Source organism: Opisthorchis viverrini (genome assembly GCF_000715545.1).
Source record: "Opisthorchis viverrini unplaced genomic scaffold opera_v5_368, whole genome shotgun sequence".
Classification (NCBI taxonomy): Eukaryota; Metazoa; Platyhelminthes; class Trematoda; order Opisthorchiida; family Opisthorchiidae; genus Opisthorchis; species Opisthorchis viverrini.
The window spans coordinates 404,699-476,787 of NW_008752029.1; the positions used below are offsets into that span (position 1 = coordinate 404,699).

At 42.4% G+C, this 72,089-nt stretch overlaps 3 protein-coding genes across 3 annotated transcripts; 1 reads left to right on the plus strand and 2 right to left on the minus strand.

Moving 5' to 3' along the window:
- Positions 1–8,722: 8,722 nt before the first annotated feature.
- On the plus strand, positions 8,723–16,969 carry T265_10475 (hypothetical protein; the record flags this gene model as incomplete). Its single annotated transcript, XM_009176855.1, has 2 exons — positions 8,723–8,843; positions 16,689–16,969. 2 exons carry the CDS (start codon positions 8,723–8,725, stop codon positions 16,967–16,969), a joined length of 402 nt encoding a protein of 133 aa, XP_009175119.1.
- Positions 16,970–41,617: 24,648 nt separating this feature from the next.
- T265_10476 (hypothetical protein) lies at positions 41,618–42,865 on the minus strand (the record flags this gene model as incomplete). The annotated part of the gene is made up of 2 exons (XM_009176856.1): positions 41,618–41,877; positions 42,724–42,865. The coding sequence occupies 2 exons, from the start codon at positions 42,863–42,865 to the stop codon at positions 41,618–41,620; spliced, it is 402 nt and encodes a 133-aa protein (XP_009175120.1).
- Positions 42,866–42,948: 83 nt separating this feature from the next.
- T265_15160 (hypothetical protein) lies at positions 42,949–53,745 on the minus strand (the record flags this gene model as incomplete). The annotated part of the gene is given in 8 exon segments (XM_009176857.1): positions 42,949–43,254; positions 43,260–43,396; positions 44,291–44,387; positions 46,442–46,570; positions 48,421–48,629; positions 50,672–50,793; positions 51,262–51,492; positions 53,507–53,745. Coding segments are annotated over 8 exon segments (1,470 nt in total).
- Positions 53,746–72,089: the final 18,344 nt, after the last annotated feature.

The following is a 72,089-nucleotide window of genomic DNA, read 5'->3' on the forward strand; positions in this document are numbered from 1 at the left end:
ATTAGTGTTTGTTCATATTAACATCATTGCCGTTAGAACGATTCTCCTGCTGTGCCGGCGCAACTATTCTGGTGAGTCCACGCCAAAAAGGAACCACTGAACTCGAGTTTTACTCTTTTCTCGCCAGCGATTCACACCGCTGACCGTGCCATGGTTGGAACTCTGGAAATGTGACATGTGACACCAGCATGGTGCCACTATTCCAAATGCGCACGTTGGACACACCTGACTTATCACATCTGAAAGATGTGATCGGTCTGCCCGAAGGCTCGAAATACAAACCACTAACTGCTCTGGCTTTCAATCGATTGATCCAAATATCAGACCTTATCAGTCTGTTAGAGAATAGCGAACAAGATCTTACGCCCTTTTCGTGAACGCTTCTTAAATAACATACTTTCTGTGATTCCAAAAAGTTGTTGCGAAATGATGTGGAAAATATTCACAGATTTCGACATTTAGTGAGCAGACGTCAGAATAATAGATGCGTCTGTGTCATTGTGGTTATCTCACCGCTGAAGACACTAAGACGACTGGGATTACTGATCAAACAAAAGAGTGGATACAAACAAAACGTCGCGTGAAAGGAGGGATAGAACAAACGTTTACCACACTTGAGTCCAGGGGGAAAAGCCGGGGTTTGTAGTTTTGTAACCGAGTCTCCAGGATGATTGTTGGGTGAGATTCTGCAGGTTTTAGATGATATTTCCTCATGTCACTGAAGGTAATCTATGCCGAAAGGCCGAGGAGCACTGTACAGCACTTTCAACCTTGTTGGGGATCATCAGCTGTGGGCATCTCACGAAACTCAGCGAATATCGAACCGCGACATTCCGGCCAGTGGTTGGACAATTGAACAGCAGCGCCGCTCATTCTTCACTGACAGAGACCACACCACGTGTTCATGTACTGGCTGTGATGTGGTGAGATGTGTGAAACTTCCATCTGAAAAATTGCTGTTATATGTCCATTATTTTTGAGCGCATCTATATGGAAATCACAGGCTTTGGTAAGCGCCGAAACGATCGTGCCCCAGAAAACTTGCTGGAAAAATTACACTTTATGATACGAGCTCAGAACTGGAAAATCCAGGTTCTCGAGTTAAGCCGAAAGAATTCAGCTTGTGCATGTAAGGTGCCTACGCACAACACACCTTAAATCACATCGCAAACCTTTTTCAAGTATAGGCGTGGTCGTCCTCAAAGTTGGAGGGCCGTAAGGGACGAAAAAAGATAAGGCAGGTGTTGCAGTGGTCCGTAATAAAGTTACTCCCGTTTATTCTGAACGAATATCAGGCCTTCCGTCGAACTGCAAGGATAACAAGAGAATGAGTGGAGAACTTAACCCCGACAACGTGGTTCAATATTTTTTACGACCAGCTGTCACACTGAAGTCATTCACCAAATGGTTGCCTACTTGAGTTTGCCTTGTACACGAAGTCGTTTGTATCTCGCTCACCATTTAAAACCTATGATACCTTACTATAAATAAGTAATAATTCACAATGAGGAAAATGTCTTTTGTCGACTAATCACTGTTCCTGGAAGAATCAATTATACTTTCTTTTATTGGATGGGAATCAACCGTGATCAATGTGAGTTTCAAGCATGATGAATGGGGCGGCAATGTTGGGGAAAGTTGGTAAATCTCCATGGGTGCTGCAACCCTTACCTTTTTTCGGGCCTGGGGAATGAGTAGCCGTACCAGTAGCTTTTTTTATATAGAATGTAAAAGATTTAGTAAGCCTTGAATAGGTGCTTGCTCATTTACGTGCATTACTTAACACTGAATTATCGTGACAACAGGTTCCTTCAGGTGAATGGAACGACATGCATTCACAGCTTTCTTGCAAAGCCAGGAGATCGGTGGAAAGTGATACTTGGGACCACTTGAATCCACGCTCACTGGATAATTAATCGATTGGCGTGAATCGCGTGATTACATCGGAAATACACACAAGTCATGTGTTAACCGTCCTATTTAAGAATTGTTTTATGATGGTTCATTTTAGGCCTACTATTCAGCCAAGCCCATCTCATGCTGGTCTACCCGATTATTACACGAAACTCGGTCGGTTCTACAAATCTGTTCGGGAACACTCGATTTATCTGTAGGTTTAGGTGCAAGCAAATCACCTGTTCAAGTCAGACGATTTCTATGGTCATGGCAGAGGACACCATTCCGAATTGCTTGTGCATCGTAAAATTAGGGAATCCACTATCCGTTTCCCAACAGTGCCTAGGACCAGTGAATGTCATATTTTCTATTTACTGGGAGCTTTAGCATATACCTCGACGTGCTTTAGCAGCCTGGTTTTCTCGCTCTACAGGGTGACGCCACACTAATTGACCCAGGGAATTTGGATTTGTTTGTCATCCATCGCTAGCAGCAGTTGCTTTGGACACCTGCAGTTTGTTTGGGGAAATTTATGACTCCAGTGTTCATATCTTTTTCTCTTCTCTGTTGTTCTCAATTTCACAAGCCCGTGTACTGAAATTCTCCGCTCCCACAACCAGGCGCGCCTGGTCTGGGGCACAGTAACATTGTCACTTGAAGGAAATCACATGACATGCCGTATCGACACTGACATCACTCTATTAGCACAGTCATCTACTGTCTTTTATACCTTGCACTTTTACTTCGTGCCTAGCCCACATTGGATTGTACTGTAGAGTGCCCGAGAATAAAAAAGGGTTACAACCAATTTATCGGTTCTGCTTGTCTTACAAGCTAGAGACTGCTCAGTCACGTGACTTGATCTAATCTGCGTTATTGTGGCCAATCACGGTAAGAATGTGATTGAGTAGCGTATGTGGCATACACAGAACACCTCAGTAATACAGTCAGGATTGGTAAACTGATGTTACCCACATGCATAGTGATGAGTTATATGGTGGTGCTCTCCGTTACCACACTACTGTTTCATGATAAGATTGATTAGACGCCTGAGGAGCAACAGCGTTTGCACAAATGTCTCACTGTTACTTGCATTGCATGTCCCGTGCGCATGCTTGCGGAATATTTATTTTACTGATTTGCATGCTTTCAGACTACTCGTTGGCATCATCATCCCGTCTACCGAACAATCTGTCGAAAGGGAAAATTAGTTCAGCCACTTGCTATTCAGACTGGACCCCTTGGAAGTTGGCGAATGTGATACGCAGGGATTGTACGATATCATTCGTCGAACTGAAAAGAGAATTCCCTTGTATCGCCGTTCAAACCGAGCTTCAAAGACAGATTCGTTGCAATACTCCCTTTAGTTCTGTTGGTATTGACTGTAAGTATGACAACACGTCCATTTGGAACTGCATCCAAACATTCGAAACGACTGCTTTCCTGTGCGTCCTTGACTCATCAACCTATATGGTCGAGAGTATGATCAGTCTGGATAAGGTTAACAACGATCCAGCTACTACAAGCAATACTGTACTTACGCAACTACAATCATCCGACCTAGAAAAAGTCAGTGTGGATAAATGTTACCGAATGGCATGGATATGGAAAGTTACTGTGGTTATTTGCATTTCTCTGGGTGCGATTGCACCAACAATTGGACTTCTGCTGTTTTTATGGTTTGGTTATGCCCGTGGTTTCTGTAACCAACTTTGTATAGGGTACGCCGTTAAGGACAGTTCGTCTTGGACCAGCAGCAGCGATGGAACATATCGCCAAAAGTCGGCTGAGGAAACTGATGGCATGCCGCTTCATCCACCTCTGTATCGTCGAGTTAGGGCACCTTCAGACCTTCGAAGACAGCTTAACTAAGGTGAAGTCACCTGCAGTGAGAGCAGTGAGACGATATTAACCTGTGCAGAACTGACGTAAAAAATAGCGTCTCTCTGCGGAAGAAACTTGTAATTGCATTTAGATTTATAAGCGATTCTGAGACGCCAGTCATTATCTGCCATTGAGAGTTTTGTAATTTCATGCTTCCGTTGAAATCACTATGTGAATTTTGCAGCTATAAAGATGTACGCTTCAGCACTACTCTTTTTGATATTGTTGAGTATAGCTGAGGGCGAAAAGTAGAGTTTAAAAGTAAACACAAACCGGAAAAATGCACAGCGGTCGCCCAGTCACCGGTATGTAGACACAGGTAGGTTTCAAATTCATACACTTATTTTGATCTCTAGTTGGCCGTGTAGTTTATCTGACCAGGGCACTAAAAGCCGCATCCTGTGCTCCAATAATATCGGCACTTGAGGATACCAGGGAGGTTCCGTCAAATGCTTCGATCAATAAGTCAAAATCTTCCTTCATCTTTTACCACTGAAGTGAATTTTTGTGCTTAAAAGTAGGCTATGTCGTCGGAAGTATTGATTTTTAGAGAAGCAGCACTACTTGGAATAGCGAATTCATCAAAAGAAGCATGTGAGTAAATGTAAATGGTAACTGTCCGTTGTCATGGGATTGTTTTGTTGTAAACGACGCGATTGATGGGTCAACAACAAGCCAGAACAGCCAGTTTTCCAGTGCGCTTGCGCATGAAGGTTGGTTTGCAGAGGCAAAGGCCAAATTGAATTCACCAGCACTTCAGAGTCCTCCGAACTTGGGCATTTTATCTCCTTCCGGTTATATCGAAATCAGGGTTGAATTTTGCAGCGTGTTTCTTGAACCGGGATCCTTCAGATGAGTATCCACGGGATGCACGAATTCTGTTGTTGGTGGTGAAAGAAATCGGGAAGTCACATTGCGTAAATGACAAGTGCGGAAGCGATAGGAATGATAAACATACTAGTCTATTTGGAGTTTCGTATTGGCGAGGTCAATGAGGTTTCAGTAGGGCAGATTGGTAATGTGGCTTTGAAAGGCGAAAGGCTGCCGCACCACAGCCACAGAGGGGCAACTAGGTGAAAACGTATCCGCCTTATGCATTCAATTTAGGGTTGGTTATTTTTATTTTATTCATGTGCCTACGGTGAATACAATATCACCCAACGTTCCGGTGACGAGCAGTCGACTTCGGAAGTAGCTTAAAATCATACGGTACCTTGGGAGTCGACCCAACAGACAGATTTCCGCAGCAGCTCGGTCAAACGTTAAAAACAACAAAAGAACTGGCTTAAAGGAAACATGGATTTGTACAAGCATGAATATGGATCCAAGTAAACGTAATTTGGGTGAAAATTACAATCTTTAGACAGGAATCGAACCCGCGAACTCTCAACTTACAGATGAGTGCCTAGCTGCTTCGCACCTGTACGATGTACTTGTCCGACAACAGTTCAGTCGCGGGTTACTGTCAACCTAGGGACTCTTTCGTTTCGTTTGCATTATACGTTCGCTGTTGTGCTATGATGTTCAGGTAGGTATTGCAACAAACCCCTACATGTTCGCACGTTGATCATATTCTCTCGGGTTGGCATCGGTACGTAGGACTTTTTAGCAATCCAATGACTTGAAGACCACTGACCGGTGAATGTGATTTGGATTGGAGACCAATCATCCGTATGTGCTGAGGGTCCTACTTAAGTGAAAGATTCAGGTACAAAATTCTATGCCAGTTTGCGAGTCATCTACTGCCCAAGTCATGTACTCGACAAGTGGCGCAGTTCATTCCACATCCATAGTCGTGAACCGTATACGTACGTACGGTGGTCTGCGTTGCTGAAGCCCAAGGCAGTATGTAGTCTAGGATAGGATGGGGTACACGAAAAAAAGTTTTTAAAAAAACAAAATAAAAGAGAATCATGGATTAAGGAGTGGGAACAGGAGAATGGAATCAGCATCACCGTCGATGGCTTGAAGACGGCAGTTACCTCCAGCCATTGGTATGATGGGCTTGTGACATTCCAAGGTCACATGTGATTTTCACCTGTGCAGCTGAAGCCATTCATAGTTTTTCATGCACGGCCCTCTTGATGGTGTCTTCCAGTCGAAACCTCCAGCAAACAGGGCATGGAAAGACAATTCGTCACCTGGCTTACGGAGTAAACACCCAGCCAGTGTAGTTGGTGCAGCCGCTTCAGCTCAAGTAGTTGATTTATTAACAAAAAACTTTCGTCACACTTTAGCCTTGCTAATGTCATGTTCTAATGATACTCGTGAAATAATTGGCGGCGACCGCTTTTCAAAGACAAGCAATCGTCCCTTGAGTTGAGTGCAAAGAGGTCAGTCTTCACTGCCGCGTTCCAGACCCTGTCTTTACCAGACGGGCTAGTATTCCGTCAACCTAATAGATGTTCGGATTGGAAGAAAGCAGAACGTCAGCAATGCTGCAGTTCGACCAGTGATCCGGATTGGAAGAAAGCAGAACGAACTTTAAAGATTCTGGCCTTTAGTTCGTCAGCAATGCTGCAGTTCGACCAGTGATATAACCACCCAGAGGGTAAATCTATCCACCATCTCTAATGGCTTTGATACCATAACCGACTTTGATTATGCTTTCACCCTATCTTATTATATCGCTTTGCATTTCTAAGGTGCGAAGCGCTAAACAGAGCACAAGACAACATTATATAGATTAGCTGGTGTATTTCAAAGTCGATGGAATCCGATTCAGGTGCACTGTCATCCACATACTACGGTGTCTCTAAGTTCTTCTTTGGGACTGCGCTCCACACTAGAGGTAGAAGACATGGAAAATGACTATTCCATAATTAGAAGATCAGCAGCGGCTTATTTGCCCAATTTACCGTCCCTAACCCCAATGGATACGTGAGCCCATATGGACAACATAAGGCGTTATATGGATACTGTCATTTCTGTAGCATCAGAGGCATGATGAAAGCGGATGTCTCTTTAAGACTGCTATTTTTGTTTGGTTGTTGGCTACTGCAAACTATTCCAGGTATGAAGCTTGTAATGTGTTGAATCTCGTCGTTTTAGTCCAGTGACGGCGGAGAATTGATAGCAGATGGTGATTCTCTCCCGTAAATAAAGGCTGTTTATCTTTTGGCAGCTAGAAGGCTACCTCGTTGCCCGATTAAAGGTAAGGTGCCACCCTTGGTCTAGTCATCACCAAACATTCTTATGGGTTAATTCAGCGGTAGGGTTGTTGGTGACGTCAAACGGGAGGAAAATACATAGAAGCACTCGATTTGGACTACACTTGATAATGGCAAACGGTATGATAGGATATCAGTCTTCTGGACTCGAATTCCCCATCGCACTATGTACCGTCGGCTTCAATGTAGTGAAAGGTTTGGTGTCTCAAGGTTGGCTGGATTCCCGGGTGGAGCACGAGGGTACACCTGATCAGCATACCTACATTTCTTTTTCCTGGGTTCAATTGTCTTTGTTTAGCAAGAAATGTTGGATAGGAGAACTTTAGGGAGTTTTAGAATTTGGTGACACTGATGTGATTGCCCGGATCGGCTGATGTCAATACACCAATTTTAACGCCGTTTAAGAACGCCCACTTTGAGAACTTTGACATAGGGATTACCGGATTGTGTTTACTACTGTTGGTTATGGGAGCCTCATACGAAACAACAGTTAATAGTGTTGACGAGCATTGACGCGCTCATAAATTATGGAAGAGAGAGCAAGTGTCTGCTGTGCGGTAACTTAGACTATTGTAGAGATGGATGAGGTTTTATTTGCCATTGCCAGTTACATTAATGTAGCCGACAAACAGCTGCTCCACTGGTTCCTATTTGGTGTCACCTCCACATGACTTACTCCGAAATTTCTGTGTCCGGTCGATCGTGCATGGAAACGAATGATTTATTTGGTTATTCGGGACTTCCATAGTACTTCCACCATAGTACTGTTGGCACAAGAGTGACGCATCAACTGTGACTATTACGATATTCCTGTTTAGATTGGCGAAATTAGCTCAATGAAAACCGCGTGGGATCTCATTGATAAAGGCATCCCATAGCATGAACAACAAGTGCCGGAAATATAACTCCGCAAACAGGAATAATGACTCCAGCAGCAAACAAACCAAGCCCGAAGCTCTCACAAAGCATCCACTGATTAGTTTTCATCATGAGAAATAGAACAAAGAGGCGAGAATCAAAAGGCGGCACGCTTGTATGACAGTGGAGAAGCCATAAGGACCCAAGAAGAGAAAAACAGATGACTGTACAATCACACTGGTCAAACTGAACTGTCTCAATGCGGGAGAAGGTCACCCAAGCGTTGGTCATGAAGCGGAACAGAACAAGATAACCGGTGAGGCCTAAATGGCGAAGTCATAAAGTAAGTCATTTCACAGCTAGGTATCTTTCTGGCCACCAGTCACAGCAGAACCACAATGGCACATGTTTTGATCAATTGCGAAGTGATTTTTTGTATTGAAACTGTAAATTTGGCAACTGTCACTTGATTTCGTTATGTCCCTTCAAGGTGTTTTGAAACATTCAGTAAGATAAAGGAAACAAAGGAGTAAAACACAACTCATTTCTCGAGGCTTTCGCATTCACTTACATTATTGCACCATCAGATTCGTTTGATAATTTACCAGTGTGTAAAACAGTTTAGCACATTTCCAAGTTGAATGGAGCATAAGTCTCGTATAGGGATTCGAGAAACAAACAGTGAGACAGAAGGCAACGTTCCCCCAATTTCAGTCGTGCGAACACCACCTTAAACCCTCATAGTTGAGTTGCTAAATTTTCTATAATAAAACGTGTTGCTTTTGTTCAGGCCGCTGGAACTGGGGCCTTCCGAGTTTGCCCTTTGTGGGACTCCGAACACCAACTAAGCTCGTACACAAAAGGTCAACTTCTCTTGGCGTAATCAGTGACACACAGATCTGCGTCTCTGCATCATGCAAGAGATGGGTCGCGCAGGGGCATCAACAGCAACTCCAATAAACATTGATTTGATGGTTATGCGCCGTACTACCCGGCAGGATGTTTTGGATGAACAAATCACAGCAGCTACTTTTGGTGAGTAGCTGGTGCTCTTTTTTAGGTACACTGTCTTGGTGAGCCAGTGAGGGAATTTCAAGAGTCGTAGCTTTTTTCTGTTGTTCACATAAAATAGATGAACCTATAGATGGGTGGGTGCCTCTTTATTTGGCCTATATTGCAAATTACGTTAGAATGAGTATCAGCTGAATATTTAAGGATACTTATTTGCTATAACTACCCTTTTGTAAATCGGACTATCGTACCAAGCATCTGCAAAATTGTGGCATCTAAGTGGACCATGAAACGCGATAATCCCTGGAGATTTATGGAGTAGTGTTTCTATTTAAAGAAAAAAGAAATCAGTGTGAACCGAGCGACATATACGTGTATAAATATTAACAAATATACGTATATATATATATATATATACATATAAGCGCATATATATGTATATGTATAAACCGAGTTCAGTATACATAACTGTACACTATATTCTCTAAGCAGCAATTGCCCCATACGGTAAAGTTAAAAAAACGGTGGCACGAGAAGCGACACCCTTGTGACGTACCATATCCCAAGCTGAGTATCTGAGGGTTCGTAATCATACGGGTTCGAGGTTGTCTTCCCTAACCTCATTACTGACCACCATGCTGCAATCCACTTTCATTTTATCCGAATTTTGTCAACTATGTAGTTCCATGTCTAAGAACCAGTTGTCATCAAGGAGGATGGTGCGATCATCCGGCTATTTTGTGCTTGCATAAAGAGTAACCGGAGCCACTTCCGAATGATTAAATCGAAAGCGCATCTAATCCGTTGCGCCAATGCAAACCAGAATGTCACCAGCGAACACACTCAAGCAAGGTGAATATTTTTATACATACATGCTGGCTGTCCTTGCTTTCCATACCACAGGTCCTACTTTCAACCAACATAAACGTTGTTGTGACTATGTATCAGCAAGATAACCTGCTTTATGGCTTCTATATTTGTGCTTCCCAGTGAATAAGGGTTATCCTGTTTTGTTCAGCCCACACTAACTGCCGACTTCTGATTCTTGACCAGTACACTGAGGTGATGAAGTTTGACTAATTTGATTGTGCAGCCATATATTCTTTGCTTTCCGGTATCAGTCGTGGCTGGACTGGCCCTCTGGTTGTGGGGCTCAGCGAATTGTCTTACAACCGATGCGTTTTAGAAGTCGGACAGTGAATTTGACCGGAAGCGAGCTCACATTTTCCAAACTTTTCAGGCTGTAGTTAAAATTTCCATGAAAAAAAAACATTTGTCCGAGTTCATTGCTGTCTCGGTAGGCTGAGGTTGACGAAGTTTCCAATTGAGGGAAACTCATATAAGCACTAAGTGATAATTATGTCCGTTCATCAAGCGCTGGAGACAAACGTGTCTTGGTGGTTTTCATATATCCGTGGCTCACCTAGCTTAATTGAGCCACTCTATCTTTCACTCCATATATCCAGTTCAAAGTGCTTTCCTTTTTGGCATTTGTCTGGACTACTTGAGAGCAGTCAACTGTAATTCAAGATGTCGTCACGATCCTTCTAGTTGACCTATTAATTACCGAGGCTACGAGATTCTGATGTGTAAATGACACAAAAATCCTCCGTTTAAATAATTTATGTCCATCATCTAGCCGCGAATGTATTGCATTAAACACCAACTAACATACTCCCAAAAAGATCAGCATTAGGCGGTTTGCTCTATTAAGGGCCAACCAGGTGATTTTTTTAAAGGTTGCCTTATTGATAGAATAAAAGTTCCGTCGTACGTAACCGATACTTTCTACGGGCCTAAGCGGTAGTTTTCAATGCGTCGTTCTCTGCGAATCGCTCGCACCTGTCGTGCTCGGGTTGGACAACACAAATAATCGTTTGTCTCGGACATTGGTGAACTAAAATGAGTTTTTGGTCAACTACATCTATTCTTCGTGCTTTAGAGAACATTTTATTCAACTGCGACGTGTACAGGAGTCGCTGTCGTTGAGCCGATCGTACGTTTGCACGTCGCGCACTGTGGACGGTGATGCAGAAGCGTACGTGTATCCAAAGACATAACCCAGGTGACTTATGTCCTTATCGATGCCTACGCAGAACATAAGATGGACACTGGTGCCAACGATTTCCATAGTGTTGTTAAGAAGAGTACGTCCAGACGGTTTTATCAAGGAAAAAACGGGAATTCAGACAGAAGAAGGCAGTACTACCACACAATGAAATTTTTAGCTGGTAGATTCAGATTTCGTAATAAACACGCAATGAGGGTGTTCACTTGCAAACGCCATATTCATCGCAGTTCAAAATATGATGTCGTTTTTTGTAGGGAACTTGGGAACGGCCATGGTGACATCCATCGACACTGAGTCGCGTGAAGTAGTATCGTTAATGCCACAATTTACCTTGTACCGGAATTCCGCGCAAGGAAAAATCAAATTAGGCAATAATATTGAGCATTTGACTTCCAGAATTCTTGACTTTAAAACTTTTCAGCAATTTCACTCAAAATTACTTCGAAAGCTTTGCTATACGGTATCAGCAAAGCATCCAACCCACGCTTCACTTTCTACAATGTCCACAAATTAATAGGCTGACAGCAAACAGAAAATTCTCAGCTTAAAAGTTTGTACGCAGATATTTCGTGCAGTGTGCAAGTGAAGAAGTCCAGTTATTCTCAAATATTGCTTCACTTTCAGAAAAGCAAAGCGAGTAAAATGAGTAGTGTGTCGCGTCTATACAGTGTATTGCGTTACTAGCTTTTCGTATCAAGTGAAACTTGAGACGGCTTTGCGCAGCACATTCAGTTGAAAAACATCGTAAGTGAGAGATTCATTTGGGCCTCCCGTGAAAACCAAATTGATGCGCAAATGAGCGTAATTTGCTAGTTTCGTGCAATGTGGGTTCAAGCCGTCAAAAGTCGGGGAGGCACGGGAACTGCGCCCATCTTATGAACCCCAAAAAGGGCGAGATCGTTAGTGGTCTGTCGAAAAATTTTCAGCAACCTTGTGAGTAGTGTTTTACGCCTAAAACGAGTTCACTTGTCAGTGATAATCAAATGCGGTACACCTTATCGAACTCTGAACTTTCGATCTGCAGTACTGATGGAGTGAGACAGAGGGTTGCTGAGACCAAGGGTCTCTAGAGCCCAGCATTTGTTCAAAATGGCCCACAGTATTCAGCATGAATTATACTCCACACCTCGCACACCACTATTCAAAAAGTTCGCATCGCACAGGGTGTGGACTCCTTACGTAAGCACTGTATGTACCTTCTGACATATCGTACAATATCGTCATCAAATCTTGACCAAAAGCAAGTGAGACTGCCCGACAACTTCATTTTCTGACACCAACCCATGGGGAACAACAGACTTGTATGACGGTGAAAGAACACTCGATCATACAAGCATAATTAACCTCTTCGTGGCTGCTGATGCACCCTTTCTAAAATATCTTCTGACAGGCAACCTTCTACAGTAACATTTCTACCAGATCCCACAGAAGCCATAATGGATCTGAGAAATTTGGTTTATCAGAAATTGGCGACGGGTAGGAGAAAGTAGCCGAATGAATGGACATAGAGTCCTCTAAACATCAAATATCGATTCTACGAAGCAGTTATAAACAGCTGATGCTATATGACCGCGCTGAACTATTACAACTAGAGACTACGGGAGAGATGGGCGATAGACGAATTGCAGAGGTTCGTGACCAGACACGACACTAAGTTCGGGACAAAAGAAGTACTTATGCAGACAATCAACAACTGATCGTACTGTCAGTGTTTCATTTTAGGTTTAAGCATTTCCTGTCTAAGCAGCATCCAGCATTCTACAGTTACGTAGAAAAGGATGGCCAACCAAACTGTACAAGCGCAGCATCTGTGATGTTATCAGATGCACTTCTAGTCAGAATGAAACGACGAGCTGGTAAGATTGCTCGGAGAAACGCTTTGTGTTTGAGAAAGTCAGGTATAAAAATGCAAACTGTTGATTGTAAGACCATGTAAAAAATCTTCAGAGTAAGACCATCAACAGCAGCTTCATTGTGGCGGGAATATTTGCCTAAGACATAAATAGCACTGCAGAGAACCGAAAAATCATCTTACTTCCAGGATATTTTTGAAGACTTGACCTCAAACCGAGGAGAAAGACGTGTCGGTCCGGTTTTTCATCGTAGCTGTTGATGGCGTTTTCAAGACATTCCATGAATTTGTTTTGAATAGATATAATTTTTTGAACTGGTAGGCACAAACCTTTCAAGTTTTTTTTCATATAGAAGTTCTCAGTTTCAACACGAAGAGAATATTTTCCAGCTGAGCTTCAACCCCGTCCAATCCTTTGGTAACGGAATTACCGATTGAAAAATGGATGCTGAATCACTCAGATTAGACCAAATAAATGTTTGCACAAGTAATCTGAAGGGATGCTGGCAATCGTGAGTCAGTGTGACTGCTTTTAGGTACTCGTTCAGACCAGTGCTAGAAAAAGCCTGTTCCACTAAATCATCGGGCCACTCGCTAGTACATGCGTGGTGATCCTCAAGCACCGCAATATCCAGTGATCTTTCCACCAGATTTAATAGGGATGGTTCATTCTGAGGAATCGGTCTATCCAGCGATATTACGAAACAGTAAAACATTCAAAATTTCTTACCTGGCTCATGTAATACACAAGACAAAACGTGTTTCCGAAAGAAAATGTCTAAAAAAATAACGACCATTCATTTTCACAGGAGAAACGTTTCCTGCAACCAGTACTTCCAAGGCACATCAGGACCATGTGTGAAGATGATTGCTTTAAGATGAATTGCACGCTAACTGATAAGGAGTACAACCCGTGCTACAACAGTGTCAGCTGTGAGAATTCCGGCATTCAAATCGACCTATTGAATTGTGTTAAAAGGAATAAGGAATCGAGTACTTCTATTATTTACAATGAACTTATAGTGGACCTTACCATTCACAGAAAAGTGGAACGGGAAATTTACTACTCAAACGAGATTCCAACTACCAAAACCAGATCCTTGGATTCAGTCCGTGAAGCCCCGAACGCAGTGATAACAAAGCGAGCTGATGAACTTGTATGATTTGATTGAATACGATACATTTATGATTTCTGACATGGCTGAACGGACACGAGTGTATGAATGTATTTACCGCAGGAATCACTAATCCTGAAACTCCTCTTACTCGATAATGCACAAGAGCTATTATGTTCCATGTTTGATGGAAAAATGGATTCACTTTTGAATTGGTTAGGTAAGACCTGTTGACGTTATGCTGTCCTGGAGACGGGTTCAAACAGTATAAAGTTAGATGTGTTTGTATCGTTGATAGAAAGGCTAAAAGCACAAGCACTTTTCACAACAAGACTGGTCAGCACGGGTGGCTTCTGTCGAGGTTGATCATAATCGATTCCTGCAACCTAAAGGCTGAGTAAATGACCGTGGTCCCACAATAAATTTCAGTACGTTTTGTTTGTTCTACCATTAGAGCCGAATTTTTGCCGAATCGTTTCTTCCATTTCAAAACTTACTGACTGCACGTGAGCAAACACTAGCTGTTAAATCTAACCACGTTCCTCTTCCACTGGCCCAGTGAGAAAGGAAACAGTTCTCATGTCCGAGTAAGCATCCTTCCCAAAAGGAAACCGATTCGCCCTCACTTGTTGATTAATCACAAGCGATATATTGTATATTGAAGCACTCGAAAGATTATTTAATTGCAACACATGTTCAGTAAGATGCAGGAGTTTAAGTTTGCATGAATGAGGCACGCAACGCCAAAGTATGCTGTTTGGCGTCATACATAAATGAATAAAACTACTACGAAAGTGTTTGAGAAGCACTGCGCTGTCATGCAGATTTTGTAGTGACAGATATAAGCATTCTTACATTGGTACACACTCCACAATGATTCATTACTACCAACTAAACTAACCTGCCTTTTCCGGACTGTAGCCTCTCTCTTCCTATTGTCGTGTACATTCTTTCACGTATATCACCTACCGCTTTGTGATTGTAAACTTGCTGTTGAAAAACGACACAAATGGGCGTTCCGCCAGACCTCTCGTGGTCTGTAGGCACATTTCGAGTCACTGTGGTTTGACTAATACTTGTGATATGATGGCCTTTTTCCTTAGGAGCTGCACTACTTTTGAGCCACCGAAGTACAAACGCCTGAAACTTAGGAGCGCAACCATGTGGTTTTAATTTTTCTATCCGTCTCCTGTTTGTCGCCTTGGTCCGGCACTTTCCAACATCAATGGAGCTCACGCTGCAGGCCCATGGATGCCTTCCTGTGCAAATTATATGAGCCCATGCGCTAACTACTATTAGTGCTTCTCGGACCTCCTCTTTACCGACCCGCTTATAGTGATAAAAACCGACAGTGGCAGGCCATCTCGGCACACACAAAAGCAACCTAGAATATCCAGTGACCAACCTGGAGCACACGGAACCCCCTATACTATAACAAGTAGAATGGAGCAAAAGGATTTACCGGCATTCTCAGAGGACATGATGAAAAGACTTTCAGATGACAACATAAGAGGAATCCAAGGTCAACGAGAATAGACAATGAATTCGTCCGGCAGGCTGTGTGCAGTTGGCAATCCAACGCATTCTGGAGCACTACCTGTTCGACAGATCAAAGAAAGTACATACGCGGCAGTCTTTCAGATGACAACATAAGAGGAATCCAAGATCAACGAGAATAGACAGCAGGCTGTGTACAGTTGGCAATCCAACGCCTTTTGGAGCACTACCTGCTCGACAGATCAAAGAAAGTTCATACCCAGCAGCAACAGTAGCAACTACCAGCGTAATTAGTGACAAGCATGATGCGTTTTGGAAACCGGATCGACTCAATTAGTGACAAGCATGATGCGTTTTGGAAGTTAACATGAAGAAGCCTGCAACCGGATCAACTCAGGGAAAGGTATCGAGTGTCAGATATGTGTCACCATGACGTTTAAGCTGGTGGCTAACCCTCACCAGCGGTCAGACATTCACAAAAAACTAAAGGGTATCGAAATTGGAATAGCTGAAAAGTCTAACCACTCTAAGAGCAGTGTAGACACCCCCAGTGGCTGTATGTAACACACTCCCAGGAAAGCTGTAGACGGTCTCCTTAGACATCTGTTCTGAACTGGAATTATTTTCCTATCCCGCATTTTTCGACTGTCGTCTATACATACTTATATTTACTTAAATCCTTGCTGTTTTGAGATCACTTCTAGGATGTCCAAAACTGACAACCCCAGTTTTCCACATTTCAAAGGAAACTCTCCAAGTGGCTGCCTTATGTGATTTGTTTACTGAAAGTCAACTGGTATTCAGCTGCACCGGACAAAACATACATCCAGGCTACGGACTTTGGTGCATATCAAGGCAGGTCAAACACATGACGCAGTCAGTCTTCTCCGCCCACTCTTATAGTTGGTTTCTTCACCGTGCTGCCTAAATGCACTTTTAGCCACCGTCACATGAACTCAAGAATGACAACCAATACATTTATACGGCAAAAGGGCGCTGTCGCATTCCTCCAAGCAGCCTTTTGAAGCAAACCCCGATATATGTAGCTTCTGAATGACTGTGCTGGTTAACTGAACCCATGAACCTGAACTTATCCCATCTGTATTCAACTGTTGTGTCAGGATTTTGAGTTTTTTCGCTCCAACGAATAATCGTCATTTTTTGGCAATAATCAACATCTCAGAGAAGACGGATAATAGATTATGAGAACATGAAAAGTAGTGACGTTGACACATATCTAGTCTGTACACTTAATTGTGTTGAGTTGGAGTCCAAAGCTTTTGTTGGAGAAATTTAAGTGTACTCGTGATGATGAAAGGCGAGTCCACTTTTAGGAAAGGCATCTTTTGAGGCATCTTTTTCGTCTCGGTGTGAAAATCTCCAGATGGCTCGCACTAAGCAAACTGCCCGGAAGTCCACTGGTGGCAAGGCCCCGAGGAAGCAGTTCGCAACAAAGGCCTCTCGCAAAAGCGTGCCGGCGACTGGTGGTGTGAAGAAGCCTCATCGGTACGGGCCCGGTACTGTCGCACTGCGCGAAATTCGTCGTTACCAGAAGCCCACTGAGCTCTTGATCCACCAACTCCGCAGTAAAGACCTAGCTAAGCGGGCTAGCTAAGTTAACCACACGTACAAATCATGCGACAGATGTGCAACGACCACGGTTGTCACGCCAAATAATTTTAAGAGCTAAATCCTGATTTGAATATTTTCAATTCAGTTTTGAGACACCATATACTGGGTTTCAACTGGCCTGCGCGACGAGAAGGTACCTGCTTGCCAGGATAGAGACAATCGGTGAAAACAAGTTTTGGAACTGACGTGGTGAACACACTGACTGGCGAGAAACGTCCTTCCCACCGTGTGTAGAAAAATTGGGGCCTACACTCCATGTCCATATCAGCAGCTGATGCCCCGTGTGCCTTTATTTTGACGAATGGTGTACACCGCTGTATGGTCTGCTCCAGGCTATTGTTTGATATGGTTTCGTCACTCCCACCCGTGGCCCTCAGTTGGAAATCAGATGGTGTAACTAGAAAAAAGGGAAGACTAAGTCCAAGACGTACCGACGAAAAGTCAAAAATGAGAGAAAGGTTTCACTTCGCCGGAGTTGTGGCTAAATAGATTGTTTGATATATTTGTTGGGGGAAGGATTTTTGGATCCAAGAATCAGAGTGTTTTTTTGAGTTGGTGATGCTAACCTGGTTTCCAAGCCTTGATTGACTGGTACTCCCATATGTATTTATACCATTGCTTCTAGGTCGTCTGGGGAGAGAAACTTTCATGGTGGACATTTTACAGTGAAATGTTCACAGAAGCGATCCAAATGAACCTTCAGTTTCATTCGGGTGCTCACTAGAATTGATATCCTTCGTTGCTGACAGGATCTGCATGAACTGGAGGGATCGGAAAATCAGCTTTTTGTTTGCTCACTTACTTTCATTTATCTGTTCAACTTGCATACTTCAGTCAACCGGTTGAGATACGCCATAATTAGAACCCTCATTAGTGTAGAAGTCAGGCTCCTCTGCCTACTAATTGGTCATTGATTATTTTTCGCCAAAAGGCTTACACTTTAGCCAAACTTGTTGCACTGTCAACGACAGAACATTCCTACAGTGGCAGTAATAAACTACCTGCAACACACATGAAATCTGTCAGCATGTGACCGCAATCAGCACAGTGTTTTGCTTGAGTTAGTGCTATCTAACTCTATTAGGAGTACAAAAACTAAATTCTTGGATCACAAAGTTTTCTGAAATTATGCATAATTATGGTCTGCAAACATAGTGACTTTGTCGTCCGATAGCACGCAATTACAGTTAAGGGGATTCAAACGAGATCCATCCGCGTAACCACAACTGTTTTTTTAATGAAAGGCATCCTTGAGAAACTCAGCCTCGCTGATAAGTTGGAGTAAATGCGTTCAGGCGTATGTATCTCAAAGTCAGCCTGACCGTCCTTTCACTTCGTCAAAGTTGATTTCTTCGTCAAGTGTTTTTTGATTAGTTGGTTATATTTGGAATGTAGGATAATTATCCAACGTTTTGTATATTTTCACGAGTGGTTCAGGAGTGGCTCAAGTGGTTAAAGCGCGAATTTACTGACCGGAAGGTCCGTGGTTCGAACCTGACCTCTGCCTCTCGACTTCCCCTGCCTAGGCTTGGGCGACCTGGCAGCATCCCAGCCCTCGTGCTTTCTTCGGGTAGCATAGCAGCTAGGCACCGGAAGGGTGCCACGGCTAGGGGTCAGAAATACCAATAAAACCACATTGACCTGGAACAATTGTGTTTACAACATCGAATCCGTTCTTCATCTCGTAAACTCAGGTGTTCGTGCCATGCGATCAGTAATTTTTACCGATTCGAACGGCAGTCGTCATAAGCCTGTGCCCCAATACAAGCTCAGAAAGAGACGTGAGCCACCAATGTGGACACTCCAATAAGGATAGATATTTATGTACGTATAAGCAGAAATGAGACGTCGGAGAGCTGCGAAGAGGTGACAAGGAGTTAGCGAAATACACTCATTTGCAAACTAACTTGATTTTGCGAGAGACTCACAAGCCATTCGCTTATTTTGTGTGAAACGGCGATATATCTGATGTATTGTCAAAACTCCGCAGTCTGTCTACTTTACGTGATTAGATAAAGGAGCACAATCTCCAAACGGTTCTTTCAGTTTCCAGTAGTGAAGAAGTGAAGTTTTCGAATATACACTCATTTGCAAACTAATTTGGTTTTTCGAAAGACTCACCTGGAACTCAGCTGAATGTCTCGTTTGTGATGTTCTCAAACGAGTGTACATTCGCTAATCTCGTGCAATTTGGTTTCAAGTAGAACACAAGTTTGATGGAAACTCAGGGACTACGCCCCCCTGATGAGCCCTGAGAAGGACGAAACCGGTCGTGGGCTGTCGAGGAGTTTCCAGCAACCTTATGAGTAGTGCATTTCAGGGTGACAAGGAGATTCTGCGGGTTTTCTCTGCTGTCAGCCGGGTTTTTGCGCAAGCTCTAGGTAGAAGATGTAGTTAAGTCAACGGGGGGATCGATGAAAATTACGAAGTATGGCATTCAAACCAGTGGAGGATGAAACCAAGTTAAGATGGTCAAGCTATTCAACAGTGTCCATCAGCAGAATCCGGAGCCGGAAGGGTTCGCCAGGAAGAATAAAACTGGCTAAATAGTACGTAAGTTGATGATATTCACTGGTAAAAAAGGCTAACACGGATAATTGAAATGGACTACTTTGTTGCGTTGCGGAACAAAAAATGTGTTTTTGGCAGGGAATTAACGACGTCGTCTTCGCCAACATTTGGACAGACATCTTCGACAGACAAAATCAGATAGCAACACTAAGTGATTGACAACATCCGAAACTATCCTACTGCAATGCGTATCCGAGAACTGGACACTAATGTGATTGTGGCTCGACGAATTCGGCTCACCTGGCCCATTAATGAATCCTAACTCTTATGAGTATGGTCTCCAGGCTTGGTTCGGACACCTGATGATCAAAACTCTCGATTAATTCATGAAAATCATATTGAGAAAAGGATAAAACAGAGGTTTGAATCCAATTACTCAAAAACAAGCCCAGGGATTTGTAAGTAAATATCCACTATTGCCATCTACCGCGGGGGTGTTTTTGGTACTTCCCGACCCCGAGGCACTTTTCGCCTCAGACCCGAAATTCATTGCTTTAATTCGGAGAAATACGTTGGATAATTTGCATGTACAGAATGATGCTTGTATGTCGGAAGACAACTGAGCAGCGTACACTGGTTTTTACAGCAGGTTTATGCATCCACACTTGTACTTCGGAATCAATAGTCCAACTGGAGTTTATAATCGGAAATCAAGCCTCCTGAAAGCACAGGTCGGATGACGAAAAATTTGGCCAAATACTTGGTTTTCATAGTGATACTAAAGTCGTCTCTCTTGTTGTCAGATCAATACCGTTTACGCTTTAGCTGTTTTGAAATCCTGGTGGCAAATTTAAGCTTTCAACCTCTTTTAAACCGGGATCGTGCTCTGTTATGACTGCAACCTCACTTTGAACCACGCTGTTAACGTACCACCAAATCCATCCACTTTCAAACGACTCGTGTGAAATAAGAACAAGCGGCATTGGTTTCATTTGAAGAGGCATAAATGCGTAGCTGAGTTGCAAGAATTGATAAGGAATTTGACCTTGCCTGATATGCTTGGTTTCGCCAGTGTTCTCCTGTTTTCTAGATACAGGAAAGGAACCTTCGTCCCTGGGATTATTCTCGCCTCTTCCAGTTGCTACACATTCAGAAGATAGTAGAACGCATCCACTTTAAGTGTAGAGTGAATCCTGTTTTCCAATTCGTTTATCAAACCAACAACTTGTTCCACACTTGCCTGAGCCACCCTCAGTTTTGCTATATATTTCTAATGAATCTGTCGAACAGACACGCATTAACCCTAAATACATTTTTGTACTCAAGAAAACACTATTTCAGAGTTCCAAAATGCCATCTTAACTGAAGTGCATCCGCGCAACTGCTTTTTGCACTGAGGTACCGAATGTTTTGATGGAACACTACTCACAAAGTGAATGAAAGCTCCTGGACCCCCCAAGGCTGGTTTTTCTCTCCTTGGGGCTAATCAGGCTGGTGCATTTCCCAGGTTTCCTTCAAACTGCTGCTTTACCTGAGCTCAAATTGTACGGAATTTTGAAACACACTCAACTTCACACTTACTTGATTCTAACTTGAGACTCGTCCAAATCCCAGCTGAATATCTCGTTTATGATATTCAGTAAGTCTCACGTTACAACCAAATTAGCATGCAGATGAGTCTAATGAACGTATATTTGAGTTTGGGTTCCAGGAGTGCGTGGTGGAATCTCCCTTCCTCTGAAATGAAAGCCAAGTGAATGAGACAGGCCAGCGCAACGTGCAGGACCAGTGAGATGATCACCAGTTCCAGTCACCGGAAACTTAAGGAACTCTAAAAAGTTACCAAAGTAGAAAATTAACAAAAAGGCTTGCTCTTGATTTTTACCAAAGAAAGCAGTTGCAGTTTTTGTGAAATGGATGGGCGTTGACCTATCGTACAGCAGTCTCTCACCCACTCCCTAGTCTTCCTTTTTCATAGTCTGCATTGCATCTGGAAATCTCCCAACAAACGGTGTTTTGTGCTTATCCGAGCCTGAGTTGTCAATCGGTAGGATTCATTAAGATAAACTTGGTGTGGCGGATCAGTGAATGAGGTTTGCTTATCTTATAACCAATACACCAATGATACCTTCTACTAATACCATCCTTGGGGAGTGTACTACCAACTCAGAGAAGCAGAAGCGTCGGACTATTACATCTTATTCCACCATGCTGTATTTTGACTCCAAACTTCCTGTAGCACAGAAACAAAGTTGCAAATGGTTGCTGGATCTATAGGACTTACATTCCTGCCTCTCTCGTTTAGAAAGCCTCTTGCTATCATGTTCTGACTGGTCTACGCTAAAGAGAGGAAGCACTGAACTCGAGTTTCGCTCTTATTAAAGCACACTTTCAGCGCACAACCTTGGCTAATCTACTTTATTATTTAATATTAAAAGGATAGTTGAAAATTGTTTTTCCGCTGCTTTTATGCCATTTTTAGCGAAACCCGACTCATTTACTGGTTGTTTCACATCGGTTACACGACACATCTGGAGCAAACAATCAGCACTTAAAACTGATCCAAACTACGCCCTCGGTTGGTTATCAGAAGGCAGTGATTACATACTTTGACTGGATAAATCCATTTTACTGTGTGCTTTACAGAAGTAAGCGTTGAAGCTAGCAGTGGTGAACATTATCCCCTGACCTTATTTTAATTTGGTCGAAAAAGCATTTAAGTCATAATGCTAAGTCGATAAGGGACAACTATCAAAGCCCGAAATGCAATGGAAAACTTCTAAGAATTGATGAAGCTGAGCTCTCGGGTACAGGGGTTTCATCGTACAACTTTAGAGACAAAGTGTGTGATCTACCAATACGGTGCTCTAAGGTCAGTAGTGAAAAATTATTCTGAGCCCTAAACAAAAATTCTCTTCGTATGCTTGACTCGACTACTACCGATCTGACTGCAGTGAATTTCGCGGGTTAATTGGACTTCTTCCTGACAGGGCTGATGTAACGGAAAGGGAATCTTGTTGTTTATAAGCTTTACAATGTTGCGTCTGGGAACCAGTTTTAAAACTTCATGGCATCCTGCTTTGTCACAGGAGACAAAGTGTAAACATGTTGAATACTGCTAAACTGTGCTATGGTTACGAGTAGGAATCAACGATGTCAGCATAGTTGCGGAGTGACTGTATGGAGTGAGAAGAAGCAGAATTATCGTGCTGATGAATATTCCCTCGCCATAATCTCAGCCCTACGTGCAATCGGTCGTGATGTCAAATTTTTGCTCCCCAACCGATGATCATCTCTAATCGAGGGATCTGCTTTCCTTACTCCGCCAAGGCTGTTGTTGGGCTGGGACTTCTTAAAGCCACAGTTAGTGACTTGTGTTTGCTTGCCATTGTGGGCTCTCTGCGTTCTTATGACACTTTTATGCGTGGCACATAGCGCTGAATGTACACTTTTGCCATTTAATCTCACACCAGACCCAGTCTGACGGACACTTTGTGCCTGATGTGCGAGTCTTGACTATGCCAGCGCCTACCGCGCCTTGAAGAGCATTCAACACTGTTTGTCCTTTCTTCGGTTGTCGGTCTTTAGACGCATATCCCCATATCAAAATACTTACATACGTTGGGATTCATCTCATCTGACTGGAAACGTTGGTGGTATGAATTCGAATGAGACGTTTCTTTTATTTTTTTCTCTCATATTCTCCTGTCATCATTTCGCATTCGTCAATTGCATTCACTTCTTATGTTTGTGACCATGCTCTTCAAAAATAAATGATAGTAAGGTGGTGGCTCATTCCCAACTCACATGATGAAGCTCACTAGTTGCAGTGGGTTCGGGAAACCGGCCAATCCTAGGTTTACTCTTTTTGTCCCGAAAACGTTTACGAGAACAAGCCGGGTTTGCTAACGATCTTGCCTGCGAGTGGGCTAAAGGAAACCCCGCCGGACACTTGAATAGGATAGTCAGTGTGATATCTTGGGTAAACACTATCATTCGTCAGGCATCTAATTGTTAATGATTGTATGAGGGCAAGTGCAACGTTAACCCCCATAATACACTTTAAATGCAAATTTGTTGATGATGTTTACAAGTCCAAACCACATGCTATTTCACCCCTTAAAATGCTGTTCATTCGACATTATTGTAGATAAGTGGTCCTAAATGCATTCCCTGGGATAACTGTTCATTCTGCCAATAACAGAGTCTTTCCATCAGCTGTTTCATAAACTCCAGATAAATAACACTCTTTTGTGCAGATAGAAGCGGCTCTGAGTTTTTCTACCAGGATTATTTCGCCAAAGTTCAGTATCTGAGGTGTTTGGCTGCGAATTAAAATGACTAATTATTGCCTATGAGTAGTAAATGTTTTGCATTCGATGATGCCGAATTTCGGGTTGTAGACTGGCCACTGAATTACTGCTGTCTCACGGAGTGCATCCAACATTTAGGGATGCGTTCAGCGATTCTTTTGGAGAGCCATCGGTCCGTCCCGCGATGAAGGTGCCACCACAATTTCTGCTGAACTTAGAGATGTTTACAAAAAATTGAGATGTATTGTGTTGGACGCAAGATTGTTCAAGTTGGATACCACACCAGACAACAACACTCTCACTGAAAAGTTGGTACCAGAAATCTTCAGCTCCTGCGCTTTCTTGGTTCCATCACGCGAGGCTAAGTCACTTGGGACATAAATACCCGAAGTTCGAAGTTCACCGAAAATTCAGGTCATACGCTCTTCTGTGTATCGCAAACTGGCACTGCAGTTGATGGATGTTTTACGTCCTTCCGGTACAGGTTGAACGCCCAACTGTTTGGAAGAATCTCTTGAACCGTCACACCATCGATTGAATATCAGTAAGCCAAGGTTTTCCCACTGACTTTCCTTTTTACTAACGCACGACTACGTAAAATCTTTTAGTTTATGGGTGGCTAGATGGTCCAGCAAAATACCAGCAGGCGTATCACCTTCTCTACCGAAGGGTCCTGTCTTTCTGTATACACCAAATGCTTGCTTTTAGCATGAGAACGTTACTCAAAGCCAGGGGGCCGGCTTCATCACGGGCAGTTCCTCAGGCAGTATGCTCACCGGCATATTCTTAACTATTATAGAAAGGCAATTATGTGATAAAATTGCAGGCATCAAAGTTTACAATTTTCATGTTGATGAGACCCTAATTTTCACCACTAAAGTGCAATCAGGTTTATGGTTTAATTATTTTCAGTCCTTATAATATTAAAGGAAGTCAAACGATAGCCCAGCTTACTTAAATATTCTGCTCCTCAGATATCCACAATAACCCGTGCCGACTACCGTGAAACAGCCTACAGTGTACGGTGCAACCACTTTTCAAGTTTGTATCGGTGATTTTACAGACTCGGCTTAATCAGTTCACTAGTAAATAGGGTGAGAAACATTTGCAACTTCCATGAACTGCACTGAGAATAAGAGCTCCTGAAACAACTTCCAATCAAGAATGGCTGTCTGGAACGTTCCGTTTGAATACAGCCTACGCAAAGCTAGAGCAAACTTGGTTGCTGCTGTCGGAAAGAAAGAAGTCTTCTTCAGGCCAGAGTATAAAGTGTATCCTATATTCACAACCATTAGGTAAAAACTAACAACCTCACCTGACAGCACTTTCCGCTCCATGAGACCAAAAATAAGCCAGCTCACCTTGGCCCTGCCGCAACAACCTCGAGGGGGCGGTATTTCAGTAGCCCATTTCGTCTACTAGCTCACCTGCAGTAGCGGTGACGTTGGCATTGATAGTATAGACCACGGTCGCTCTCGAAGAATCGCAAACGCACACATAAATATGATACGCTTTGTAAGAAAACATTCATTCAGTGTTCATCCTACTGCCTGGAACTCGACATAAACGACCGTAAGGCATTTGCTTGCCATAGGTCGTCTCGTTGACTCAATACAGTACTTCACTGTTTCTGATGCGCGATCAAACATCCTGGATGCTAATATTTGACGAGGCATTACTAATAAAACTCAGGAAGTGCTCAAACATTGATCTTTGAGGCCCCCACAGATTCCAAATGTTATCATATGTATTTTTCAAAACATTGTTACCTCGTAGTCAACCCAAAATTTCGTACTCTATGTGGACAGTTGGTGAGAGTAATATAACTGTTAACATCTTACTAATTAGGTCTTTTCCCGTTTTATCTGCTGCAATGGATAAAGGGGTCTCAGTACTTTAATAAAAATATGACTTTTACATGTTACTATGTCCGAGGAGGTTAAAGCAGAACACAAAACAACGTGTGTGATAAGCTTGTTAAAAAACGCCTCTTCGTTTTTTGTTTCAGAAAATCAACGGCAATCTAACAGATGAGCCGTATACATGACCCATTTTGGCAAACAGGGATTTTTGGACGATCACGTTTTCATACGCGTCAAACCTCCTCGCACACCTGGTCGATCTGCAGCATAGGTTCCACCGGCTCGAGAATCATCAGCTTTGTTCTCTTTCACACCAACGTGGAAAACCTGAGAGATTTTCGCCTTGTTACAGTATTTCTTGTACCAGCCACTTGTGTACCCCACCCACAGCAAGACTAACAGACCGACGACTGGTGAAACTACCCCGAATACAAATAGTGTGATGATAGTCCTGTCCCACATCAATGGTAACCTGTAACATTTGTCAGTACTCATTTGCGTCAAGTCGGCGGGTTTCACATGGTTGGTGATCCGATGGGTTGCAACTGAATTGGCAAAGTCCTTGTTAAGATCGAGTAAACTCTGAACTAGGTAACTGGATGAATTGAGGAAGCAGACGAAAGCAATGGACTCCATATAGTGAGTACACTTCCAAGTGGAGGAGTCTCCGTAATTGCAAACAACACCAGTAGCCTGAAGAGGTAAAGTGCAATAAATGTGTCTGGAAAGCTGAGCCCATACGGCTAAACAGGGATATTGTTCATTAAGCTCCGTATAGGCTACTGTACAGTCTCTGCGTTTCACACCACTCAAAACCCAGTTGGTCCAGTTTTCATTGCATACGGCGACTTGGCTGCCATCGCCTTCTGGCGTTTGAATCGACGAAATAATTGCATGTGAGGATAGCATGAACGTCACCAAAAAGGAAGATTTAAGTAGTCCAGTGGAACGCATGGTGGACAGTAAATGAATGAAGCAAAACTGAGGCCGCATTGGGACACCTGGAGTTTCTGTTACTAATCAATAAGAAATTTGAGTGAAGTTTGGAACAGACTAACTATGGTCACCCAATTCCAAGGACATACACCGTCCAAATGTTGATTGGTCTACCGGCCCGTCTTCTTGCACATGCACACGACTACACATGTACCAACAAATGAACAACTGATGACACACCAGACTCATAAATTGACTGACAGTTTGTTTTTTGACCTCAATGGATTCTCAGCACCCTAAAATGGCATGTTCTTCTGTACGGGTGAATGATTTTCCATCTATATTTTGTAATGTACTGCTCATAAGGTTGCTGAAAATCCATCGATAGCCCGCGACCGGTTTCGTCCTTCTTCGGGCTCATCAGGTAGGCGCAGTCCCCGCATTTCCGTCAGCCTCACGTTCTACTTGAGACCAAATTAAACGAAATTAGCGAAATACACTCATCTGCAAACTAATTTGGTTTTGCGAGAGGCTCACCTGGAACAGAGCTGAATCTCCCGTTTGTGATTATTCCAGACAACTGAATGTGCTGCCGCCTCCTGTTTCAGTCGCTACAATATTCGCGATATCGCGATACATGTATATTTTGAAATGTACTACTCATAATGTTGCTGAAAAACCAAATTAGTTTGCAAATGAGTGTATTTCGCTGATTCTCCATCTGGATTATCACAGCTACTGCACAGTTCGAGGGAGATATGATCACCATAATGCATTAAATCATCTTCAACTTACCGAAAAAGATTAGGCGAAGTATGTTCCACAAAAGTACTGTCCAATACAAGTAAATAAAAACCTCCCAAAGCAAGATGATTTTTGGTCAGTCGGCATCAGTACGGTTTGCTTACGGAGGAAGAGGTCGAATGATGAGGTCAAATAAAAGGAATTAAAATGAAAGAGAGATGTATGATCCGCCATTTATCCTCGAAAGACTTGCTTGCTTGCCGTGCGTTTTTCAAGGCGTTTTTTTAATGAATATCTAAATGCGCAGCAATTTAACCAAGGGGTCTAGTATATTTTCATAAAGAAAGCTACTCACAAGTTTGCTGAAAACTCTTCAACAGCCCACGAGCGGTTTTGCCCTTCTTGGGGCTCATCAGGCAGGCGCAGTCTCCGAGTTTCCGTCAACATTATGGTCTACTTGAACCCGAATTGTACTGTTTTCGAGCAATACGCTCATTTGCAAATCAATTTGGTTTTCGCGAGAGACTCAACTGAATCTCTCATTTATGATGTTCTAGTACTGAAAATAACGGGCCCACTATTCTGTGATCAGTAATACCAACATTTAGCAACCTGAGTGCTACTTAAACGGCTCCTAGATTGAAGATTTTATTCGCAGCAAAATATCTAATATATACAGGAGGAACTCTGAGGTCTGAACATCTTCAGATGTCTAAAGAGCAAGAATATAGTATTTTTTGGTTTTTACGAATTTCTCCAAAGCAGTTTTTGTTTTTTCGTCCGAACACTCTACACATAGGGTTGCTGAAGGCTTTTCGACAGCCATCGACCAGTTTAGCCTTTCTTCGGGTTCATAAGGTAAGCGAAAACTCCAAATTTCCATTAACCTTAATTTTAATATAACCCGAATCGGAGGCAATTTGAGGAGTACATCCATTTGCGCAATAAGTTGATTTTAATGGAAGACTCAATAGGAACTTCTATTCTTGAAATTAATGTGTTCCATAAAAGTAGCCTCATTCATTGGGCATATTTTGAGGTACTCCTTTCGTTGCATGTTTGCGTACTAGTGGGTTTGGTCTCTTTTCACACAGTTGGGAGACATCCTCGGCTTCTTCCGGGTAAATATACGCATTTTGTGGTAACTTGTACTTTATAGTTCTCTGAGAATTGCAATCAATACGATTTGAGTTCAGTAGTCTGCTGTACAAGCAGGCACCTAAGGACGAACGATCCTGCTGAAGAGGATGTCCCAATGGCGTCGAATTTCGTCTCACTGCAATCCTTTTGCCGGAGTTTGATATCGGAACCGGTTTCTCAGTTGGTTGATTTCGCATCATAAGTAAAATACGACAACAAAGCACCAATTACATTTATCGGGTTAAATAACTGATTCGGTGACTATTGCTTACTCCACCGCACCACAATAACCGGTGGAGCTTAACCCCGGAATGTATGCATAACTTGTTCTTCGGGACAGCGCACTGTTGAGTCATACCAAGTTGAGCCCGGTAACAGAAAAAACACTCAGTCTTGGTGGCCTGGATGAAAACCTTAGCTTAGTACATCTCTCTTACGCAATGGTCAGGGTTAGGGGTCTTTGGAAAAGCTATCGTTTCTTGCACTATGAAAAGTGCCCTAAAAAGACCTGTCACAACGTAGCCTGTGCGATGGAGGTCCCGTTTACTCTGCTTTCGTGGTGGGGATGATTTCACTAGAGCGAAAGAGAAAGAACACATGTGTCTGTCAGGGGACTGACAGATGGTTTGTTCATTGTTTTTCCAAGATGGCCAGCTTAACTGTAACTCCAAACCAACGATGGCCAGAACATTGATCACGGCGGACTGAACGGATGGGATCACTTGCAGGATCCAGCGCCGATAATGGCAGTTCCGTTTTGTCGATCTCGATTATCTTGTTATTATCTTGCAGTTCACACTTGGTTGACGAGAAACTAGGGGTATGTCCTCAAAAAATTCATTCGTATCTTATCCACACCTTATTTCATAAAAGTTTCCAAACTAGCACGATGCTACGGCGTTTCCGAATAACGACGTACCCTACACCAAACCACCGGCCGGGGTGACCAACAAGAGACCTGGGGCTATCTACGCAAGCTAACATGTTCACACTGGCGTTTTGAATTCTCGTAATCTGCTGAGTGACTGTAATCAGAGAGTAACCAAGTAAAATCAGTGCGGTTAGCTTCTAGATATCACATGCACACACCAAACTAGGCAGTCCACTTCAGGCAGTCTGCAGTTCCCTGTTACAAGAACAGAGGCCGTACTTCTAGCTCATCCACAGAGGTTCAGTGGACATCCAGGTACTCCTCAAGGTCATCTCTGCCTTTACTGACAATGCGGTAATACCGTTTTTCACCCCATATGACCCAGAATCACGCTTGAATCATTTAGAGGCAATCTGCTGCGTAAGCGGTTCGGACTGCCAAAGGAGGCCGTTAGATGAGATTCAAAGCACAGTGGAAGGGTAGGCAAATAGAATGCTCGCGTAAGCTGATCAGATGGCTACACTCATTGTATCCAAGGAAAATTCTATCCAGGAAAACGATATGAAGACAGTAACAGACTGGAAACTTCGTTAAGTTGAACCATCACTAATATTGGCTTCCGAAACCCTAAATAACAGTTGTCAAAGTGACAATCGAATGACAACCACACTGTACAAGAAAAGGATTAAATAAAGTATCAATCTACACTATCGGTAGAAGGTCTACTATCGTAGTAAGTAGCTAAAAAAGAACAAAGGGGGATCAAACTGTACTTTCGTGCCAGCGAGATTCATCAAACTCCACGTTACTAAGAAACAAAAATATCCACCCTCGAAATGCATCAGAGTCCTTCCACTCGGGTGTAGACAGATTTAAATCAACTTGGCTAACTGTGTAACAAAGCAAATAACAGCCAACTACTTGCGCCTTTCTGGAAAACAGTCAATCTCGATGGCTTATCCCCCAAGGCCACCCACCTTTGAGCCGATGAGTGACAAGTCATTTGGTGAACAGGATTCTGCATTTGGCCATATTATAGCACACTTACTCATGTCAGATAAGCTATGGGTAACTATCGCAAGAAACACCAATAAAGATGGGAAGCCAAAAATAGCTCTCTTTTGAAGGCCATGATTACCAACGAATTTGGATGGTTAAGGCACATGTTCTTTTCCGGGAGTTTTCCTCGATAAACGCCGTTGTGTAACTAATTTTCGTTGGATTTTTTCTCGAACAAAGAAGAATCTAACCTTTTCAAGTATCTAATTTTTGCTGGTATATCACTTCCCTCATTATTCGTTCCCAATCTTATTTATTAGGACAGTACGCTGCTCCAAATGTTTTTACCAGTTCATGGTCTTTCCAGCACAGCCAGATGGCAAAACTCGAATTCGAGTTAATCAGACACTACTGAATTGAATGAAGTTAACACAATATCTCAGTAGGGTGAGAACTGTGTTACAGAATACCGGCCATTGTTTAACTCTGATTACGACGTTTCATATATAACTAATTGGTCACGTGTCTCACGGTACAGTCAAGGAATGACGCTCTCCAACTGTGAGTTATCTTTCATAATTCGGCTGATGAAAAGAGTTTAGTCTTACGAAGTTTTATCCGAACGATACCGAGTACTACCCTACAGAGACCATTTCAGACTGGGTTAATTACATTAACTTAAGATATTCTGTACGGTATGGAATGACGAATCAATATCGGTTGCTTACCTACAGCTCTCAGATACGTTTAGTCATATCCGTCGGACTGATCAGGAAAAGCAACTAACGACAATTTGCGAGGCAGCTTACTTGGGTTCTCGTGTCCCCTTCATTGTTCAGAATGGTCAAATTCCGTAGCTCATTTTTATTATACCTGTATTTCTATTCATTTCTATTCAACCTGACTGATAAGTAATCTTCAGTTTTTCAGACTGAGTGGTATATACCATCCGTTCAGCACTTATGAATTACAAGTTAACTATACATGCTGGCCGTTAAAAAACCGAATCGGTCACGTGGTGAGTGGAAGATCGGAGTACACCACACCATGCTAGATCCTGGTCAAAGGTAGTTAGTTAGCTTTGTCTAAGCCAAAATGTTAAATAGCCTAAGGAGTGTATTATCAAAGCTCTGAAGGTGATAAACATCTCAGGTATCTGGAGTAACCGATCTGAGGGGTAGGACGAAACGGAATAAATGAGATGCAAGTACTTTCAGACCAGAGCGGCGATTCCACTTAAATTAAGTCCAGCGTTGTTACCTGAAAACATCGAGTGATTGTTGTGCAATGTTCTACCGCCTCATCAATCCTTTCGGATCGGCTGATCCAGTCTGTCGAGTTTTTCTCTTATGCTTGGCTTTGTACAGGAACCATTCAACTTTCACGTCTCCACGTTTAAGCAGACTACTAAACTGATAAATCTGCGTCCTGTTAGAATGAGAATCAACCCGTATTTTCTATAAGATTGACCAAACCATCAAAATGTGACCGCAAGAGATCTCTCCTCAGACAGCAATTTTTTTTAAAAAAAACTTCGTATTACTAAACCGTATCCCTCACCTCAAAATCAACCACGCTGATGATGCGGGTCTCAGTGTGAACACAAAGGAAAAGGATGTATTTGTGAGGATCCCAGGTCAGCCGAGTAAATTTAAAAGACGGAGTATGCAACGTATTCGGTACTTTCGAGGATTGCGTGCATGCGCACTCCAGGCGTTCAAGACCATAAGTTGGCTAACTTACCGATGAACGCGACTGTAATGTGGTTAAATGTATGCCATGAATGATTTCTAAGTGTGTACGAACCGTTGCAGCAAGACCGAAATACAGGCGTAAATTGCCACTCAGTCCACCTTAAAGCAGTTCCCAGCCAGGATGGATTACTTACCTCAACTACGCTCACATATATATGTGGTTGTCTGTTTTTATAATTCTTATAAATCTCATTGAATAAGGATAATATTTAGCGTAACATACTACTCATAAGGTTGCTGAAAAGTCTTCGGCGACTCACAATTCGGTTGATTGTTATTGGGGCTCGTCAGGTGGATATTTTACTTCAACTCTATGTTCTACTTGAACCCAAATTGGAATCAGATTACAATAAACAAGAGACTCAGCTGGATTAGGCTGAGTGCACTAAAACAATCGAATTATTTTTCAACTTGGAGTGTTTGACGATAACCACTATCTAAAATGACAGGGATCCGATTAAATGTTCGAAGTCCTAACTTCTTTGCCCAAATAAATGGCTTTATACACTGAACTATCTACCTCCATAGATAAAACTGTTGAATTTTGTCACCCGGAATAACATTCGGAGAACCTGCTAATCTGTAAACATAATGGAGTGTTTTCTAACTAAAATGATAGGAAGCTATTGGGGAAAAAGATTGTAAACCACCGGTTAATAATGCAAAGAGACAGAAAGAAATAACAATCTAAGAGGCTGGTGAAACAAAGCAGTGGAACGACTTCAGTACCGCTACACTAGGAGAACTCTCAAGTTGAAATTAGATGCTTCCATTGGTATAAAAAATAAGCGCTGTAAAACCCATTTGAATGCCCGTCAGAAATTTACGGCACATAAGCCGCGTAACTATACTGTTTTCTCGGAACAGTTCGCTTCATTCTGACGCACTAGCGATAGACTTAGCGAAATAGCACCAGATAGGCATCATTTGTCCAACGTGTCATGTAAAAATACCCGCAAAAGGGGTATAAATGAAGCTTAAACTCATCTAAAATTGCTGATGGAAGTTTTTTGTTTTTGAAGGTGTTCAATGGAAGCCATCCTGTCAGCTACTGTTTTTCAAAGTGACTATAATATTATGTAATTTCCTTTCAGCCGGGCGACCCGATTCACAATGAAGAACCGGCAAAAAGAGCAAAAAAACTCGCACGCTGTTAGCCTGTTGTGCAGTCGCATCTTTTGGCGCTCCGACTCCGATACAGTTTTCTCGGATCTATTTTGTCCTACAACGCTCACCGACATACCATTCGATCTCTCTTTGGGAGATCTATTGGAATATACCATCTATATTCATCTGTGAAAATTTTTCACGGTGTTCACGACTAACGGATTTACAACGTACGCGGCCTCCACATCCACGCGTACAAGTATACCCAGTTTTATTGGCCGTTATCCCGTTTCTACACTAGAAGAAAGCTGACGACGAGTTCTATCTAGTGCAGCAAATTTCACTAAGATCGGTGAAGTATTACGCCAGCTACCAGCTTTCATACATCCGCCGAAATTCGTCCTACGTGCTACCCCACTTGCCCTGCCAGTGTCGAAACCGCACACACGATCCGCTCACCCGATGCAGGCGACCAGGCCGACAAAGAACCGCAAAGCGTCCACACCCACGCATACGTCGAACCAACCGACCAACACGTGCAAACGCGCAACGCGATCCGCTGCGCACACAAAGAACACGGCCGTGCCAAACCCGACCGAGACCTTGACTCATCCAATCATGGAACAATCACCTCACGGTCATTGCGCTGTTTGCCAAGGCCCGGTAAGTCGAGACACCACCGTAGTTAATTGTGCATTTTGCAAATTACTGGTGCATGCGCGTTGTGACAATACCCTGACTGATCTGAGCGCTCAGATGATTAATGACCCAAAGCATCCATCTATCTGTTATCGATGCACTATGTGTAGAGCCTCCAATGTCGATACTGGCCAAGTAGATATACCGACCACTATGGGCTTTAGAGCAAACAGAGAGACGGAGGATAAAATATCCCATTTGGAAAAACAAATACAAGAACTCAGAGAGCTTCTGCTGCCCCTAGTTAACCAGACAACTGATGTAAAATCAGCGAAGGCATCTAGGTCAATGGCAGACGCTGCTTGCACTCCGAGGACTGTTGAGGAAACCAGACCAAACAGCACCAAGACAAAAAAGACGAATGTTACTGAACCTGAGCCAGCGGAACTCAACAGTATACACAAGAACATGGGAATTGTCGGTTGCCCCGCATCGAAGGTTACCGACCATACTAGGAAACTGAAACCGAAACCTAAACTAAGCGTAATATGCACTAATATCAAGGAGCCAAGCGACTCACTATTATCGGCTAAGCATAAGCACGATATGGAAGAATGGTTAAAGCTGTGCAATCGAATACAGCTTGATCCCATCGAACCAGTCTCGCTGACTCGCCTGAGCCGACCGCCGAAATCGCATCATCAAGACAAACCCAGACTTCTCAGAGTAACTGTTAAGACAGAAAAAGAATTAGAAAATATACTGTTGTCAGCATTTCGACTCCAGAGCGATTCGGAAAATAGCGCGCGAGTTCATGCTGACGTACCATGGACAGAACGATCTCGTAATGTCGAAAATCAAGCGACTAATAATCGTGCTGATGATCGGAGCTTGATCATTCTGGGTGTCCCTGAGATTGACGATGCCTCCGATAAAACGGCACGCATTTCACATGACGTTCTACAGTGGAAGTTTCTGAGTAGTACGCTCGAAACGGAAGAGGTGGCAGTAGTTGATGCTTTCAGAATTCCTAAATCGGAAAAATACATGGGAAACGGCCCTAGACCCTTAAAGCTGACATTTCTTCGTGCCGAAATGGCCAACTTGGTGAAAGCTCAGTGGCGAAGGCACCGTAATTTGCTTCCGAGGGAACTGAGAATAAGCTCACCTAAACGCTCAAACGCATCTGCTGATACGATTCGGACTGGCGAAATAGGAACTATTCAAACGCAAACGATCACTGATGAATACCAACAAACCACGGTTGGTATTCAGACTATGATGGAAAAATTGGGGTCAAAAAACGATTTACCAAAAAACGAATCACTGCTGGCTCCCCGGGAGTCGTGCGTTGCAGCACAGCAGAATTAACCACAACGACTAGCCTTAAGTGCCTCTATACAAATACCCAATGTCTGCCCAGTAAAGTGGCAGAATTAAACGCCTTTTGCGACCAATACAAACCTCACTTGGTGGCAGTGACTGAGACTTGGTTGCAAGCGGAAATATCGGACAAGGAAATCGAAATTACAAACATGAGTGTTATACGACACGATCGAGCCACCCATGGCGGTGGAGTTGCACTATATTATGACAGTAGTCTTCAATGTGCTGAAATACCTGACGCTAATCTCATCCTTGAAGATACCCTCTGGTGTATGCTGAAGTCAAACAAGATAGATGCGTGCATTATTGGTGTCATTTACCGCTCTCCAACCGCAATGGACACTCACACATTCAGTATATGTGACCGAATCCGTCGCGTATGCTCTTACTACTCCATTCCCATTCTCATTATGGGTGATTTCAATTTTCCCCAGCTTTTCGTCGCTTCATACTCGCTCAACTCAGTTGAAGCACACTTTCAGGAGCTGTTAGATTTGGTACCTTTATTCAACCATGTTAACGAATGTACGAGGTTTCGTGGAACAGATCAACCTTCGTTACTTGACCTTATACTAACTAGTGAGCCATTTATGGTTGAACAAATCATATATAGACCACCACTGGGAAAGAGCGACCATCTCGTGCTCTTGTTCGATTTCACTTGCTCCTCCGTACGTTTAAGCGACCCACATAAATATGTTCTGAAGACCAATTTTCGGGAGATAATCTCAGCCTTCCAGGACCTAAATATGCTGGATGACGAACACGAAAATACTAATAGGCGATGGAAATCATTCATAGCCCAGCTGCAGACCTTGATTGCAGACAATTCGACAGAGGTGCCTCGAGCCACCTGCGTACAGATGTTCACAGTGAGGAGTCGAACAAGAAAATGGATTACAGAACGTAACATCGCTTGGTTTCAATATAAAACGAACCGGACCGACGAACACTGGGAGTCGTACCGAAAGTTGCGGAATAAAGTCACGTCACTAATCAAGGAAGACAAACTACAACAGCAATTCAAATTGATGACTAGGATGGAGAAAAACCCCAAACTATTGTATCAATTCGTGAATGCGCAGGCTAAAGTTAAACCAGGTATATCTGCCATAAAGACAGAATCGGGAATGACTGCAAATGCGTTTGAAACAGCTAATGCCCTTGCCACATTTTATGCTTCCGTGTTTTCTCCTGAAGATACCCGCGCTCCTATACAAACTGTGGAGGTACTAACGGACGAAACTTTATCGGACGTGCATATTGATCGGGCTAACATTGTCAAACACCTTCGCGGCTTACAGGTACACACTTCACCTGGTGGGGATGGCGTTACACCACTGCTTCTGCGCCACTGCGCTGAACCACTTAGCTATCCTCTGGCTAAACTGTTCGCTAGTTCTCTGGAAGAAGGGTTGGTACCAGAGGATTGGAAATGCGGGATAATAGCCCCCATATTCAAAGGAGGTATCAGAACGTGTGCATCTAACTACAGACCTGTCACTCTTCTCCCAGTAATATCAAAAGTAATGGAACGAATTATAGCAGAAGCCCTGAAATCGCACCTTGAAATTCACTCCTTGTTGAGCGATAAACAACACGGATTTCGACAGAATCGTTCTTGTTTATCCAATCTCCTCGTGACACTCGATGACTGGACACGAGCAGTCGATGCGGGAGTTACTGTACATGCCTGTTACTTGGATATATCCAAAGCCTTTGATCGAGTCGATCACAGTATCCTTCTTCGGAAACTTGAAATGTATGGCGTGACGGGAAATCTGTTGAGCTGGCTGAAAGACTATTTGAGTGACCGTTCGGTCCAAGTTCGTGTCGATGGAGCGTTTTCCGATAAAATTGCCGCCACAAGTGGTGTCCCTCAGGGTTCGGTTCTTGGTCCAATTTTGTTCCTGGTATACATGAATGACCTGCCGAAACTTCTGCAGTGCAAAACCGTACTTTTTGCTGATGACATAAAAATCTGGTCTGAAATTCATGGAAAGGCTGATTGTGATGCGCTACAGCAAGATCTGCAAAGAATCGACGAATGGTCCATCCAAAACCGGCTGCCGCTGAATTTCCAGAAATGCAAACTCATAAATCTGGGGAAGAGCTACCACTTCCCATACAAACTGGGATCCAATGAACTGGAATGGGTGGCTGAGGAAAAAGACCTCGGCGTCTGGATTTCTAGCAACCTGAAGCCGAGTAAGCACTGTCTATCAGTATATCGCAAGACCTCGGCACTGCTCGGGATGCTTAGGGGAATATTTTATCGTTTTACGGCTGAAATTCTCCCTATTATCATGAACACATATCTCCGGCCGACAATGGAATACGCGATCCAAGCCTGGTCTCCATGGCTGCAAAAGGATACACAACTGCTAGAGTGTATCTACCACCGCGCGACCAAGCTGGTCATTGGCCTCCGGAACGTTCCCTACAGTGAAAGGCTACGTAAACTCGATTTGTTTGATTTAACTTATCGGCGTATACGAGGAGACCTCATCCTGATGTTCAAGATAATAAACACCCCTAATCACCCTTTAAAACATTTGTTCACAGTTAATTTGGCCCGACAGACCCGACGGAATCCATTGGCCGTTGACATTCCATGTTCCCGCATTAACTGTCGGCGCTACTTTTTTTCAGTCCGCGTATCCCTCACGTGGAACAAACTACCAACATCTGTTGTGGATTGTGGTAACCTCGAGACGTTCAAACATTCGCTTGACGAATACATAAGATCTCACCCAACTTCCCTCATCAACAATTGAGATGCAGACTACACACAATAGAACATATATGTCATATCATTCCGTTTATCTGTATACATACACACACACCAATATCCTTTGGTCATTGTAAAGCAAAATGTAGACCAGACCAATATAACCTTGATTTACCTTGACTTACCCCCTTACATGTGATTTAAGGTATCCCCTATAGTTAAAATTCTACAGGCAGACTGAATTTACCCCCTTACATGTGATTTAAGGTATCCCCTATAGTTAAAATTCTACAGTATTTGCAGACTGAACGTTGTCCAATTACCCTCAGACAGCGAGAAACCAGGTATGTTGGTTTGTGGAACTCCTAAGCTACTTATTCCTGAGTTGAGTAGCAAGGCTAATAAAAGGCCGACATTTAGGACACTGTCCGATATAGCTACCATCATAGCCCAACGTCCTCCAGTTTTTCGCAATAAAATATTGGATTGGAAGACTCTAACTCTTCCCAAGAACGATTTTTTGGGACAAAACACCGTGGTCTTTTGTCCAAATCATTTCTGAGACAATAGCTCCTCTATTCCGATAACTCCCGAAAACGCTCTCAAACAAAAGCGAATTTAATCGTATCAGAGGAGTTGTTGTATGTTAGAGCAAATAAAAATTCACTTCTTACACCGACTACTACTTAGACGTATCAGCGACAGTACTGCCTCAGATGGTATCGTTAGAAGGAGCGAGGTAAGATTAAACTATTTAGATGCAGGCAAATATTTACATAAACATACAGAGTTATATGTAGTTGTAAAGATTAGCAAGCGGCTGACCTGAATATACATCAACCAGCAAGTTAAAGTGATGACCTATTGTGAAAACGTCCCGTAGACCAAAAGCAGTTTTTGGCATGGACACCTCAGTATCGGCTTTGCCACTAATTACGATGTCAGAAATGCATCCAATATTTGTTCGAACTTTCTAAAACTTAAGGTTTTTCGGAAAAAAAAAACAAAATGAGAGCGGTTGCGCCTATTTGGTATCATAAAATATCAATCAAGGCTAAAGTCCGGTCAACCAATCCCATTTTTGTCTTGTGATTAGCAATGCAATTCATGCTCATAATACTTCCCTTCGAAGATTTCATCTTCATAGCTGTGAGCACACTTTTGGACTTTCTTGACTGCCATTCTTTTACAATTCATCTTCCATTTGCTTTTTATAGTGAAACTGGAACCCTATTCAAACGGAGTATTTGTTTGAGGTCAGTTCATCATCCAGACTCTGTCATTTACAGAGTGCTCGCATGTACTAGATACTACCGTAGTGAAGCCGGTAGAGGTCAGTTTTGATCTCAGTCTCCCAGCATAATGTGCTATATAGGTAACTTTTTTTACCCGAGTTAAAGTATCCACTTTCCCAGCTGAACATTTTATATGCACCAATGTTTCCAGTATTAACCTTCAAGTAAGTCCTTCCTCGAAGAAAATACCGAAGTGCAGAGGCATCCCCCGGTCTTTCATTCTCACCCTTGAAGTATACTCGCAGAAAAAGCGGCACATGCATTCATCCGATCATTCTCCTATATTTCACAAGGGGATATCTCGGTTAGTTACACCAATAAGGTCGTATATGTGGAATGTTTTGCATAGTGGATTCCAAGCCTGATCATTGTCCGGTTGGTAATGCAGCCGGGAAATCTGTGTTCCCGCAATTAGCAGATAGACATTCAGTAGACAGAGTCGTTTAACGTTGCTAAGTTGTTCAGTTAATCTAGCGTCCCTTGAACCGCATCTTTGGTCTACGTAAACAATAGCTTGGGCTCCCAAAACAGGCTGATGAAAATCCTGGGAAAACGAACGAGAGCAGATGCCGGGCTGCTGTTATCATGAAGGTCAGTAATCTCGCCAAAAACTCTTGACATTTGTCAACAGACAAGCAAGATAGCGGAGAAGAGATAGAAAACGCGTTGTGGGAATACGACTTTGAATGTTCCAACAGTCCCACAAATCCATAGCAGTGGGAACAGTGTGCCCATTGCGTGCTTAACCGGCACTGTTTAAGAAAGAAGAATTGAATGTATAACAAGTTAGGTCTTGGTGTAGACAGGAGGCTCAGATGATGGTCTCTGAAGCAGAGCTTTACACTGTCGGCTGTTGTCAAAAGAAGAGAGGCCCGAGGATGAAGAATTACCTTGGCAAGGCCAATAAATTCCTCGTTTATGAGGACTGTGTTGTCGACTGCTCATATTGGTCCAACCGCTTTAGCTTGTATTTCATTCCTCCGTGCAGTCTTTAGGTTCTGACACATTAAACGTAACCAATAAATAGCACGAAGACAGTTCTAATCACCAGTCCTAAGCTTGACCAAAAAGTGCTAAGTACTATTGGCCAAATATTTCTACGCTGCTAGACCTACTCGCTACTCCTGGTACAAACAAGGAGATTCACTCAACAAATGTGCATCTCTTCTGGTAATAGAGCACTGTAACACCCATGCAAATCAATAACATGTTTCGCATGAATTTCTGATTACGAAACGGGCTTATTTATCTCCATAGCTATCAGCACAAACGATGGAAACCGGTTTTGACAAACTCCTGTGTGTTGCAATCACCGTTCGTTAGTTTCATTTGCTCTGGAAAACTACTCCTACAAATGACAAACTTGGTGGGTTATTTGAGAGCGCTTATGATCCCAACACCCGGTGTGATCAGATCCACACGTTTCAAGTTCTAGAATTTTACGCAGCACAAATCTGACCTCCGTCCGTTCATGTTTTATCACTGATTATAATTTTATTACTGGTTATCACTGAATGTTTGTTTCTGCTTCTTCAAAGATCCAATTCTAGTTGACATTCATTCACTTGCAGAGTTGTAAATTTTTTGCAGCATTTCGGCTTGTCAATATACTCCGCATTATGTTTGCTATTTCTAAATTCAGTTGGTCTGACAAGAAGTTGGGCATACCCTCCCCATCGAAAATTGAGCCATTTTAGATGTACTAAGGTTTTCTATGCCATTTCGTTTTGTGTATACTATCATTTTACATTTTATTCGGCTTGTTCATAAATCAGCTTCTGTAGGATTAAAGAATGAACCTCACCTCTACAAATGTAATGTTCGACCTCTGATGTGCATGCCACATCTTACTAAAAAATTTACGGACATATTAGGGATGACGGCCTTCGTCTTCTTTTGTCCCGATTTCGTTCTGTGAAAGCAAGCATGAAATGTTTGTGTACGTTTATCCATCCTTATATAGAAGTTCCGATATGCTATGCTGTAATCTTTGCTTCACCAAATTCAAGTCTACAAGAAACGGCTTTCATAAGACACTCCCTATAACCTCACCTGGAAATTTTCACAGTTCCCAATGTGGCAAGGGAAATTCACTTCTCTTGTTGCGCTGATTGGATTGTGGGTGCCCATCAGTTCATCGATCCACCTATTTATTCATTAATTCATTCGCCGACTAAAGAACCCACCCGTTAAGAAAGTTATGTAATGAACAGGAGAATTTGTAGAAAATCGCAAATATTATCAGTCTTTCGATGTAAACATCACAGTGAGATGAAAATGGAGCCTGGTAACAATGACTCAGACCGGTTATGTAACAAAATGTGAATGAGCCATAAAGTACATTCAGACTCCCCACGATCCACGGACCAGGCGTTCAAATCTGTCCATTTCTTCTTTATACGCCATCCCATAAGACCCGAATATTGCCGCGTAGGTCTCCATGTCATCTGAGTCTGTGAGTGAATCCAACGGACATCCAGCAAGAGCTATTGATAAACCTTCATAGAACGCCTGAAATTCTGAAAAATCCACGTATTCATCCGAAGACATAAGTTGGCCAAGAGCGCTGACAAACTCGTTTTTGGAGAAGACCACACGAGAACCTTTGATGAAGCAGGGAACGATCAGATAGAAAGTGCCGAAAAATCTTTGAAAGAAACTTATTTCGAATTCTATGCCAATAAATGTCTTTCACTACAAACCAAGTCTCGTTGTTTTTCCACCCGTTTTGGAGAAGACCACACGAGAACCTTTGATGAAGCAGGGAACGATCAGATAGAAAGTGCCGAAAAATCTTTGAAAGAAACTTATTTCGAATTTTATGCCAATAAATGTCTTTCACTACAAACCAAGTCTCGTTGTTTTTCCACCTGAAAAATGCAAACCTTTTTTCAGTCGAATCCCATTTTTTTCAAAACTACGAATACTAAAAACTTACCACCCCGAAAGCAGGTTCCGGAGGGAGAGGAAGGATTTTAGTTGTGTGACCGTTTCTGAACCCAGCTCAATTTTAGCTAATTGGGGAATAGTCCGACTCAACAACTGGCAGGTGCATCGTTTTTTGGCGCTTGATTGTGCCAACAGATATTCTTATCAATTCATGTTAGCCTTCATTCTAAGTTAGAAAACATGGAGGAAGAAGGCTTGATATTCTTGGAAAAAGTGAAGTAATTGTACACATTCTTTCATCATATTTCCTAGCGTTTCTCACCATCACAGTCCACGCTCTTACTTTCCCAGAGAAACCAATCATATTGCTCATGGAGATCAAGAGCTCGTGCTTCGCGCGTTTTGCTGGCTTCATCGCAGTTCCTTTAGAATCTGTCATGATAGGAGAGTTGATAAGAACATCTCCGAGCATCAACTAATAATCTCTTACAGAAAGAAAGAGTATAACCAGACAGGTCTGCAGTAGAACTGTTCTCTGAAAACGGTTTTTTCTTCTAGACTCCTTGTATGTGAGCGAATTAATGCTGTCTTTCTCTGAGTAAAGACCAGTTCAAAATGGTTGAGTCTAAAGTGGCGTATTTCCAAGGTACGTGAAGAGCCCCACAACTTCGAGTGTCTCTTCCTGGATTGCAAATGGTGCATTTAGTGACTACATGTCCAAGAGCATCACCTTACACTTTGAGGGTGAAAAGTGCATACCAAAGGACGGGATGACTTTGGTCAGCTCATCCAAAAACACCTGAGCCATCGTCTCTTTGAAAACGAGAAAAATGTCGTCTGCTCATCCCAGGTCGACAGTTCTGACGGCAACCGTTTTGTGTACAGAAGCCTTTGGGGAACTCTCCGTACACTCTCACACGTCCGGAAGTCTGAGAATACAAAGAGCTTACAATGTTCACAAACTTCCATTGCGTTTCTTGGTGAGCAAGCGTGTCAAGGGGAACAGACCAGTTGATCGGGTCGAATAAGCGTTGAAAATTCAGGAATACTGAAAATGTGGGTTGTTTGTACGTAGGTTGTTGCTCTGTCACCTGACAAAGTATGAAGATCTGATCAACGCAACTACTACCAGGCCGCTTGCTGTTCTCGATTCAGTGTTCCACGGGGTACCATTGGGCGACGAAGTAAAATTGATGCCAACAGTCTCATTACGACTGGATTCAAGCTGATCCCCTGTGGTTGCCATAGCCACTACGAGCCTTTTTTTAACTGGACACCATCACTGATTTTTTCCGCTTGCTTCGGACAGTCTCCTTCTTCTCAAGGCACGTAAACAGATCAGGCAACTGCTGACTGAGGACATCTCTGAACAATGCCGTTGGGAGATCATCCGAACCAGGTCAGTGGCGCTTGAGCGTACATACGTGGTCATAAATCTCTAAGACCGTTGGATGTTCCACGTTCACTGTCTAGGGTTCCAAGTCAGTTGTCCAACTACAAACAGGTGAACACCGACAAATCCCATTCGGATGCTATTTACCCATTCCCTACTTGGTGAAATAAATTTTAGGAGAGTGCTGCTGAAAAATGTCTTGGCCTGACACACGGATTGGATACAATAACTCCAGCAAGATTTGTCAACTCCATAAGGGTCCGCTCATCTCAGCATCCCAGTGATACATGGGACTGTTTTAACTAAATACTGATTGTTTCAAAGTGCAGGGAGAATTTATCACGAATCTTCACATGGAGATCTCGAGATTATCCACTGGAAACTATTGAAAATAACAGTACTGTATTGACTAGAAGAGGCTTAGTGACGGTACCCGTTCGGACAAAGACATCTTGTGAATAAGCTTTGATAGAAAACAGTGTCAAACATCATTAACCAATTTTTACTGTCTCTCGTAACGAAGAAATCTGTGAGGAAGATTGCATCTTAATCTCCAGCCATCATACATCTTGCTCCAACTATTTCACTACAGCCGATTTACATAGATTGGCAGTTGAATATAAGTGGATACAAAGTCAGATACCTACAATGAAACTTGAATATACACGTTCACATTCAAACATCTGATATCCATCAGAACAAAACTGTAAAGCTTGGCACGAATGTTAACTAACCAAACTCCTTCAAAGCCCATCGTGGTTCCTGGTAGAATCGGCTCAGGTCTATCAGTTTCACGTAACCAAATTGGTGTGAATCCACTTTCAAAAATACCTACAATCCAGAAAACAGGCCTGCGTGGGATACCCGGTTATATGTGCCTAGAATAGGTTTGCCTAAGATATGAGCAATGAGGAGATGAACTCTAAGGTTACCCAAAGCATGCGCAAGAGGTTAATTCATATCTTGTTTTGTCAAGAGATTTTAGGGTAGTAAGCGGACGTAAGCAACGCTTTACAATCATCTTTTCTAGTTCACCTACGATACCCTGTTTTGTAGCAGGGTGATGCAGTTGGCCATGTGAAATCGGGTTACGGCAGATTCTTTGTAAATGAAATACCCCCTTGTTCAACACTTTTACCATTTTCGCGTTACTTGAGTTCGATGATTGGGATGACCGACATTTTAAGTGAACTTGCCGGTCAATGGCAGTTACCACCTATGTAAACCTGAAGGAATAAAATTGATGGATAAACATGGAGACGTTAAATATGAATGTGCTTCATTTTCCGTAAAATAGCTACATCGGATGACGAAGTAGCTTTGAGGCGAAGCGCAAAGTGTTACTCTAAATATTCTGTGGGATTTCAGGCTGATATCGCAAATAATGTAGAGAGGAAGAACTGCTTAGCTATACGCAGTTAGTCCACTTTTTCCATGCCGGTAATCAAACTCCGTATTTTCGCTTCCTAGTGGCTAAAACAGTTAACGAACACCGAGGTTAAGTAATCAGAAGACACGGGCAGCCGTAAACCTCGTAAAGCGTGTTCATCTTGGCAGAGTTCTTCATTACCTAGTCGTTGAATTGTCCGGAATTCCTGTTGTTGCTGGTTTTTTCCAGAAAATCGCGTAGCTTTTTCAATGAACTGGTGCATATCGTACGGAATATCTGGCGGCTTCTTTCGCCACCGGAAAAATAAAATAGTGAGTTGCCTACTGCTGTTGATCTCCAATTGGCATCAAACAGCTATCTGTTGCTGCTTCTTAGAGGACTGCTCAAATCTCCTCACATCACCAACAACATAAAGGACAGCCACATATCACTCCACGATTGTTCTCGTCTTCGCTGATGCGAGGCGATAAACTGCGACGCACCGCTAATTGCTTGCGCACTAATGATGTCACATCGGTTGGAACAAAAATCTCCAGCTCAGTGAACATGGCAGCAGCCATCTCTGCAACCTATGCTACCAATATTTCCATCAATTGCAATAAGTACTTTACTTTTACTAAAATTCGGAAAACTGAGGTGAGAAACTGCAACAAAACTACGGTCTACCGTTACACAGCTGATCGGATACATGCCTCAGTGAACCCTACAGCTTGGGTAATATTTGCTTTGTGGTAGTTCATAATCAAGCTGCTTTACATTTTCAGAAGGCATCTTGGGGAATAAGCATCAAATTCCGGTTTATGAAATTCACACCTGGGCAACTTATTTCAGACATCTTACAATCTAATAGATGAAAGCAGCTATAGTTAGGCTGTATTCTGAGACTTCTGGTGCAACTCGTACTACCAGAAAGTCATACTCACCACAGTGATGTATTACCAAGGAAGACTGGGTCAAAAAGCAGTGTTCAAAAAGACAACAGGAGACCAAGGGGAGAAAGAACCTAGCACAATAAGTTACATCGTTGCACCCAGTTTACAATAATGCGGTAATCCCTTCGGAACAGCATACTTCCCAAGAAGGAGCGCTTTCATGGGGCGCCTTCCCTGTCGACCGGAACGTAGAGTGTAATCTGTTCTGAAGAAAGGGGGATGCTTTTTTCCCAGTGGTGGTCGATGTTGAGCGCTTGGCTGTTCCATCCTGCTGGGTCGACAAGTGCGGGGACAATTTCAGTTTTCTCGATATCAAGGCCTTATTAGGACTCTGATTTAAGACGGAAATGTTGAATTGGTTATCATATCCCAGGATGCACCTTAATCGAACTGGGTGTTATGACAGTGTTGTTATGACAGTGTTGTTTTCACCTATGGAAACTAATCATTGTGTTACTTGCTTGCTTACTTACTGTAGATACGGCAGCCCAAAGTGCTCCGAAATACATGTGAAAGCATAAGTTGAATGTATAAGGAACTTCAAACGTATTCAAACAGCTCACCTCAGAAATTAGTTGTCGACGAGCTTCAGGGAGTTCTCCAAAGATCAGATGAAGGTAGTCTGAGAAATGGACTGGTCCAGTGTATCCCCCGGTTGCTTGATGCGCACGCCAAACTACTTCCAAGTCGTCCTAAAACAAGAGCAGTGTAAGAATGCCGCGTCGTCTTATTGTTTGTCCGTATATTTCAAGTGGCTACTTCCACGAAACGTTGTTCAACCAAAGTGCAAACCAGATCTCAAGGGGATGAGTACGTGTGTAACAGAATTTCCTCCAGCTAAAGTCAGAGAAGGGGCTATTACGAAAATTTGTGCATGCATTTATTAGAGACAACAAGAATTATCGCCCATTTACCCTACCTCACCACTTGTCGCTCTGCAGGCGGATGAACCAGCTTCAGTTGCCTATAGGTGTTCTCCTGTTCACATCACCTTTTCCTTGGTTTGAACTCGGAAAAGATTCTATGAAGGGAAAACCTGTCAAGGTAGTGTAAACCGACTAAAATTAAATAATTCCGCTCCTCCTTGTTCTCAGGAGTAAATCCTGATAAGCAGTTGGTCTTAGAAAACTATTTTTAAAGGGCGCATTCTCCAGTATTCTCCCTCGCCTAGTTTTCTTCGGGCGATCCCATTGGTAACGAGAACGATCAGTGAGCCACCAGTGAAAAATAAAGTAGCTTTGCATAGTTTTACGTGAAAAAGTTCGCACATCAATCACTCCCCTGAACGGAATTCTTCTATCAGCATCGTCGGAGTAGAACGATCAGTGAGCCACCAGTGAAAAATGAAGTAGCTTTGCATAGTTTTATGGGAAAAAGTTCGCACATCAACCACTCCCCTGAACCGAATTCTTCTATCAGCATCGTCGAAGTCCTTTGCGGTACGGGTTAAACTGGTTAGAAGGATCTTTGATGACCTAGCTTGGTAAAACGCAAATTATTCCAGTAACAACAAACAATAAAACACTGCAAATAATGAAAATCATTTGCCAATTAAAAATTGCAAGTGGAAAACTCAAGCAAATCTCAGCTGAGGCGTTCCTTAATACAGTCTTCCAAATTAATTCACTGCGCAGATAGTGTCTTATGTTTCAGTTGGGTTGACATTGAAGATATGGAATAAATTCCGTTCATGTGACGCTAGTTATAAAGTTTATGAATAATCTTAGACATAGAACCGTCGGTTCCTACAAATTAAGCCGAGCCTCAGCAGGGCTTTACATTGACAAAAGTAGTTTTCATCAACCTTCTGGGTAGCGTGATGAGAAGAAACGTCTTTCTTCAACAAATACACTCACGAGAAACCCAACCGAATCCCGGCCGAATCACTTGTTCGAAGTGTCTGCGGCAAATTTATGAGCAGTGTATTACGTCTACAGAACCTTTCTTTTTTCAGTAAACGATGGCTATACATGGACGATACAATTCCAGGTAAAATCCAGATTCGTTCGCTAGGTTTTGGTTATCCTTATCGCCGCCTAACCATGGAGCTCTAACAAGTAGGCCACAGACCGTCTCATCCAGAGCAATAACCTACTGCCTATTCATCTACCAAATCATTGAGGCAAGCACATAAAAAGGAATATCTTGTTTTTTGTTAGTGTATCGTAATTTAAATACGTTTAGGATGTACTGCTGAACGAATAAAAGCACGTCTGACTTCCATGTCGGGTAACCTGAGTTGCACGGAGAGGAAGCGAACTTCATGGCCAGTTCATCAGTTGAACCATCAAATGTGCACATAAAAGCACGTCTGACTTCCATGTCGGGTGATCTGAGTTGCACGGAGAGGGTTAAATGGAAGCGAACTTCATGGCCAATTCATCAGTTGAACCATCAAATGTGCACTCCAACAGGATGGACATTCATCCTGGATTGAAAGGATTTCAATCAGTTTACTTGTTAGCGGACAAAGTAAATTTGATGATAAAAGTGCTCCGAAGATTCACTCCTTTTTTCAGAAACAAATGAACTTGCCACTAACAGGATGCAGTTGTGGGAGCTGAAACCAGTGCAAACCTTGCTCCAGTACGGCTCTGCTTGCAACGTCGGTGTCAATCGTAGCAACCGTCCCTCTGATAAACCCCGACGGATGACACAAGTTTTTATTGAACTCGAGACGATAATGCTTATACAAATTTACGTAGGCTTCAACAGGCCTCGTTCTTCGCCGCAGAGCATTCCGCCATGTAGCTGCAAGACATGGAAGACAGTTTTAACAGTGGTTGGTCTACAGTGAGCATTGTGTCAAACGGTCATGACACACAAAAAGAATCAGTTCCAAAAAGTCCTTAAGATACTTAGACGCGGGCTGACCTGCTCAATAATGTTGAGATGGTAACGACATCCCTGACCGGTCATTGATCTCTTGTGCAAAGGATGAGGAAAATGTTGGTAGGTCAGGTAGCGTAGATGGTCGTTGGCTTGTTCGTTGAGTTAGGCAATTTGATTGCAAACGTTTCCTTACCAATCGAGGTGATATCATCAGCGTGTTATTGGGAAGTGTAGTGGTGCATAGCGGTGGGTTGGTGGTTGTGCGTTGAGTTGTGTTACGCGAGCAAGCCAACGGCCATGAGTTTACTCTACTAATGTGTCCACAGAAATGCACTATTTCTCGAATTGTGTGATTTCGAGTTCTATGGGAAATCATGTAGAACCAGTGATTGAACCTCTAAATTCTAAAAAATTTGCAAACGAAATGCGTGTACAAGCATGTTTGATTTTGCTTGCCTAAGCAGAGGGTCAGTTGAACGTGGAATTTCTTGTTCGCCTTCGAAGTGCTGCACGTACAAAAACTTCTTTGCAAAGAATTCCAAAATCTTCTGTTGAAAAAACATTCAAAGACTTATCCATCACCCTAGGTGGGTGAGATTTAAAGCTTCTATTATGATGATCACTGTTCAAACTTAAAATAGGCGCCTCCAACTGTCCCATACGACAATTCGTAACCAATTACTGTATCAATAGTAAACATTTAAAAACATAGTTCCTACATTGCGGGATGCATCAGGCCAAATTGTAGTGGCTTCACTCCTTCAAGATGTTACTGTTTACACACACAGTTTCTCTCTCGTCTGAAGAGCATTTCAAGAAATTTAACGAAAACGGCTCCAGTCGGAAAGCAGTCTACCATTTAAATACTCTTTAAACAAGGTTTTTCCTGGCGAAATATCCAGAGAAAGAAAAATGTTCTCGTCAAGTACGTTCATGCATTTCTATAAAGGGCTACAAAGTAGAGCTCACATTCACTCCCCGCGCCCAATATATACAGAATGGATGCCATCGACCAACACCAACAAGTCGCAGTGGAGAACCTCTAGTTATACGGAGGTCTGCGGTTCGTGACCGACTGCTGATTACCTATGACGGCAAAAACTCGGTTGTTGCTGATAACATACATGAAGAACAGGTGATTTCCAAGAACCAGTTAGTCTCTACACATATGTTACAATAACGTAGAGAAACCAGAATATTGTATAACACAACGGATATGTCCCCTGGACAAAGCAATTTGGAAAGTATGAATAAAGCCATCAGGCCATTTTTCAAACATCCTGCTCCAGCAGGTGTCCCTGGGCGTTTGTGACGGCATGCACAGCAAACCTAGTTTTATTTCTTTTATGAAACATGCACGTCTAAGGAGGCTGGTTTTTCAATCGCCAGAGAAAAGGCTTGACGTAGAAAAACAGCAGCAACGCCATTTTTCTGAATTGACACTAAATTTTTGTGTACTATGTCTTCCAAACCTTTTCAAGGTATTTATGCTAAAACTGCTAAAAAACCATACTGTACATGTTTCAGGTTCCGTAGTAATTCCTAAACTGCTAGTATTCTTCTAACATAGTAACATTCGAAGATTTAAGTGCAATTTTGCTACCGACCTACGTTTATCTGATGACAGGTCAATGTGAACAAAGTTAACATTTTCTCAACTCATTTTATAATATTTTGCAGCACATTGTGTATCTTCTTCGAGTTGTTAATGGTTTGTGGTAAACTGACACCAGGAATTTACCATATTTAGCAAGCCGTTTCCCATGCGCTTAGTTTTTATTTTTTCTTCTGTTGACAGTCCATACTCCGTGGCATACATTCGCATAAACCCCGGCACGGATGTGAACACAAGCATCATGAATGACATAGTTAGGTCAACTATGTCAAAAGATATGACCATTCAGCTCTTTGATAAGGTCTTAATTCGATCCTAATTGACAGATGAAAGGCAGGTAACCCACCTTGCAGTTTGGCCAGCTTGAGATGCAACTCTGGTTCAAGGGGAAAGTGTGCTACCTGCAGTTTTGCGATTACACGGATCCACATATCTCTTGGAATTTGCTGTCGACGCATTTCAGCTTCACTGGAAGAAAAATATGCATTGCTTTAGCACAGCTTTCAGTAATTTTTTAATTGACAGAAATTTGAGACAACTTTCCAAAAAATGGAAGATATTTATTCTTAGTCACTAGCTGATTTTTCATTCACTTCGAGAGTGAACTTTTTCCTCAGTTTGACACATGGTTCTCAGTTCGTTCATCAGCATCAGGGTCTCTGTTCTGGCCACCCTGTGAGACACCTCAGCTCGTAACCGTCATCGGAGTTGTGGTATCTAACAACTACTAAATCGTGGTTTCCGTGCAAAGGGCGCTTCATCATTCACATCTTAAATTCACTTATCAGCAGGCCTAGAAGTAACTTGAAGAAGCTGACGGAGGCAGGATGCTGATTCATGTCACATTGTTTTCCAAACCAATACTTGCATATCTAGACAACCTTTCGTCTAACTGTGCTCAACCAAAGGTTTTCGAATGGAAAATGGAATACTCACATAGCGCATTGTCGTTTTTCACTGTCGACCGTACAGATACGGATCCGCAGAACCCCTTTAGTGTGATTCAGAAAGTGACGCAACTGCTCGGGTGCATTGGCGGCCTCTTCAAACCGAACAAAAAGTGTAGCACCGGGAAATATATCAACTTCGGGGATGTATGGGCAGCCTTTTCGGCGCCCATAGGCACAATGATGAACAGCTCGTGGAAGAAAGGGCATCGGTCTCATGCTAGGAGAGAATGTAAAGCAATTAAAAGGCTGAGCAGCTATGAAGAATGATCAAACTCATGGTCGTCAGTTTCAGCATATTTCTGTCCAATTATTTATTTCTGAATTCTAGCGAAAATAACGCACGGTTTGGACAGTGGAACAAAAAATCACGCAACTGCAAGTGGGATTCTGCACCCCTGGAGGTGACTCAAACATTTCTTATACTCATTTCTGCTCAGACCGAACCGCACATATTTTAGTTATGTAAGTTGCACCAATGGAACTTTCCAAATCACTCATCACCTCTCACATCCCTTTAAGACAAACCCCATATTCTGACCAAGATTGAATCACATGACTTCTCAGACTGCTTAGCTCAAAGGCGAAAAAACAGTGTCAGTCATCCTATACTGCTTGTCACTATGATAAGTAAACTCATAGAACCGTTTTTATATTGGAGAAATGAAGAATCTGAAGCAAATATTCCTCCAAGAAATTCAGCTAGTAGCAATTCAATAATAAAAAACGATTGAATTTCGACGTTTGGGTTCATATGGCTGACCTATATATGTCTGAGGGACAATCAGCACCGCAAAAACAGGAAGCAAGATTCGAAACATCACAAGGTCAAATTAAATAAATTCACCTCAAAAATGTCGATCCGTCATGCCAGACTGTTCCTTTATGGAAATTATTACATAAAGCGTAAAATGACAACGGTGACAGTAAGCAATTGATCAGCAAACCTTTTATTGCCAGTCTCGGCTAATGATTACATTAATTTGACCATATGAAATCTATCTCGTGCTTAGCACAACTGGGATTTGTCGAAATATACGTAGCTCGGGTGTTTACTGGTGGTGGGATCGATTGTGCGTGGGCTGTGTAATAAATCTGGCTGGGTTGACTATTTGGTGAACAGATGCAAATTAAACAACACAGTTTTTATACTCCGACGTCTCAGTCACCTAACCTGACCTTTATCAGAAGAAAAATTATTGAAATCATATTTTCGTCCCCAAGTTATCAGAACGCTTAGCCGTGAAAATGTCTGCTCCTGCCTTTGTTTTCCTCTAATAATTAAGGGTGGTTTTATGGTTTGTAGTCCCTTAATAATATATGGGTCACCATCGTAATCCATCAGTAATTAATTACCGGCTTGACAAAAGTCGTTTTGCAAACAGGGGGAAAAGGTTATACTCTGAATGACCCGAGACAACTGACCTCAACCGCATGTGCAGGCGTCTTCATCAACCACTGATTGAAGGTGCCATGGTGGCTTGTCACTTATCTACCCTGCGTTCCTGAACACAATTTGTGAAAAACTGGGAGGCATTGTAAAGTTGTTTCTTCCTTATTGGGAATCATCTTCAGTGCGCACCTCACGAAATTCCGGAGGGTCTCGAACGCTCAACTCTTCGGCCACGCGCGGCTGATCAGCAGTGTGAATACCTCGTACTTAGACAGGATATAGCGCCGCTCATCCTTCAGTCACGGGATCCACATCACACTGGCACACTTGTTGACTGGCTCCTCGAGCAACGACTCTCCAGAGTTTCGTGAGATGGCACTGCTGGATGATTCCCAATAAGGATGGAACAGCTGTACAATGCTTCTCGGCTTTCCAGCTTAGATTGGCTTCACTTACAAGACGAAATTGCCGCAAAAATCCCAAGTCTCCCCACACCACCGACAGTTGGTCCAAATATAAAATTATCGAAGCAAATGCCAAATCTCCAGGCAGCTGAAAATAACAGTGAACTGTGAGAACATTTTGTGTGGAACGTATAAGAAAACTCACATATTAGACTAGGGAAGAAGGTTGAAATCGTTGGGGGATATCCGTCAGCAAGGTACCCCCTACTGAGCATTCATATGAAAGGAAATGTCAGGACTTGTTTGCGTTAGGCATTCATAAGACACAATATCTGATCTTTTAAATAAAGGTTAGGTATGATTTCATATTTCAAAAGGACGTATGGTGCTGAGAATGATGTAGTTAATTTGTTGTTGCATAAACATGCGGGACAAACCTTGATCTAGTGGGATGCTTCTCATTTAACATCCATGTTGAATCGTCCAGAAAGGCCAAACCAACGTAGCTCCTTAGACTCCATGAGGAAATGGAATTTTTCCACGGGAAGTCGGGGCGGAAATTCACATGAGTGCATGCAGATACATCCGATGGGTTGAAAACGGAGAGACGAGCGGTGAATGGCATAGTCTGTTTTACAGTTAAGTGCGGACTTAGCTGCGCTGGGTGGACTGTCATTGTTGATGGCCTGGATTGACAAAATTTCCAAAGTTTTCTCAGTCAGAAGACAGACAATAAAAGGTGAACACTTGCAAGCTTTATTCAAGTCTAGACATCACTTAAAGTGTAGTTTTATCTTGAGCTCTTGGTTACTAGTTAATGACAACAGGCAGATATTTGCTTGTGAGTTCTCATGGACTGCATAAATTAAAAAGACTGATGGTAGCTTTTCTTTGTATCTGAATACAAAACTGTGTGAACATGAACTGAAAGCTTGTTAGGATTTGGATCTTCTGCTACCTATATCTTAAATTCGATGCGCTAAAATAAACAGAATATGTCCTTCAGTCAAACGAACCCGTACAACGACTTTGTACAAAGCGCCAAACGCATTCAAAAGTTTCGTGCTTAGTCATCAATCCCGTAACAGGTGACTACGTTGAGTTTCATCGCTATCTCCACTATCACTTTAGACAGCTTTAGAGAGGTCGTGGAATCGTCGGTTCAAAAAAGTTGTTGTGCCTTCGCGTAATGGAAAGTAGATTCTCGGCGTTGCACACAAACTTATGACCCATCTCCCTTCACTAAATGAGCAACTCAACCACATGTTTTCGGATAGTGTGCACACTTTACTACGCTCCCGTAAGTGAAGTGTAAAGCTGAGGGAAAGCAGAATACAAAAAACAATTGCACTTTCTGGAAGCCACACACTCATCAGGTTGTCGAAAGCACTTCGACAGCTTTTGACACCCTTCTTGAAGTCCATCAGAGAGGCACACTCTCAGGGTTTCCGTCAACCTTATGTTGTGCTTAAATCTAAGTCGGACTCAGTTCGCGAAGGCAGTCTTTGTACAGCCGACTGAGCTAAAGAAGAATATCACGGACGAGAGACTCATCTGGATTCCAGTTTAATCTCCCGTTAGAACCAGACTGATGTGCAAGTGGATGTTGTTCTCAAAAACCCATGACTGTTTCTTGTGCCTTGTTAAGGGCCCTTCCATGCACACTTATGAACACATAACATCATGCTTGATCAACTCATATTAAATTCGTCAGAACGCGCTTCTGTTCGCCCTATAGGCACCTTTCCCTGACCAGCCTAACGTGTTCCAAGTAAGGCGAAATAGATAATGGGCTGCCGAGGAGTTTTTATCAATCTAATACGTAGTCTCATACCAAGGAGAATAGCTGGCTGTTGAAAAGTTGTGATGCAGTCACATCTAGCCTACGACGGTAGAATAGAATTCCTACACGAAATAAGATGTGCACTTCTGTTAAGGTCATCTGAGACCGAAGACTGTGTCCTTTGTATAGTCCTGAATGGTAGTTTCACAGAAGCTCCGTTCAATCAAGTGATGTGAGGATAGGACTTCACGTTTTACTTCACATGAAGGCCATGCCTGCGAGGAAACCCGCTATTGCGAAAACACTGACAATTGATGGTAATTATCGCAGAGGTAACATTTCTCCACTGGGTAAGTGATGAGTAATACTGTACACTACGGGAACGTTTTGTGTGTTGTATAATCCTGTAAACCTAACCAAATTCACACTGATCTGAATTTTTTGACGTATCATATTCAAATTTGGCTATATCCATAAATCACAAAGCTTTCTTACTTTTCTGAAGTTCGTCTATCCGCATGAGTATTAGTCGATTCCTCCGCCCCACGGATGTGATTATCTGTGTACGGAGACTGAAAAAAACATCAAACATAGAATATTCTTACAATTATCTTGGACTTTGATTCATGAGTAGTCGGTGTAAGCACATATTCCGGCTTATCGGGGCGACGCTGCCTTTTCAGACCGCCCCACGGATGTGATTATCTGTGTACGGAGACTGAAAAAAACATCAAACATAGAATATTCTTACAATTATCTTGGACTTTGATTCATGAGTAGTCGGTGTAAGCACATATTCCGGCTTATCGGGGCGACGCTGATTCTCCTTTTCAGAAAGAGTTTGATAAAATTCAATAAAATCACAAGTAAATATCTTTAGGTGAAAACAACTTACCTCGTGTACTTTCAGACGTTATCTGCTTTTTATAACCCTCCCTTTCGATGGTTTTCTTTTCATCGTGTTTCGGCTGTGAAGAGTCACGGTCTTTATAGATCGTTCACTTACTACTTGGGCGGTAGAAGTAGAGTGATCTTGATATGTCCGCCTATGAGATTCATTTACCGGATTCATTCGAGTGGTTTCGTTGGAATAGTCACTGCCCCAACTCACCGTCGACAAAGAGGATCGATTCGTAGAGGCATTTTGAGTTGACTTGGCAATCGTATAAATCGGTCCATCAGAACGCTCTGATAAGGTTCCGAAATCTAATTTGGGAATTCTTGTATCATAAATATGGTCGTGCATGTTGCTGCTGAGATAGAAACCCTTGGCACAAACCAAGCTGTAAAAAATTAGAAACACAATTATTTCTAGATTCCGTGTTCTCAAAAAGGCAGAAATCCCGCTTTTGCACAAACTTGTCTCTATAGTGGCAAAGAAAACTGCTTGGAGCGAACGAATCAGCATACTCCAGTTTTCCAGCCACGAAGGTCTTCCAAGAAAAGCGACGTGTTCTTTCGAAGCGTAAAAGTCGGCAGCTGTTCAAGCTAGCGTAAGTGACCCGCAATTACCAACAGGGGACTGATAAACTTCAAGCGACTGAGGACTAAGAACGAGCTAAATGCAAATTTATGGTAAATAGTGAATTCTACTGGTTAATCTCCTCCGTGACGCTAAGTCCCACATTACGAATCGGCTTGTTCTCTGTGATATCTACGGATGAAATAATAACCACAAGAACCACCTTGCCGTTACATTTTATTTGCTTTCCACTGTCGGGTCAATAAATTTTACACTGGGACTGGGAAAGTCATAGCCTACGTTTGGCTATATTTGCAACAGCTCTTCAGAGTGAAAAAAATTCTTGTTTATTGTATCGGTATCCTCCAGGGTCAGATATTTGGTTTGTAATTCAGGCACCTAGCTCAAGTTTTAAAATTGTGTGCGCAAACCTGCTGGTGGTGAAAATAAAACAAAATAAAACAAAGCAACTCAAGTTACAGTTAGAATGGACGCCATGGCAACTGGACTGATGCCCACAAAGATATAATTAAGAAACGCCACTTTGAATATTGTTATCAAGATATCAGATGTGTATGTTCACCTTTACTGTATGGGACCTTCGGAGAAGACTGGCAAATTGTGCCAAACGAAGTCCATGATAAGCATGTCGCCTTTGTTTTCTCTTGGGTCAACCCTCACCTTTCTAAAAATACGAATGATGTTCTTTATCCTCGACTCAAGGAAAAGAGTGTGCTCAATTTCCGCTTATCCCGAGTTCACAAAACCCAACGAAAGAAGGGAGCTACTACCTACAAACAGTCTCACCATAATATAGAATTATGGACTTGAATATTGCCTAGTCTATAAGTTATCCATAGCACTTTTTCATAAAGGAAACGACTCAAAAGTTTGCTGAAAACTCTTCGACAGCCCACATAGCGCCTTATGTGTAGGAGCCTAACATCAGCAGCACAAAAGATTTGGTAGGTAAAGCCACAAGTAAAAAGCAAGTTAGTTTCACAGTTTATGATACTTGTGAGGTAGCTCCATTTCTTCGTCAATGCAATCAAGAGCATCCAAACGACGTTGTCTATCTACGTCCTTTGTACCAATAACCTCTCTTGCATCAGAACTCCAATGAGGTGTATTCCATTTCTTGTATCTGTGTGATCAGTAGACTGGACTACCTTGATCATCTTTTGTGTGACATGGGTAAACATGCGATTCGCCAGCCGGTAGTCAAGGTGACGTTTGTATTTCAGGAGAGTGTCCCCAAGTGACCTTGGAGGTTGCTGTATATTCACCACGTCCATTCAACCTCTCTGTGCACTGTTTCATGCTTGTGAGTTTCACTATTCAGTGGTGCTTGGATAGCTTAGGTTTGGTCAACGGACAATCACAACTAGGCTAACTATGTAGCATCACACCTGTTCTCCTTACAACAGTCTAGATACTTATCATTTTCCTGCATGTTCCACAGAAGATTTCTTGTTGGTGCTGTGTGTTAGGTTCTGTTTAGCTGTTGTCTCCTCACTTCAAGCTTCAGCTAGCACTGGATTTAATGGTGCTGATATACAAAAACCTTCAGCCAGGGTAGATCTGCCTCTTGAGAGGCTGTTTTGGGTAGTGGAATTACTTTAAAACCACGAGAATCAACTGCTTTTACTCGGTCATTTAAAAAAATTCCCGCTTCCTATGCTACGGGGTTGACAAAACATAAGTAGTTTCAATTGTTCATAACTTCAGCTTTGTACTCGTGCATCCCCGTACTCGTTGAGAACATGCCACAATCCCTTACTGCCCCCAGGATAATTTCGCAGTGGTTGTCTCGATGAACTATGAACAACTCATCCTGTTGCAGTGTATCCTGTTTGAGTTTTCTCATGACTTCAGGGGCATCTAGAGAATAACAAATGTTGAACGGTATTCCAACGACTTCGTGGACGGGAACGACAGGAACACTGGCTTCAACTACCAAATTATTTTGAGTCTTTCTGCCTTCCTTCCTATTACTGAGATACGTCAATGTGCCGACCAGCTATGCACCCGCAAGTAACTGGTTAATCCAGAGTGGAATTCAAAAGCCTCCAGGAGCCCAGAGAGGGTTTGTAGATAAAAGGCTCCCAAGATAACTGGGTGAAATCCTCTCCTAAAATTACGATTTGAGGAAAGTTCAGTAAGACTAATGTTTGCATACTCTGATACGTCATTGACCGTACTTTGTTATCCATGTAAGACTCACTTTGCATATACAGCAATCAAAACTATCTGGCTAAAGTGACCCGGCTGTCATTGTTCAGTGTGTCTCGTTTATTCCAATGTGTCAGCGTCAGAAGCCCTACCCTGCAGATACCTTAAAATCGGCAGTCTCCAATCGATCAGAATTACCACAAGCCTTCAAAGTGCATGAGGTGGCTTCAGTGTAGCTACCTTGAGTTGTTGTGGGATGTGCACTCCTGATGATACTATGTGAGGACCAAACAGATGTATGATACTTCCAAACCTTTTAGCAAAGTTTGACTTCGCTTACGGGACGTATCTCCGTTGAAAAATTCACGAATCACACACTACCACCAATCTATATAAGTAGCTCAGAGAAACAATAAAATTCACCCTCCAAGTGATTATCTTAAGAGTCGTCACCGAAGAAACCGTTCGACACTAGTGACCAGTTGATGTGAATTCGGTAAATGACGAATGAGTGGAACTATACCCCATATAGATGCGAGCTTATCACATTCATGGTCAGTCGCCTTTTTTAAACCGGCTGAGTGTTTGACCACTGGTCAGAAGGTCGGGCGTTCGAAACACTGAGTTGGGCGAGAGGCGCACCGCTGGTGATTCTCGAAAAGGACAAGACAGTTTCACAGTGCATCTTGGATTTTTGGTGTAGATCAGCATTCAGTTATGTTCTTATCTGCGTCACGTGGTAAAACTGAATTTGCTTTATTAATAGTCAACACATATGATTTGTTTCACATTCGCATTTTATGTAGCGCAGTTTGATACACTTACCAAAATCTTTCAATGGTAAAGAACTGTGATAAATACATTGTGGGGTACATTGGGGGATACCTTGAGATATGTTTTGATTGTACGTTCACCTAAAAAAATGCGTGTAGTCTTTGGGTACTCTAGTGGCCACTATTGCCTCACAAATGTCTTGAGTATAACCAAATTTAGCTAACAAAAGTCTATAGCTTTTTTGTTTCGCCTGCAACACCAGTTGTTGCTAAAGGTTCATCTATGATAAGCAAAAAACGCAAGCCTAATAAGAAGAGCCGCAAAGATTATGTCGTCATAAGAAATTTCGAACAAGTTTAATTAGGCGCGCAAAATCACACAACCAATGAAGGAACGCAGCAGAAAGCAACACAAAAATCTTGGATGCTTTTTCAAAGCACCAATAATTTAACCAAACTCACGGGTATTTTTTAGGGGAGAGTGAACTTTTTGAAAATGGAAAGAGACAACCGAAATTGTGCTTTTATGCATTTTATCTTGTAACATAAATGATGTACTGGATGTGTGAAAGGTGTGTATTTGGGCTACGAACCATTTTATCTTGTAACATAAATGATGTACTTAGAGCTGGATGTGAAAGGTGTGTATTTGGGCTACGAATATTTTATGATTTTGTCAGGTAGTTGCGGAAGGCGTTGGTCAGCTGAGTGTGTATGAACAAGCACGATGTCTTAGCGCATCTCGGAAAATAGTAGCTAGCTTAACTTACTAAGTGATATTTGCGGAAGTGCAAAATTTAAATGGCATTCAGAATATATTACTTATCAAATTCAATGTATAATAAGCCTTCTCAAACATAATTTAAAGATATGCGTTGTTAAGTTGAGCCTAAAATGAAATAGTCACCAACTTAGTGCGTTTTCTAGTTTGATTTTCTTACGATTCTGCTTGAACCGTCATAAATTGGAAGCAAAATGATAGCCGCTACGGGTGCCCTCCGTGCCAAAGCCCGTGCAAATTCAATGTTTCCTTGAGAGCTCTTTGTATATTTTTGTAACAAGTTTGCAAAGATTGTACAAAAGCAGGCACTAGTTCTGAAAATTAGTTTTCAGGTTGCTCTTCACTTCCTAAAACAGATCCTCGCGCCACTCACGGCTGTATCACACCTTAGATGGGGGTTTGCAATTTTTAATACTTAGCCAATAGTGAACAGCAAAGAAAAAGAGAAACGAAGTAGTTCCACAGAATTATGTTCATGTCGTTTATAAAAGCAACAGATCAACGCCATTTTTACTATAAAATTGACGTTATAAACCAATAAAGTAAAAGCTGATTTTGTTGCAGGATCAAAATTGTTTCTAAGGCAAGCTGACAGCATTAATGCACAACTAAACACTGGAATCAGCATTCGGGATTTAATACTATCGCAGACAATTCTCTCTTTTAGTTTTCGGCAATTACACAATCATGTTCATGCAGTCGGCGCAAATGTTTTTTATCTTTAAAAAGCACATCTTTGGAGAGTTTGATTGTTCTGCTAAGCGTGTTTTTGTATTAATGCCTGGTTTGGTACAATTCTTAGTTTTGTATCAGGATAATGACATCTTGATGAATTAAAAACTACTTAGTCTATTTTACAAGTTTCAGGAAAGTAAGATTGGTGATTTCTAAAGATATGAATCACTATTGTCGCTTATTCCGCCGCTTATTTAGCTGATCGTTAAATGTGAGCTTTGGGTGCTGGCAGTTGCGGAATTTGTAGAATGCACACCCACATCACTTCTGTTCACACATTTTTTATCTTGTCCCTTTGCAACCCTTTTGGTGAGTCCACCCCAAAGAAAGAAAACGATAAACTCATGCTTTGCTCTTATTATAGCAAATCAGCAGTGCATATTTTTGGACTTACCATGGTTTAAACTTTGCATATCTGACTTTTGAGTGGTTATCTTTACCCCACCATTATAAGCTAAACACGTTTAAAGTTTTATTTCTAAACAAATGAAATATAAGTTAAACAGCCTATTGCCAGGGGAAAAAAGTTCTAATATATTTGAATTTGAACATGCGCGGATGGACGGAATTTTGTCCATCAACTGTCCAAAATTGCAAAATAGATTCAGTTTGAGCATCGTGTAATCTGCGAATTAGAGTTTCTGTTTTTTTCAAAGATGCGCAAACAACATTTCTGGAGGAATCATTTCTGTAACTTGTGTCACATGCTTAATCACTAAAGATAATTTTTGGTGTTCCTAGCACGTAGTTTAATGACGAATTCTAGAAGGTCTGGGTCTTATTGAAGTTATCACAATTCAAGTCACATTAGGAAACCTAAATAGTACACATGCACAGTCGTCTGTGTCCAAGAATGGATACCATATATTCTGATAAACTTTGCGCATTTGATGAACCACACTTATCAGAGTGCGCTCATTTACTTATGGTGAAAAACATTTGCCGCAATTATGTGCGTAAACTTTCAGCTCCATCCAGTATTTCTGCTACGTTTAATACAGCTTGTGATATTAATAAAATTTTAGAGAGCAGTACGCCTTATTCTGATGTACAACTCATTCACTAGATTCACAAGGCACTCTTAGAAAATCCAACTGCCATCTTCAATTTGTTTGCATTCTGACCAAAGTGTCAAAAGAGCCTCACTGGGTCAAATATTGCTCGAACACATTTTGAGTACAGAAAAATAGTCAAGTAAATCATTTTTTGAGAAATAATAGTCATTTTATGGAGCTCATGATGTCGGAAGGTTTCTCTTGTCCGACTGACGTTGACGAAACATTTGTGTACATGATACACTGGTTTGTAAGTTAGTGTGGCTTTCCTGCAAAATCTCCGTAAGGTTCAAACAAATTTGCTTGGGAGTGCGGAGCCGTACAAAAGCTCGGTTTGTCGTTTACGTAAAGAAACAAAACACTCAGAGCTTTTGGAACACGTATAACGGGCAATTCTTAAAAGGGTAAAATTCCGTAGAGGACAGTTCAAAAATTTAAATGCGTTAATTAATAAATTACCGTACTAAGCTTGTGTAACAGCAAATTTTGCGCACTTTTGCAACTCGTAATAAAGGAAACTAACCTCCTTTTTCAGGTACTGTTTTTATCTTGTGTTGCGAAATTTCGAAAATCATTCCAATAGAAGCTTCATTTTCAGTAATATTTGCCTTACTATAATTTCCATTAGCCTTGTATCAAAACAACTTGAAGCGGCATACTTTGGCTGTGAATAATCTTGGTCTAAATACTGGCAGGTGGTCATTTGTGAGCGTTTTCACTGCAATCATGCCGGTGGTTTGCGGCTTTGGGGCTTATTTCTGGCCATTTATGATACTCTTTAACTTTCTTGATGCTCCTAGTCACGCTTTATACCTCCTTGTACTGAGCCGATTACCCCCTGTTTGACACTAGTGCCTGCATTTCTTTACTTCTTCTGCTGCTTTGAAGTTTACTAATGGCCCTTTGAGTACATTTTACGGATCAAATTGGAGCGTACTTGGTGTCTGAGCTCACTTTTTGTGTCGTAGCGTGGGTTTCAGTAGAAAAGATCGTCTCACAAATCCGTTGTTTGTCAAGAACACTTAAAGATAAGGAATCTCTTTTGACCTCCAAAAGGATTTGATGGAATGCAATATTTCTGTTAAAACTGAGAAATTTCGGTAGTAGAGGCCCCATACTGCTGTGAATCTGAGGTTATGTAGAAAATTTATTGTCTTTTTAATTGATAACAACCGTGTCAGAACACTTGCTACTACCACGCAGAATTCTTTGAGGCATACTTCTGTACCTATCGCTGATTATCTCTTCCATAGAACACCTGCCGATAACGCGGAATTATTCATGCAAGTTTTCTTTCTAGTGTTTTAGAGTTCTAGTTAGTTATGTGTTTATTATGGGTTCATTTTGCGCCGAACTCAGACTTAAGCGGCAGTTGAAAAACGAGTCGTGGATTCTGTTCGTTTTCTATTCCGTGGGGACAGATGCCAGGTATTTTCCATCCATTGCTTAGGCTTGAAACTGTAAATTATATTCTCATGCAGTGCCCACTAGCGGTTGCAAAATAGACTTGCAATACTAAGCTTATAATGACATATACCGTAGGCTGCTTAATGGCCTACGTATTGCCTTCCCAATTCTCATAACGCTAAATACCTCCACAGAAATATCTTAGGTCAGGCGACCAAGAAGGCCTTCTCAGTCACGCGATAAAGGTTACGCACCACCCCTTGACTGTGGAATATATTTGTTCTCCTTCAGACGGTATTTCACTGTAAAAACAAATGTCGGAACCTTTACTACCATAATTTTAATTCATATACATCATTGTAGCCCAAACAGATTACACTCCGCTGGACTAAGGCAGCTGGAATCTAAAAAACCTGCAATCATCTAACAGATTGGATGAACTGAGTAAGGTGAAAAACCTAGCAATCGCTCTGATTTCTCCGCCTTGGCCCTTCTTTCCAGATATATTTGCACTGAGTTCTTGTGGTGTGGGTAATGTCACCAGTTCTCCATTGCCTCTGATCTAATATTTGGAAAGCTTTATACGGTCACTAGCACACTCCTCCTGCGCAAAAGCATACTAATATTTTCGTGCCCACAAACATCAAAACTTCAAATTGACGTTAAACGCACATGCCGCTGATATGCTACGACCGTGTACTGACGATTCTAAAAGCCTCTAAAATATCAGGACTAATTTGTACTTCGATTTATATATTTATAAAGTCTGTGTAAAACTGTCATCCTGCAAGAGGTGGCGCACATGTTATTCACTCAGGTTTTGTCAGCCCATTGCTACGCAACATCTTATCGTCCTCAATAACGGCAAACCTGCCATCCAACCACTATTTTTCCTTCCCACCCTGGAAGTCATGAAAAATTGAGTCCCTCAAAAGATCACATTATGTACTCCTACAGCCGTCACTTTTTTCCTGGACACAGTCGACTGTGTATCTAAGAAGAGCTACTCCGTTGTCACTGATGTTGCCGCCTGTGCATGTTCTCATCACCTGTGGATAAACCCAATGTCCCTATAGGGACATCTTTTGATGTTAGTTGGTATAAATCATAAACCAGAGCACCCTACTTCAAACCACTGGCTGCGGTGAAATATCGCATGTATTGACCAGCGTGATCCTTCGTGCCGCCGCCTTCTCACGTGTTTATCACAAAATTGCTGAATTCTTCAGCATCTATACATTCTCATAAGACCACAATTCAAACTGTCCTGTGACATAGAGAGGACCACGTTCTCTTGAAGTGCACTCTGTGTCTTCATTGTTTTGCGCCCATTCAATAATAACGTTCTGACATGCTCAAACCGTATTTGAATTTAAATTGTGTCTTTGTTGTTGAGCGTCCCGATCAAAACTTAACTTATCTCAACTCCACCAATATATTTCTAGTCACGTGCATATGAGATTGCCTGCGAAAATCCTTATAAGACGATATTCTACGAACAACTAAATACTGCAATAATTCCAATAGAATATAACACTGGAAAACTTTCTGCATACTTTAAAACAGACACCGCGTCTTATCTGCTTTTCTTATATATTCAGTTAAGTAAAACAACACCAAGTTCAGCGGATTCGGTGGATACTCATGCGAGAAAGTCAAAGATTCGTGGACTCGATTTCATTTTTTGCCGTTTCCGTGCATTTTAGGATGGTGGGTAGCTATCTGAAATATCTGTACCTCTGCACCGACGCTAGAAGCTTGGACGAAAGCCTCGATCCTATGTATCAATCATTGAATCCCCGAAAACCTCACCAATTGCGCCAGCGGATTTATTAGGAGTATTAGAATAGATTACATAGCAATAGTTACAATAGCTGCAGTAGGTACCTATGCTAGAAGAGGGCGAAACACTCAGAAAATCAAATCGCAATGCAGCGCATCTAAACCCGGATTCGTGTGGTTACTGAACGGGGAGGAACTATTAAGTATCCCCACCGTGGTTGCTCGTGAGATGGAAATTGGTGCGAGAGACAAAAGTGTGACCTAGACGGTACAACTGCACATATGAATAGAAGAGTAAGTCTCAGCAGGGCTAGTTGGTCAAAAAAGAAAAACAAACAAGTACGCTGTATATAAATATTATCTCCATATTAGGGAAATCCTGGTAGCTTCCAGATGGATTTATGAGTAGACCAGGAAAATTCACAGGTGGTGGCAAACCGAGCGCTGGGCTTCTATAATTGTGGCATGATGTGGAAATATGCAAGCGCAAAACATTCAGCATGAAAGCGGCAACCATTTTTTTTTCATTTTACTAGATTGCGAAGGTATGACCCAATTTCGGTTTTTTGGGACAATACTTTTGGGGCAGATAAGATAAATATTTTTGAATAAAAAGAATGAATGGATATAGCCGAACCTTCTATGTGTGTGTCTTTGAAAGCAGCACAAAGGACGAATAGGCAATATGGACAGTCACAATAAAAACTGTGTTTATAGCCACATAGTTTTGTTTTTTCGGGGACAACTTAGTGGTTGAAATTTTGCCGCTGTGTGCGAGATAGGTTCTTTTCTGGTAACCGTAGGGTTGACGGTAAATGCGGCGGGAGAGACCAAAGCTGGATAACTGGTCTGATTAAAAGATTAGACGAACAGCCGAGCAGTTTCTGGATATTCTCCAATGCTGATTTATCACTCTTTGGTCATCAAGTCCACATCTGCTCGTGGAATCTGGCATACATTGGATAACAGTGAAGTGGTGTACCTAAATGGAAGCGGTTGGATAGCGAATCAGAATGACTACGTTTATAGCCTCCTCTTGAGAATGAAAGAAATTTTAGGTGCGGTCTATAGAAGATCAAGTTTCATTGCCTCTGCAATTTTTCACAGAATAGAAAACAGTGACAAACAATCTGGTAGTGGTTCTGTGTAGCGACTGGGTTAGACGGTTTTCGTCACCCGTGGTAGAAGTGTAGTTTATCCCAGCGTACGGTGAACATCGCAGCATCCAAAACGGCAGAGTGTTGCGTTATATACCCGGATGGATGCGCTGAAGTACTTGGTTTGAAATGTATGGCAGGCGGGTGAATGACAAAGGAAAAGTTGAGGACTAGTGTGCAGTGCTTGGATTACATCACTCAGGCATTCAGAAAAGAGGATAATTTTGGGCATAAGGCCAAAGAACTTCACCCACTAGGTAAACCAGTTATTCAGTAAGCTTACAGTTAGGCTGATGATTAATCGTCGATGGTGTTGCGGAGCTCAGATTGGTATCAGAAATCTGACATCCAAAGGTAGTTTAGCTGGATTCTGTTGGAACGAACTGGGATAACCAGCTACAGCTGTCTCTGGTATCAAGTTTTCCAACTGGAATCGGTGGTGTTTTTTGGCTCGGAGGGGCTGGATCATGCTTTTAGCTGCCACTTGTTTGTTGATCCACGTGGACAGTTTTCTGTTCGTCAGTTCAGTGCAGCCTTCTGACAATTTGTATTGTGTCCTGGATAACCATTTGTCGGTTCATTGTTAACTCTCCATTTCAGTCCAAAATAATCCTCTAAAGATGGCGCTTAGTTTGCATATTCTCTTATCGAAGGAATGATCTGTGGATCTGTGTTTCGTTTCCCGTTTCAGATATCCTTTCTCAGTTGTCGTCGCTTTACAACCCTCAACTTGTGCGATATTTCCGTCCAATTTGTTTTCTGCCGCGGTTGGATTCCGCTCCTCTAGATTGCCTTTTATGCTGGTTTTCTGCGGACCACTCGGTGGTCGCTACAATGGGTCTTTATCCGGCGGATGCAGGACGTTTTTGGTAGGGCAGTGTCCAAATTTTGCTTGCGAGTCTTTTAAGCAAGCAGCCGCAGAAGCAGGGATTTACTGTTTCTTTGCAGGTTTGTTGTAACTTTATAAACTCGGATATCTTGATGATCTAATTATGAGGAACGTTTTGATGACAAGTGGGCGATCCACTTAGCGAAGCCCAAGTAATAGATCAGTAATTGGTTGGATACCCTTCAGTCTTCCGCATCGTAGCTTTGGCATCGGGTCTTTTTTCTGTATTTAACTTTAAAATTGTTCGCTTCGAACTCCATATTTCTCCGATCGCTTTTGATTCAGTGTCAGAATCCTTTCCATAATGGTTATTAAACATTCGTATGCTGGGTGTCTCAATAACAGAAAGGCTGACTGAGGGGTGGTCTCAGCCATCTGTGCCTTCATTAGTAGATAAGGATCTACAAAGGTTTTGTGATCAACTTTTGTTAATTATCTTCTGCGGTCGGTTACTTTGCTTTTTCCTGAATGTCTATAGTATCACCTTATCCTTGTCGACTAAATTTTAAATATTGTTTCTTTAAACTACAAGGGGTAAATTTTGAGAGTGAATATTTCCTGTTTTAAGCAAATCGGCGGGAATATTTGGGTAGGAAATAAAGAGAAGGGCCGAAAGAAAACGGCCCCCTCTCTCTTTTTTGTCCCAAACGCGACTATCGGGTCCACCAATTAAACTGGTGAACTTGAGGACTTTGAACCCTAATCCTCCTACGGTTCAGTGAAGTTTTTTGAAAGCGTGTCATTCCGGAATCAGCCTAAACTTACCTCACACTGAACCATATCCATGCGTTTTGTTAAACGATATTGCCGAGTTGACAGAAACGTTCAGAGAGAAGGAGGCTCTCTAAAAATGGCCTACCAGCCAGGACCAAACGTGGAGTCAGCGAAGTAAAGTGTTGGGAGGGTTAGGTTTAGAATTCGTCGGTGCACCAACCAGCAAAAACAGTAGGTGGTCAAACAACCTTGTACATGTTGGTCCCTGTTCCGTTCCATGGCAGCCTGTTGCCAGGAAAAGCTACTTTAGAGAGAAGGGTGTTACACTTCCTGGTTCGCGTTTGGACAAGCATCGTGACTCCTTTCTGACACTGCAAAAGTTTTGAAGTCGTTGCTTTCCTTTTTGCCAAGCATCGTAACATTTTCCATTGTCGTCTCACTAATCGCGTTTGGACAAGCATCGTGACTCCTTTCTGACACTGCAAAAGTTTTGAAGTCGTTGCTTTCCTTTTTGCCAAGCATCGTAACATTTTCGATTGTCGTCTCACTAATGTTGGATTCCGGTCTTTCTAATGTGTATCAGGCCACGGAATGAAATATGTCCGAGAAAGTTATTAGTTATTGTTTAGAAGCCTCACAGTTTAGAGCTGATGCACAATGCTGACTTTTTCTTACATCCATCCCCCGTTCCGATTCGTTGATGAAAGGTACTTTCTGATACAATGACGTTTTATTTGTTGCGTCAAACGGATTATCTATCAAGGACCAAAGGAAAATCGTTTCGATATCTTTGCGACTTGAGGGGAAACAGAATTATTAATAATATTATCCTTCAACCCTGACCGGTCAGTTCAACTGCCTCTCCTTGGAGGTTTACTGATTTTGCTTCTAAAGTGCCCACGACCATGGCTGCAGCCTCACGCGTTTACGGTGTTATTTAAGCTCGTCTGCTTTCCTTCATATTCGCAAGTGTTGGGGCCCTGAGAGCCACGTGCTATGGATTAGTCTCCTTTGGTTCGTAATCCTCTATACCGGACCGTTCAATTCTTTGTCTGAATTGGCCACCAAACTGGTTTATACCTTACCTGCTGTGTTTGTCTGGCGTCAACTCCTCCAGGAATATCAAAAAACACCATCCGTTCTCGACTAGTCCAACAGCTAGTCTCCCTGTTAGCTACCTGGACGACAAAGTTTTCGCCTTCCTAAAACTAGGCACCTATTCTGGCCCAACTGGTACTTGGCTCTAGATCAGCAAGCGTATTCACCTTTCTTGGGTCCACTTGGCTTGCCGTCATCCTTTTTTTAGGTTTTTTCTCCTGACACCGTTGTATCTCATGCCTGCTGACACTCGCCACACGCTACTGCTTTCATTCTATGTCTTTATATTGTTTCTTTAAACTACAAGGGGTAAATTTTGAGAGTGAATATTTCCTGTTTTAAGCAAATCGGCGGGAATATTTGGGTAGGAAATAAAGAGAAGGGCCGAAAGAAAACGGCCCCCTCTCTCTTTTTTGTCCCAAACGCGACTATCGGGTCCACCAATTAAACTGGTGAACTTGAGGACTTTGAACCCTAATCCTCCTACGGTTCAGTGAAGTTTTTTGAAAGCGTGTCATTCCGGAATCAGCCTAAACTTACCTCACACTGAACCATATCCATGCGTTTTGTTAAACGATATTGCCGAGTTGACAGAAACGTTCAGAGAGAAGGAGGCTCTCTAAAAATGGCCTACCAGCCAGGACCAAACGTGGAGTCAGCGAAGTAAAGTGTTGGGAGGGTTAGGTTTAGAATTCGTCGGTGCACCAACCAGCAAAAACAGTAGGTGGTCAAACAACCTTGTACATGTTGGTCCCTGTTCCGTTCCATGGCAGCCTGTTGCCAGGAAAAGCTACTTTAGAGAGAGGGGTGTTACACTTCCTGGTTCGCGTTTGGACAAGCATCGTGACTCCTTTCTGACACTGCAAAAGTTTTGAAGTCGTTGCTTTCCTTTTTGCCAAGCATCGTAACATTTTCGATTGTCGTCTCACTAATGTTGGATTCCGGTCTTTCTAATGTGTATCAGGCCACGGAATGAAATATGTCCGAGAAAGTTATTAGTTATTGTTTAGAAGCCTCACAGTTTAGAGCTGATGCACAATGCTGACTTTTTCTTACATCCATCCCCCGTTCCGATTCGTTGATGAAAGGTACTTTCTGATACAATGACGTTTTATTTGTTGCGTCAAACGGATTATCTATCAAGGACCAAAGGAAAATCGTTTCGATATCTTTGTGACTTGAGGGGAAAATTAATTATTAATAATATTATCCTTCAACCCTGACCGGTCAGTTCAACTGCCTCTCCTTGGAGGTTTACTGATTTTGCTTCTAAAGTGCCCACGACCATGGCTGCAGCCTCACGCGTTTACGGTGTTATTTAAGCTCGTCTGCTTTCCTTCATATTCGCAAGTGTTGGGGCCCTGAGAGCCACGTGCTATGGATTAGTCTCCTTTGGTTCGTAATCCTCTATACCGGACCGTTCAATTCTTTGTCTGAATTGGCCACCAAACTGGTTTATACCTTACCTGCTGTGTTTGTCTGGCGTCAACTCCTCCAGGAATATCAAAAAACACCATCCGTTCTCGACTAGTCCAACAGCTAGTCTCCCTGTTAGCTACCTGGACGACAAAGTTTTCGCCTTCCTAAAACTAGGCACCTATTCTGGCCCAACTGGTACTTGGCTCTAGATCAGCAAGCGTATTCACCTTTCTTGGGTCCATTTGGCTTGCCGTCATCCCCTTTTAGGTTTTTTCTCTTGACACCGTTGTATCTCATGCCTCCTGACACTCGCCACACGCTACTGCTTTCATTCTATGTCTTTCTCGTTGCCCCTTCTCCCAAGCTTCAAACCCTTACTGCAGTTGCCCAAACGCCCCGTAGAACTGTTATTCATTCAAACTGGCTGGTGTCTGGTCTACACTCACACGGTCCTCCAACGAAAGCGAAATTATCCGTGGGCCTGCATCCGCCTGACTTTTTGTCTCAATCTCAGTCCCACCCAGAACCAGCTGCAACGGAATTGCGTATCCCTTCTCCGATTGCGGAACCCTTGATGACCATTACGGGGCTGTCCATAAGCCGAAGGATGTCAGTGCAATGATGGGATGGCACTGGCATACACAGTGAGATGACACTCCCGCAAGTATTGTCTCCAGAATCTCGACCGCGACCCCTCACCCACTCAAGCCTGCAGTCACAACTACGAGCAAATTTTTCCTCCGGCCCCGGTCTCTGGGGTGATCTCTTCCGTACCCAATAAATTTCCGCTCAAATTTGGATAGCCCGGTTTTTCTGCCGCAATTTCGGCTTGCCTTCTTCACAAGTTCAAATCCGTATACGGTTCGGGTTGCCCCATGTATTTAGCAAATTGACCCCATCGAACCTATTCCCTGCAACTGACTTCTCTACAACGGTGCAACCAGTGAGTCTGCTTACTTTAAGATTAGACCACATTTTTGAGACAAAACTTGCCATGTGCCCCAATTTGAATTGCCCCATCTCCATTTCCACTTTTGCCCGTTGTGGCTGCGGCCATTTACCTAACCGCTCAAGGTTACTCATGGCCAGCAGTGGTTTTCAGTTTAAGTTCAAGCCATCTGGCTGTCTTAAAAAACCTATTATTATTATTATTATTATTATTATTATTATTTAAATGGGCACTTCCCACTTTTTATGGCACTATCCCCTTTTCGCGCAATCCTCACTACCCGCAAATCCCTCAGTCATGCCCCATTCCGACTGTAAACGCCTGATCATGCCGGACGGCATGCCACCCACGAGTTAGGAATAAACATTATTATTATTTTTACCAATATTATTGTCATCGGTTCCCCGTAGGGCAACCCTAGTTGGGGAGAAAGCTATTGCAGTTGAGTATGGGAAGGCTACAGGTAATGATGGAGCGGACGGAGCTGTCGAATACGGTAAGATGCCTGGTTTCGGTGTGCGGGAGCAAAAGTGTGCTGAACTTGGAATTTGGTGCTCTAAATGAGCAGATTCTATACCAGTTACCTTTTCACTCGATATATCTTGGCTACGGCTCCATCCATGTGTGTAAGTTTGAGTACGCATGCGATCTTTGGACGCTGAGGTTCAAGTGTATAACATTTAATAATAATAATAATGTTTATTCTCAACTTGTGGGTGGCATAACTTCGAGCATGATCATGCGTTTACAGTCAGAATGGGGTATGATAGGGGAGCTTGCGGGTAGTGGGGATTCCGCGAAAAGGTGACAATGTTATGAACAGTGGGGAGTATTCGATGGAATA